At 35.2% G+C, this 70,511-nt stretch overlaps 9 protein-coding genes, 1 non-coding gene and 1 pseudogene across 11 annotated transcripts; 5 read left to right on the top strand and 6 right to left on the bottom strand.

Annotated features, from left to right (window-relative positions):
* Positions 1–9,194: 9,194 nt before the first annotated feature.
* On the top strand, positions 9,195–10,409 carry LOC108841613 (zinc-finger homeodomain protein 11-like). The gene has a single exon (XM_018614362.2). It carries the CDS (start codon positions 9,407–9,409, stop codon positions 10,175–10,177), a length of 771 nt encoding a protein of 256 aa, XP_018469864.2. The 5' UTR covers positions 9,195–9,406; the 3' UTR covers positions 10,178–10,409.
* Positions 10,410–21,481: 11,072 nt separating this feature from the next.
* LOC108828413 (uncharacterized) lies at positions 21,482–24,495 on the top strand. 2 transcript variants are annotated; one of them, XM_018602115.2, is made up of 5 exons: positions 21,482–21,825; positions 21,914–22,654; positions 22,818–23,210; positions 23,631–23,863; positions 23,939–24,495. In XM_018602115.2, exons 1-5 carry the CDS (start codon positions 21,768–21,770, stop codon positions 24,200–24,202), a joined length of 1,689 nt encoding a protein of 562 aa, XP_018457617.2. In that variant the 5' UTR covers positions 21,482–21,767; the 3' UTR covers positions 24,203–24,495. The 2 variants fall into 2 exon arrangements, with proteins under 2 accessions (XP_018457617.2, XP_018457609.2); XM_018602107.2 differs by having other exon boundaries at positions 21,483–21,825; positions 21,903–22,654.
* An 834-nt stretch (positions 24,496–25,329) lies between these two features.
* LOC108842673 (60S ribosomal protein L34-2) lies at positions 25,330–26,675 on the top strand. Its single transcript, XM_018615652.2, has 4 exons — positions 25,330–25,490; positions 25,590–25,669; positions 26,155–26,264; positions 26,370–26,675. The coding sequence occupies exons 1-4, from the start codon at positions 25,412–25,414 to the stop codon at positions 26,461–26,463; spliced, it is 363 nt and encodes a 120-aa protein (XP_018471154.1). The 5' UTR covers positions 25,330–25,411; the 3' UTR covers positions 26,464–26,675.
* Positions 25,873–25,958, top strand: LOC130508882 (small nucleolar RNA snoR110). The gene has a single exon (XR_008943067.1). It is a non-coding gene; the product is annotated as a small nucleolar RNA snoR110 (small nucleolar RNA).
* Positions 26,676–27,219: 544 nt separating the features above from the next.
* Positions 27,220–29,397, bottom strand: LOC108842671 (sphinganine C4-monooxygenase 1). Its single transcript, XM_018615651.2, has 2 exons — positions 28,967–29,397; positions 27,220–27,972 (listed from the first exon to the last, which is right to left on the bottom strand). The coding sequence occupies exons 1-2, from the start codon at positions 29,189–29,191 to the stop codon at positions 27,418–27,420; spliced, it is 780 nt and encodes a 259-aa protein (XP_018471153.2). The 5' UTR covers positions 29,192–29,397; the 3' UTR covers positions 27,220–27,417.
* Positions 29,398–34,717: 5,320 nt separating this feature from the next.
* On the bottom strand, positions 34,718–36,801 carry LOC108840779 (uncharacterized). Its single transcript, XM_018613597.2, has 6 exons — positions 36,667–36,801; positions 36,052–36,240; positions 35,766–35,938; positions 35,395–35,677; positions 35,117–35,283; positions 34,718–34,999 (listed from the first exon to the last, which is right to left on the bottom strand). The coding sequence occupies exons 2-6, from the start codon at positions 36,216–36,218 to the stop codon at positions 34,842–34,844; spliced, it is 948 nt and encodes a 315-aa protein (XP_018469099.1). The 5' UTR covers positions 36,219–36,240; positions 36,667–36,801; the 3' UTR covers positions 34,718–34,841.
* Positions 36,802–41,083: 4,282 nt separating this feature from the next.
* LOC130508481 (DNA repair protein recA homolog 3, mitochondrial-like) lies at positions 41,084–42,062 on the bottom strand (annotated as a pseudogene).
* Positions 42,063–50,527: 8,465 nt separating this feature from the next.
* LOC108831740 (ubiquitin C-terminal hydrolase 12) lies at positions 50,528–52,456 on the bottom strand. Its single transcript, XM_018605261.2, has 6 exons — positions 52,361–52,456; positions 51,798–51,965; positions 51,528–51,700; positions 51,173–51,455; positions 50,903–51,069; positions 50,528–50,813 (listed from the first exon to the last, which is right to left on the bottom strand). Exons 2-6 carry the CDS (start codon positions 51,962–51,964, stop codon positions 50,656–50,658), a joined length of 948 nt encoding a protein of 315 aa, XP_018460763.1. The 5' UTR covers position 51,965; positions 52,361–52,456; the 3' UTR covers positions 50,528–50,655.
* Positions 52,457–53,421: 965 nt separating this feature from the next.
* LOC108831741 (uncharacterized) lies at positions 53,422–54,915 on the bottom strand. Its single transcript, XM_056995826.1, has 5 exons — positions 54,662–54,915; positions 54,374–54,546; positions 53,999–54,281; positions 53,722–53,888; positions 53,422–53,606 (listed from the first exon to the last, which is right to left on the bottom strand). The coding sequence occupies exons 1-5, from the start codon at positions 54,826–54,828 to the stop codon at positions 53,449–53,451; spliced, it is 948 nt and encodes a 315-aa protein (XP_056851806.1). The 5' UTR covers positions 54,829–54,915; the 3' UTR covers positions 53,422–53,448.
* Positions 54,916–56,791: 1,876 nt separating this feature from the next.
* Positions 56,792–58,969, bottom strand: LOC108831736 (uncharacterized). Its single transcript, XM_057004016.1, has 5 exons — positions 58,803–58,969; positions 57,871–58,043; positions 57,517–57,799; positions 57,239–57,405; positions 56,792–57,113 (listed from the first exon to the last, which is right to left on the bottom strand). The coding sequence occupies exons 1-5, from the start codon at positions 58,967–58,969 to the stop codon at positions 56,956–56,958; spliced, it is 948 nt and encodes a 315-aa protein (XP_056859996.1). The 3' UTR covers positions 56,792–56,955.
* A 7,786-nt stretch (positions 58,970–66,755) lies between these two features.
* Positions 66,756–68,696, top strand: LOC108832519 (uncharacterized). Its single transcript, XM_056997929.1, has one exon. The coding sequence runs from the start codon at positions 67,518–67,520 to the stop codon at positions 68,007–68,009; it is 492 nt and encodes a 163-aa protein (XP_056853909.1). The 5' UTR covers positions 66,756–67,517; the 3' UTR covers positions 68,010–68,696.
* The last annotated feature ends 1,815 nt before the right edge of the window (positions 68,697–70,511 follow it).

The raw sequence follows: 70,511 nt of genomic DNA, 5'->3' as shown, positions 1-70,511 counted from the left end.
CAATAAATTCTTGGAAGTGTAGTGTCGTATACTACCCAACTACGGATCAGTCGTCACGGCCTAGATATTTAACCATTAACGTTACTAGTGAGTAGAGATAATAATCATTATCTGCATAATTTAGTTATTAAGCCCAGTCCACAAGAAAAATATTTATTGGGCCAATTCCTACAAAAAAATATTTGCATGGTAAAACCTAAAAATTCAAACACTAGTCAACAAGCATATGTTTATGGAATTTTGGCTAGCATAGTTTGTATTAGTAAAAGAACTTTCTCTTTATTTTTCCCTCATTTCTCTCTAATTTTTTTTGTCAAAATTTTCTTTTCCTGTTAACACATGTGGATGGACTTCTTTAGTCATGACGTGGATCAGGATTCCACTTTGTTTTTAATCGTCTCTTTTAATTGGTTGTAAATTTTTGTGGTTTAAAACTAAGATTTACATATGTAAATATTGATTTATATAGTTAGATATAAAAAGTTTCGCTTTACTTTAGGTGGTTGAGAGTTCGAATGAGTTGATCCTTTTGGTTCTGGTGGTTGTCAGCTTCGTAGTCGACTTTTGCAACGTTGAGATCTTGTACTTCATGGCCGGATCTTTTTTAATTAACCTTAATTTGTTCTGCATATGGCAATGAAGTTTCTAGGTTTGGTTGGAGTCTTATCTGTAATGTCTTTGATCATGCCTAGGATCAGGTGGACGTCCTATGAACAAGCGTAGTCAAAGTTTATATTGAATCATTGACTCAGATATTACATAGGCGTATCGTTAGGTCGAATGAGAAGCTTAGGTAGTTTCCTCGACACCAAGTTCATGTTTAGCTTAAGGTAGTGTAGAATATGTAATCAGTTGAGGTTAGTTCAATGTAGTGTAGTCAGCTAAGCCCAGCTAGCTGATAAGCTCGAAGACCAGCTGGGCCAGATCAACCAGCTGAGGCGGTTGGGTTTAGTGACAGTGGTAGGTGGTCCGGGCTGAGGCCGCGTCTGGTGTGGTTCAGTCAGTGGCGAGTGATGTGTGGTCCGGACAGGGTGGCTCGTGTTGGATTGGGTTAGGATTAGGCTTAGCCGGGGCGGATACTAGGGTAGAGGTATGATTGGGTTGTGAAGGGCGAAGACGTTCGGGTGCATTGGGCGAAGGGACGCAATGCTTGACCGAGAGGTCCCAATGCTTGACCAAGGGACACAATGGTTAGGCGAATGGTCAAAAACAATTTTTTGGTGCCCCATCGACCAGATCCCCTTGTTTCTATATAAACCCATCACCATTTTCTTCTTTGGCATAAATTCCATTTTTGAAAACCACCACAGAAATCAAGAGAGAGAAAAAGAGAGTGGGTTAACCGGCCAATGGTTAAGACAGAGTGGTCGACCCATACGGCAGGTGGTCACCGATCTGGTGAAACGGTCTGGCGAGGCGGTTAGCCATTCTGTCAGAATGGAAGGCTTCTTCTTCTTCTTCTTCTTCTTCTTCTTCTTCTTCTTCTTCTTCTTCTTCTTGTGTGTTGGAATGACTCGCCAAGGCCTTCCCTTGGGAGTGAACGATACCTATCAGACCTAGACCATGATGCCGTATGTCAAATGTATTTGTTTGGGTCTATGAGGCTATCAGCAATTAAAAGAATTAAGATCATTTTCATATTAGAATTAGGTTTTCAGAACTAATTGTGTAGGCGAAATGATTCACCTTACTAAGTAATGTTTTAGATTGCTTATGCCTCATAAAATGTGGCAGATTCTAAGAATGGTTTGGGTTGACGCAAGACAGGAGACCGATGGGTGTGAGGAGTGTTCGAGTCATTTAGGTAAAATATTGCGTTTGATTTATATCATTATACTTAAACTACAATGTATCGAATCTATGATGATATATACAGTGCAGCCATAGGGATTTATTTGTTTCCGCGTGTTGATTGATTAGTTAGGGAATCCCTGGTTAATAAGCCCACTTGAATATCACACTTAAACAAGATAAAAACCTAAAATGTAACTGACCAGACCCTGTTCGCCTATAGGCCCGAGTCATGTGAGACTAGATTTTAGACTAGCGTCTGAGATGGGTCTTACATTATCTTTGATTTTAGAAGCAATGCTTCAGTTGTGGTTTCTCCGTGCTATCTCTGTCTCTAAGAATATATTTTATCTTGATCAATAAATTTGGAACCTCGACTCTTTTTCTTCAAGTCGTTGAAAGTCGTCTGGTTTTTGTAATGTCATCTCTCCTCATCTTCCATGTTTAGTTCCGGGTAATTCTCTTGTCTCCTTTAATTTTGGAGCAATATAATGAGTTTTACTTGGTCTTCATCAATAAATTTGACTTTATGATTATGCACAATCAATCTTGCAGTTATTGGTCGTTTTCATCTTGTTTCCATAGTAGTACTCACCTAAAAACTAAGTTTAGATATATATATATATATATATATATATATATATATATATAATGTAAGTTTTTGTTTCATATTCGGTTATGATTTGGTTGGGTTTTTGTTCTCATCCCTCCCTTAGGTCTTGGTTTAAACAAGAACTTGATTTTTGCTGTGTTTTTCCACAAATGCATCTCACCTTGTATCTTTTTCGTTTATAGTAAAATATGTTTTAGTGTCTAAAAAAATTTGTATTAGTAATGTTATTTTACCATCACATAAATTCTAGTTTGTTAGAGAAATAACTAATTACTAGATTTTGATATTCGCGTCCTTGTAGATGTATTTTTAAAAAAATATGTTGCTGTTTATTTTTTATGTCATTATTATATTTCATATGTGTTATTATATAATTAATCGTACCATCATACAAATAATCATATAATTAATAGTATTTTATACGTACCATCATATAAATAATTACATATATTATATTTTTAAATTTAATATGAAATATAAAAATCATAGTTTTTGTTGGTGTTCGAAATTAGACTTTGTATTGTATTTTTCTTATATATATTGAAAAGATTTTTTATAATGGTTATTAGAAAATATTCTAGTAAAAATCAATTTATATATATATTGAAAATATTTTTATAATGGTTATTAGAAAATATTCTAGTAAAATTCAATTTTAAAATATATGTATTTGAATAAATTTTTGATATAAATTAATTTTAAATTGCTGTTTTAATTTGAAATATGTATAGAAAATTTAAATTTTGTTTATAATTATTTTAGAAAAAATGTTTTTAGGTAGTTAGATTGAATCATTTTGGTATATTTTAAAGATGGCCCAGAAAAATAGTTTTTCATAATATGATTGACTTACAATTTTTCTTAATAACATAATCCTATTATTTTTTTCTTAATATACTAATATCTATGTTTCCGAACAATATTATATTTTTTATACTACTATTCATGTTTTCAAATAATTTCCAAATATATTTCAGTTTTAATAATATAGATTAACAGAAAATCAAATCAAAATTATTATAATAAATTCTGAAAAATAAGTAGACTAGAACAAAAGAATTATATTAAACTAACATTGCAGAACGAACAAAAAGAAATTGTAGGTCGACTGGCCCTAATCTACTGCAGATCAAAAAGAAACTGGACTCTTGGACATCTAAATAACTATGGCAATAGACCCTATAATCTTCTTTTTATGGCATGGAACTATTGAGATGTCAAAGAGCGGTCTATGCGAAAATCTGAGAGAGGCCTAGGCCTCCGTAACCTCATCTCTTGAAATGAAACCTGTATCCTGAAGTTAATTTGGATGATTTTTTTCAGAGCTGAATTTCTTTGGGTGGAATGGATAAGGAGTACTTATATCTTCTTCTCTGGCTCTTCTTTATAGGATTTGAATGAGAAAAACTATGTTTTTATCTTGGATGATTTTTTATTTTTGTTCACTGCGCCCAAACTCTTCATCAGAACTGAGAAATGGTGTCTCTGCATTCTTTTGGTGAGATCCGTGGATCCCTTTCAGTCCATTAAAGGATTTCTTGGCATCGGATAACTCATCCTCCGTTTGAGTCTCTTTATCTTCAACAAGTTCCGATTTTCATTCATTCCCTTTGCCTCAAACGATATCATATTATGGTTGGTCTAATCCTCATGTTGACTCAAGAGTTAAATTGGCGGTTTTTCAAGCCTGGCAGATTGCCATTTACATTTATGATTTGCTTGATTGCTCCACGTACGTGCTCTATAATTTAGAATTAATAAGTAGTTTTTTTTATTAAAAAAAAGGCAAACTAAACAAAAATTAAATAAGTTAACCATAGCAAGTGAATTGGTCGAAAGGTATGTAGTATGTTTTGGTCATATACTTTGTACTACAAAACATTAAATTTTCGAGAATTCTCCATTAGTAACATCTAACCTTAAGTTTGACAGAATTATATGAACTTATATCATGGACAATTTTATATGACGTTTAAGTTGTCTACTTTGTAATATTTCAAGTTTTGAAAATATGAATTTATATTGTGGTGGTGGAATATATCACAAAAGATAACTAGACTATTTATGATAAATTGTAACATCTACTAACTTCTATTTTTGAAATTTAATTTGGATATAATTCATATTTTTCAAAACAAAACAAATTTAAAACGTTTTTACGATTGTTTGGTAAAATATTTATTTAGGTAAAGTGTTTATGTTACCCAAATTATTTCTTTGACTATTGCGCTAATATAATGTTCACATACAAGTCATGTTTCCAACGTGACAAACAATCGTTACAACTAAAAGAAATAGCCATACTAGTAGGGATAAGATCGAACTAGATGTCCGAGTTTTTGGAAGTATTTATGATCGATCTGTTTTATCCAAGCATAGTTATCTAATCTGATTTGTATTCATTCGAAATTTTAGATGTTTTTAAAAATTTATATTATTATCGGATATCCGATTTAGTCTATAAACATAAAGAAAAATTAGAAAATAAAAAATTCCAAAATAATATAAATAATAATATTTTACTACAAAAAAACTACTTACTTTTTATAATTCTAAAAATTAATTTAATAAATGTAGTAAATAAAAATACTAAAAACATATATATAATATATTATTTATATAATTTATATATATAATTCTTTAAACATATGTATATATGCATATAACATGATCGGTTATCAATTTCTAAAAATATTAATATTTATGATTTATTTTGTTTTTACAGATATTATATATTAATATTTGATTTGTAGAATTCCAGATATTCAAACTTTTTGATTCAAATCAAAATAAATAATAAATCTAATCAAAATTTATAGATATTTTGTCTAATCCTATATACTAGATTTAAACGTTACGCACAAAATGCTGAATTTTAAGTTAAAAAAAATAACGTTATGCACAAAATGGCACATAATTATTCGAGCTCTAATTTTCGCTTATACTTGTCATTTTGTTCCAATCCTAGTGGCAAAATTGCGTGATGCGCGTGCCATTTTGGTCATTGACAAGATCGTTAGGACAATGTTCTAATCCATATTAATGATGCTGTTTGACCCACGAGTCTTATAATTCAGAGCTTGAAATATTCTAATTGTAAAGCCTAATAAAATAAGAGTTATTCTTGGGTTCACCCCCTTTAGATTCACCAACCAATAGAAACTTGTCATTTTAGATTCAGTATCTTTTAATTAAAGAAACAAATAATTTATCAAATTATATTATTTTTTCAAAATAAAATTTGAAAATAAATAAAAATAGTATATAAAAACGAATTAGAAAAAATTAATGTTGTCAACAAAACACTAAACCCTAAACTCTAATATTAAACCCTAAACTCTAATACTAAACCTTAAACTCTAATCATAAATCCTAAACCCTTGGGTAAACCATAAATCCTTGGAAAAAATACTAAACATGTTGTCAACAAAACACTAAACCCTAAACTATAATCCTAAACCCTAAACTCTTGGGTAAACCCTAAACCCTTGGGTAAACCCTAACCCTTGGAAAAACACTAAACATTTGGATAAATTCTAAACTATAAATCTTAAACACTAAACTCCAAATCTTATAAATAAATATTTTTTAAAATAATCTTTATTGAGAACTATTGTTATTTTTATTTATTTAATCTTTTTATTTATTTTAAAAGCATAATATAATTTGGCAGGTTATTTTTGTTTCTTTAATTAAAAAATACTAGATTTAAAATAACAATTTTCTATTGGTTGGTGAACCTAAAAATTCATCCTACGGGGTGAACCCAAAAAAAAGTCATAAAATAAATTGTTGCATCAATGTCATGTCAACGAAATTTTTAGCAGAATTATGAACTCGGTTATTATTATGTGGTTAAATATCGTCGATAGTTGGGATTTGGATCCTAATTAGGCGTGATTGGTGACTAGGTTTGTCATAAACGACAAAACGTAAACCTGCTTTAATTTGTCATATTCAATATTTCTGTACACAGAACACTGATGTAAATTTTTACTTAGCTTCTTCATCTGTTGATATATATCTTCTTCTTTTTTTTGATATATATCTGTTGATATATATCTTCTTCTTATGCGTTTTTTTCTCACTATGCGTTATACTTGTAATAGCTACACGTTCACTCGTCTAACTGGAATCTTGTGTATCTATGGGAAGAGTCTATAGAGAACCATGGATTGATCATTTCCAAGTTAAAGCAAACTTGACCACTACAATTGTATAAGAGTTAAACTATCTAAATAATACACTACTTAAGCTGTAAGTAACATACACTGTTATAATTGGACAAGAATTGGGTTCACCCCCTATGGTGAACCTTTAAATTCACCATCTCCTTAATAACCAATTAAAGTGTCAATTAGATTAATAATAAAATAATTTAAAAAATAGATAATATCATATTTAATAATGATAATGTCACTATTTAATCCCTAAACTCAAACTCTATACCCTAAATCCAAATTCTAAACCCTAAATTCTAAATTATAAATCCAAACTATATACCCTAAATCCAAATCTTAAACCCTAAACCCAAACCATAAATAATAAACCCAAAAATCTGAACTCTAAACCCAAACCTATACCCTAAACCCAAATCCTAGACTCTAAACCCAAAACGTAAATACAAAACCCAAATCTTATAACCTAAATATTTAGATTAATATTGATGTTGTTCTTTTGAAATTTAAGGTTAAGAATTAAAGTTTGGATTTAGAGTTCATGGTTTGAGTTACGGTCTAGGGTTTGGGTTTAGGGTCTACGGTTTGGGTTTAGGGTTTATGGTTTGAGTTTAGAATCTAAGATTTGGGTTTAGGATCTAGGGTTTGAGTTTAGGGTATAGTTTTGGGTTTAGAGTTTAGATTTTTTGGTTTATGATTTATGATTTGGGTTTAGGGTTTAAGATTTGGGTTTAAGGTATAGAGTTTGGGTTTATAATTTAGAATTTAGGGTTTAGAATTTGGATTTAGGGTATAGTGTTTGAGTTTAGGGATTAAATAGTGACATTATCATTATTAAATATGATATTATTTATTTTTTAAATTATTTAATCATTAATCTAGTTGGCACTTTAATTGGTTATTAAAGAGATAATGAATTTAAAGGTTTACCATAGGGGATGAACCCAAGTCTTGTCCGTTATAATTCTTATAAAAGTTCTACAATTGATTAAGATAAGTATAATGTTCGATCAGAAATTGTAAATAATTTGATATAAAAATTTTAAAAATAATAATTGAAGGTGATTGGAAGAGAAGGACATACAAACATAAATTGCGACACAAAGCTAATTAATAACGTAAACAAAATGCAAATGAAGACTAAATTGCGGCGCCACCGTAATGAGACGAAGAGGTCGGTCAAACGATAAGAATATCTAAGATAGTGATTAAGGAAAATATACATAATTTGTAAGATTAATTACTAAATGATGGATGTCAAAAAAAGATTTCAAAATGATGGTTGGCATATGTCGGCATATACTTTTATTCACTGCATTGTTGCCAAGTATATGAAGCATTCATTCAAAACAAATACTCTCTTTTTTTGAACACATACTCAACAGTGTTTCTAATGTCACAAAAGACATGTAGCATACTGGCACAAGTCAACTATTTTTGGAGAACACGTAGTTACCTATTTTAGAAAGAAAAGAAAAAACAAGCTCTTTAGTTTTTTGGATAATCGGTAAAAAGGAAAAAGATAAAATTTTGAAACGGATCCGGATATCTAGAATATTTGAAAAATTCAGATCCGGATCAGTATCCATCGGATCCATATTTTGGTATCCAGATTCTGATCTGTGTCTTTCGGACATTCATGTATCAGATATCCGTCTAAGAATTATGATATCCGTGAGTATTCCGATACCCGCGAGAATTAAAAAAAAAATCTAGAAAACATATAAATTAAATATTTTACAAGATTTATGAATATATTTATGCATATATTATTACTAAAACTAAAATATAAAAATATATGACTAATTTTATTTATAAATATTAATATTTCAAATATAATTATTAATAAAATTAAAAATTTAATATATTATTAAAAACACTGATCCGGATATCCAGATCTAAAAATTATGATATCTGGATTAGGATCGGGATTTGATTTTGATGGATCCAAGATTTTACTTTTCGAATTCGGATCTAAACACTTCGGATATCCTATTTTATGAACGAATCTGGAACGAATTCAAACTCTGGATAATAAGTCTGAGACATACTTCTAACCCAACAGTTGCCATTATATAAAACAAAATTCAATAAATAAAAATATGTCTACACAGAAAAAGTAGAAAAGGGTTAAAAATAAAGCAGATAGAAACACAGGGGCGAGAGCGAAATTTACTAAAATATGGTCTTCTGGCGCGAAATGAAAACTGTATTGCAGGGCAGCTGGAATTGTCCTTAAGTACGATGCATGTAACGGGCATTTGCCACGTATACACTCTGGACTCAATCCTTCCCTCTCTTCGTCGAATATATTCCTCTCGACCAACAAGTTACCCACAGGTGAAAAAGTGAAAAAACTTACGAACGTCCCGTATAATCATTGAAGAAAAGCTTATGATACGACACAATATTCTATATAGTTTTTCTCAAAAAAAAAATATTCTATATAGTCTATAACGTATAAATAGATATCAAAGTGACTACAAGTATTCAAAAAAAACAATTCTCTGTTTCACCAAAATAAGAAAAAGTAAAAAGAAAATTGAGTTGTAGGTTTTCATTTGATGGTATACAGTAAGTTTATGTGTGTTTTGGACGTTTTGTAGGTACGCACTTATTACATTTTTAAAATCTTAATTATATATTTTATCACTGCCATGTTCTTTACCGATATAATTACATCATCGTCACATGCACTTACTTAATTCTCAGTTTTAAAATAAATAAATAAAATAAATAAATACCACAAAACCTAATCTCCTCTTTAACTACGTTAATCAGAAATGAGTTAAACACACTATAAAGACAGAACATAAGTAAAGCCATGGATTTGTCTTCAAAACACAGACAAACGTTAGTAAACTCTACTATCGCCGGAGAACCAACCGTCGCCGGAGAAATGGGTATCTGTTACAAAGAGTGTTTGAAAAACCACGCGGCTAACCTCGGTGGTCACGCGCTCGACGGCTGCGGCGAGTTTATGCCGACCCCCACCGCAACACCCGCCGATCCTTCCTCTCTCCGGTGCGCCGGTTGTGGCTGCCACCGTAATTTCCACCGCCGTGACCCTTCCGACCATCTCAATTTCCTCCCCGTGCATCCCGCTTCCTCTCCCTCCGGCACCGAATCGCCGCCGTCTCAGTCGCTTCACCACGTGGCCTCCCCTGTTCCCTTCTCTTACTACACTTCAGCTCCACACCACGTGCATCTCTCTCTCAGCTCCGGTTTCCGTGGACCGTCGGATCTTGACCCGACGGGTGTGAGATCGGAGAACAGCTCGAAAGGAGCAATGAGGAAACGGACGAGGACCAAATTCACGCCGGAGCAGAAGATGAAGATGAGAGCTTTCGCCGAGAAAGCAGGTTGGAAAATCAACGGCTGCGATGAAAAGTCGGTGAGGGAGTTCTGTAGCGAGGTTGGGATCGGGAGAGGGGTTCTTAAAGTATGGATGCATAATAATAAGTATTCACTTCTCAACGGTAAGAACATAGAGATCTTGTCGGTCGATCATCATCCTCGTCTTTGTCTGAACACTCAGAGCTCTAACAATGGTGGAGGAGACGGAGACACCGTTGATGGGTCTTCCTCTTCTTGATCAGCTTTTGTGAAGCTAATTAGGATACTTCAATCTGGGGTTAAAGTTATATTAATTATGAGCATTAACCGTTCAATCTTATAATAGTAAGTTCTAACATGTAATGGATCAACGATATATATGCGGTTTTAAAATATCAATGATCTTTTCAGGTTTTTACTTTTATTTTGGTATGAACGTGATGTTCAGAGATCGTAATGGGTTTGATAATGAAATACTATTTTTTCTTTAATCGAAGGTTAAAGTGAAAAATATCACCATTCTAATTATAGTAACTACATGATCCCCAATTACGATCGAGGAAATCAAAAGATTCGTTGGTTTGTTTTGTATACTATCTTCATTATTCAATATTATCTTCTGTATTAGTGGAAATAATCTCCTGAGCTTTTAGGAAAAACCGAAAAAATTGAGAGGGTTTTAATAATAGGGAACTGGAGTCGTCAAGTGGTAGAGAAGTTTAGAGAGATAAAGTAGATCGGGATCCGGCGAACGGACGGTGTGTGAGCGCGCGTGCCGTCGCCGGAGCCTCTTGTGTGACCAACCAAGCTCGTGGTTCTCGTTTCTATCTCGCCTCCTTTTCCCTCCGCCTTGCCTTAACTCTGGAACAAGCACCCGCGGTGGATCTGTCTCTGGAGTAACGGCGCGGTTGCGTTGAGTTTGGTGCGGTGAAGCTTCCCGTTTTGTCTAGTTAGTGTGGTTCTCCCGAGAGACGGAGGCTCAGTCAGCTTCGTCGTCGTCGGTTTTGTTATCGGGAGACGAAGGCTTTGTCAGCTTCGCCGTCGCCGAATTAGTCGCCGGAGGGTGAAGACTCCCTATGTCTTACGCTGTTGGCTAAAGATGGTCCGTTTCTTTGGATCTTTTTGGAGTTGGTGTGTGATCCGATTTTGGATCGGGTTTTTAGGGTCTGGGTCTCGGCGTTTGGTTTCTTCGGTAGAAGATGAAGCTTTCCGGTGTCGGTGACGAGGGTTAAAGGAAGAAAGTCGTGGTCTTTGATTCGCATGTCCAGTGTTTGAAGTGGTTCAAAGTCGGAGGAACCTCGATGTGTCGGTGGTAACCTCTGGCGTGAAGACACTGCGGGAAGATCAGTTAAGGTTCTGTGGAAGCTCAGTCGTGTAAGGGGGATCTAGATGGAGCGGTTTAGATCTCCGACACGAAGATAGAGCGATGAGTGTGGTTTTTAGAGAGGACGGAGGCTCTGCAGGTTTATGAGCTCCGTCGTATCGCGGTGTCGGTAATCTCCGCCGGCGAATCTCCGATGGTGCAAAGGATAGGTCGAGATGGAGCAATGCGTGCAGCGACAACGATGCAGATTCGTCCACGCGTCTCGCTTCCAATCTCCCTGTCGGTGCACGGGCTTGAAGCTGGTTGGTGGGCTTAGGTTTTGACCAGTGGGCCGTTTCTTTTGATTTGGGCTTCGGCTTTGATTGTATCAGCCCGTTTATGTTTTCTGGGTTTTTGTCTGGTTTGGTTGTAATCGGGCTTTGACCCGTTGGACGCGGCCCATCCTATTAATAAATCAAAACCTTGACGGAAAAAAAAAAAAGGTTGCTTAATTATGATACGACGTGGTTATTAAGATGGCAACAAACAATGTCGTGGCCGGATATAATTAAGTCATCTGTGCGGCACTTTTGTTGATTTATAAGTGTATTATAAAGTTATAAAAATGCGGGCTTATCTTCATTTTCTTCTAACCTTTCCATTTAAGGATAAGCTTCGGGCAACAGTAATGTCGCTTATTTATCCTAATAAAGAATAATACAGATGTTACGATTAATATATACAGCATTTAAATGTCTGGCTCTCTCCTGCACGCCACTGATCCGCTTGTCCAATGATTCTTTTTTTTTTGGTAAAACCGCTTGTCCAATGATATTAAAAACAATCCATTTTACTTTGTTTTTTAAATGTACTAGTTTTTCTTTGGGATTAACCATGTTTTATGTATTCACCATTAAAAACATCTCCAACTCATCTCTTTATTTTGCAGGAGAGACCCATTAAAAATAAAAAGATAAAGGAATAGTTCTCCAACCAGTTCTTTAAATATTTTTTTTTAATTTTTTTAATATATTATATAGTTATAGGGACTAAAGTGAAAACTGAACAGTATTACAAAGAGTTGAATAGTGCTCATTTATATCTGAAGGTCTACTGTACATCTCTTTAAAAATAAGAGGACAATAGGTGGTTGGAAATACAAAATAATGGGATAAGAGACGGTTGCAGATGCTCTAAGAGTGAATGCATGGTATATGACCTCGATATTTATGTATTAGTTGGATTCAGATCAAATATTTTAATTTCTTAAAGTCTCTTATATTCCATTCAAATATTTTATAAGTATGTTTTAAAATATATATGTTTTATAATACCCTATATAATTCATTCATATATCTTTACATCTTGAATAGGATATAAATTGATTTTTCAGATGGAGTTCAATCTGGATGTCGGGTTCTAAATTTTATGTCCAGACCTACATGCATATAACAATTATGTATTTAAGCTTAACTACAAAGCCAAGTTTTGAAGAAAGATAATCTAGTATATGCATGTGAAAAAGCGGAACCGAAGATTTGAACTAAAACCAAGCCGAAATATTCGAAACCGGGACTAGATCGAAAACCTTAGATATTCAAATAGTTTATATATTTATGTATCTGAAATAACCGAATCAAACTTGAACTAAAATGAAACTGAACATGTATCGACTATATAAAATATTAATTATACGTACATATAACATGAGCAAATATATATATATATATATATATATATATATATATATATATATATATATATATATATATATATAATTTAAAAGTCTATTAAAAGTATCCAAAATTATTTGACAAAAATATTAAAAATATCCGAACTATTCGAAACAATATGAAAGTATCCAAAATTATTCGGATATTTTTTATCTGAATATCTAAATAATCTAAATTATCCGAAAATTTTTACTTGTATCATTTTAATTATTCGATAATTTACTCAAAATACTCAATAAATTACCCAAATTACTCGAAATAACTGAATCAAGATTGAAACCAAACATGAACCATTTTTTAGGTATTTTCAGGTTTCTAATTTTACTATCTGAACCAAACTGAATACGAAACTACTTGAACCAAACCGAACTGAAAATAGATTAGATAATAAATTTATCTTATAGTCCCCTACATAAACTACCCAATACTTGAAATATTAGAATCGAATCAAACTGATATTCGAAATGTCTAGACCTAATGATTACGATCATTGCAATAATAGACCCTTTTTTAGGTGTCTAACTTCGCGTGTATTTGTGATGATTTTTAGTTTACAGAAATGTATACAATGTATTTACGGTAATATAAGTGCATTGAATAAATGTTGGGATACTATCATGCGAGCCTAGCTTACCTTGCGTGGATTTAGAGCTGACACTGCCTTTATCCTAGTGTGAGAACATTTTCAACTCCATTTCGAAATCCTCTACAAATTCTGTTTTGCTGTAAAATCATCTCCGAATCCACTCTAAAATCTACTTCTAAATGATGTAATATACATGATTACTCCAAATATGGAGTAAACTAACTCATTACTCCAAAATAAAGTTATTTTTTAGGTGTCTAACTTCGCGTGTATTTGTGATGATTTTTAGTTTACAGAAATGTATACAATGTATTTACGGTAATATAAGTGCATTGAATAAATGTTGGGATACTATCATGCGAGCCTAGCTTACCTTGCGTGGATTTAGAGCTGACACTGCCTTTATCCTAGTGTCAGAACATTTTCAACTCCATTTCAAAATCCTCTACAAATTCTGTTTTGCTGTAAAATCATCTCCGAATCCACTCTAAAATCTACTTCTAAATGATGTAATATACATGATTACTCCAAATATGGAGTAAACTAACTCATTACTCCAAAATAAAGTTATTTTTTATTTATAAAATGGTCATCCACATATAAATATTTTTCATTTTTAATACAATATTATTATAAATATGTATATTAATATTATTTTACTATATATATTATAAATTTACTGTTAATATTTTAACTATGTAAATATCCATCTAATGAACTCTTTTATTCAAAAAAATATATAAAATATAAATCATAAAAGTTCCATTAATAAAATAAAAATTAAATATTCCTTTTTAAACCTTGTCAAGTAACTTTATTTATATAATAAAAATTTAATTGTGATTAATAATATATTTAATAGAAATGTTACAAACTGAAATAGATTGTTTTGCAAATAATATAAATAAAAGATGATATTACTAATTTTTAAATAAATATAAAATATAATATAATAAAATATTCTATTTTAAAGTAGAAAATAGAGTAATACATTTGAGCAAAACTTAACTTCATTTTGGAGTTATTCTGTTTTGAAGTGGAAAATAGAGTAATACATTGGAAATTCGTCATGTGCACGTAAGAGGTATGTTAAGATTTCAGAACTTTTGTCGATACAATTTTAGCTAATATATTAGGAGAAACAGTACTACATTTATACAAGTAAAATTTATTATAAACTAATATCTACTAGAAGATATTCTGTGACATGCACATTAATAATAATTTTAAAATATATTAGTTTCTAATGTAAAGACTCAGATTTTAATATTTTAGAAAAAATTAGCCTTTTCAATATAAATAGATAATTATTCATATGTTATATCTCTTTGTCTTATCAATTCTTATTTTTTTTACTTTTAGATGTTTTACAAATATTATTATAGTTATTATTATGCTTATATTAATATGTATATATATATATATACACATTTAAATGTATAAATTTACTTTTAAATTTTGTTAAACATTTAAAATAAAAAATTAATAGTTAAATTGATAAAATATGAATTATATTTACAATTAAGTGATATTAAGTAAATAATTGACTCAATAAGTCGACTGAAAATAGTTCAACAAATATATATTATCGTGATTATATATGAATAAATTTACTAATTTGTTAATTTGGTTTTTTATATCAATTAATGAATTAAAGCATTATTTGAACACTTAAGTAACAATATATTCATAATTAACTTTGAAAAAATATTTACATATTTTATTTTTCAATTATATGTTAATGTAAAAAGTACATATTTATAATTATGTTATTAGTTTAAAATTTTCATTAATAGTTATACATATAAGTTATTGTAATATTTAAAAATATTTTACCAAATTTTAAAATTAAAATAAATGCAATTTGACATGTCATAATAAGTTCTAAGGCATTTTATCATTTTACTAAGCCATGTTATTTTATGATAAAAATAAATACGGTGTAGACGCATAAACAAAAATTTTATTTTTATTTTTCAAATAATGTTTAGGAGATTGATTGTTATCACATAGTGGACATATGCAATATAGACTAATATTGACAAAGATATCTTAGAACCAAAATCTCATGGCCGTATCAATCTGGTCAGTTGAGCTATTAAAAGGCTTTGAACCTGCTTGGTTTGAACTTGAATACGAATTAAGTGATAATTAAGTGAATGTATGTTACATAAAAGTAAAACACATGATTAGTACATAGATATCTGACATTAACATTATGCTAATATAAATATTATCAAGTTGGGAGCCACTTCGGGGTGAGTGTTCCGCTGGAACTTCGAGCAATATGTTTGAGCTTTACTCTTGATTTACGGGTTCCACTGGGAGATCGAGAAGTGTTATCTGTGGGAACTACTGTTGTCGATTGTTCTTGTAAATTATTAGTTCCAAGTTCTTTACTAGACTATGACTAATTTACTTGCTTTCTACGGATTTTTAAAAACTTTTTCCGGTCACTAGAAACAGAATGGCTTGTTAACAGATTCTAGTTTCAATCTCCTTGTAACCAAACCTTCATTCCATATTCCATGAATGACATTTATAATTTAGCACAAAAAAATATATTTATCAAGTTTTAGTGGAGGTCACATATTTTCGAATTAGTTGAACGATTTGATGTTCTTTCTATATTTCAACATAGAAGAAACAAATACTAGTTTGTAAGTACTTGTAACATCTATACTATTAAATCAGGATCATATTGTGTTTTTACTAAAAATATCATTTTCTTAACAAACCTTGCATATTTTATTAAAGGCAATTAAATAATATTAATAACACATCTATATTGGGTCATTTTTTCTTATCCAGCCCATTATCCACATCAGATCTTTCTTGGGCTGATTACTTAATCAGCCCACTGCCCTTTTCTTTTTAATCATTTTTAATATTTTGTGTAGTGAACAAAAATTAATCATTTAATTATTATGTTTTTTTCTTTTTTTTTAACATAATTTAAGCATTCATTAAAAATTTTGAATTTTTCATTGAAAAGTATAAATCTTTATTAAAAGTATATAATTTTTTATTTAAAAAATTAACCACATAAAATTAATTTATCAGAGTTATACCATTCAGGTACGGATCGATTCTTTCGAGTATCGGTTTTTTGGGTTTTGAAATTAAATCCCATTTGGGTATTATAAAATTTCGAGTCGGATTCGAGTCAGATCTTTCCGGATCCGGGTGGGTTCGGTTCTCATGCATAAGAATCTAAAAAATAACCAGATAACCAAAGTATCTAAAACGGGTTCGGTTATTTTACTCAAAGTAACCAAAGTATCCGATTCAGCTCAAATTTTTGTATCCAAATTACTCAAAAGTAACCAAAGTAACCAAAAATATCTATTATATACAGTTTTTTGGGTAAACTTTTATCCAACTATCATATTTTACCCAAAAATACTCAAAAGTACCGAAAATAACTACTATAGTTAACTTATAATATTAATTTAAAAATATTAAAATAATTATAAATATAATTAAAACATATATTTTAAGATATATATTCACATTTCGGATATCTTCGGATACTCATTCGGTTCTCGGTTCGAGTCGGATTTGGGACCGGTTCTTCGGATACAACAATTTAGAATTCATTCGAATATCTACCCCGGGTCTAATCGGATTCGGGATCCTGATTTTCGGGTCGGTTTCGAATTGTTTCTTCGGTCCGAATATTTTACTTAGGCCTATACTCATTTAAAATGAAACACGATAAAGAAAGATAAAAAGCTTAAGTCTTTTATAAAAAAACAAATATATGAAAATATGACATTTACTAAATATTTGTCAATTTAGAAAAAATAAAGGAAAATAAACCCGCGCTTTGAAAGCGCGGATCAAAATCTAGTCTATCTTATTAAAACTGAAGTACAATTTCGGTGTGTTTGGATAACTGGATAAAAGTATTAAAATTTTTTGGTGTGTTTGGTTACTTGGATAGCATTTATAAAGAATAAGTTTGTTTGGAAACTTGGATTGTAGTTAAAAAAATTGTTTGGAAACTTGGATTGTAGTTAAAAAAATTGTTTGGAAACTTGAATTGTATTTTTATTAAAGAAATATCTCTATCCAAATAAAATCAGCAAATCCATTTAAACTTCCTACATTTTAGGAAACCACTAATTGATCATATATGTTTTCGTGATACACAATATTTTTCCCCTAGATTTTTAAATTAAATAAATATCATTCGAATATTATAAATATCGTAGGAGGTTCGAGTTGGATCATTTTTGGTACGGATTGGTTTGTAGCAACCTAAAAATATATCAATAAACTTTTATTTTAAATATGGCAGTAATAAATAATTTATATATTAAACTGAATTAACATATAAATATGTTATATTGCTATGTAAATAATTGTTTATAGATTCTTTAGTTGACTAATTTTTGATATAGCTTATATTGAAAGAAATTTATTTTAAAAAATTATATGAACTGAAGAAAAAATAATATAAAAGTATTGTACATTTGAATTCAAAATCATTTCTTCTAACAATAAATTAGACAAATATGTTGAATTGTATACAAATTACAATGTAAATATTTAATTAGTATAGAAATATGTCACATTGTTTAAACAAAATATTAATGTAAAAGTATTGTACAGTTATATTCTAAAATTATTTATTTTAACAATAAGCCAAATAAATATATTAATTGAAAATGGAATAAAATAAAGTCAGAAAAACACGTTGTTTACCAGAGGCACTCTAATATATCGAATTTATTATAAAGAAAGTTTTAATAAGATAAATATATTCAATAATTACAAACAAATAATATTTTTATAAAAGTAAAAAATAATATCTGCGCTTCCGAAGCGCGGATCAAAATCTAGTATAGTTTTAATATAGTAACAAGCGATGTAATCATATACTCCCTCTGTTTTTTAAAGATAGATGTTTTAGAAAAATAAATTGTTTCACAAAGATGTATTTTTTATGTTTCCTATACAAAAATTGCAAATTTCAATAAAATTGATTGAATTTATTAAAAGACTATTGATTAAAATGCATTGGAATTTGATAATTTCTAAAAATGATGTATAGTTAATGTGTTTTCTTAATATGTGTGAAAACATCAAAACATACATCTTTAACTTTAAAAAACAGAGGGAGTAAATGTCAAACCTATATGACTAAGCAAACTCTACTGGCCCAATTCAGATTTATTTATAGCAAAAGCCCAATGTCCATGTATTTTCTAAGGAACAGATATGGCTCATGTAATAACATGAGATAAAAAGTGGACGTTAGGCCCATACGTAAAAAAAAGGGACGAACATGTCAGCATCACTGGTCCGAACCCAGACCTACTAAGACACGTGTAGATCTGCATCTGCCTCGCACGTTGAAAATGTAGACAACTCCAAAGTGACAATTGAATTGCTGAACACCATAAGAAGAAGGACCAATACACGATACGAGTCACATCTGAATAAAAACAGAATATTGAACTAAACATAAAATGTACATCTGCCAAATACATTAATTGTCAATTAACTACGTTTCGGACCGTGACATGCTCATTACTGCATGAGTCATGCAATGTTTGGACGGTTGAAAGGCCAAAGCTCGCACGCAATTATGTCATCATACTCTACCCATCGGTTCACCTACAAGTGTCTACCAGAAAGCTACACAACATAATAACTGCTGATATTTTTCGATTATTCGCTCAAGTTTACCAAATAATTTGGGTTAAAATGATGGTTTTAACTCTTAAAAGATGAGTTCAGTGAAATAAATAGTTTGTTCCAAAAAGAAAGTGAAATAAATAGTTGTAACTCCAAGAAAGAAAAGGAGCATGTGAGCCAATGAATGTGTTGAAAGCAAAGTGACAAATGGATGAAGAACCCGAAAAGCAATGCAAGTATATAGAAAAAATTACCTTATAAGACACTTTCTCAGTTTACAATGATACAAAAGAACACTTGTTGCTGGAGGTATACTTTCAGTGTATATAATGTCTATTTTGCCCCTACACTAAATCAAAGCCTATTTCTTCTTTTCTTTTTCGTTTTGTTTTATATGTTATTTATACATTTTTTCTAACGATAATCATTAAAACCCAAAATCAATTAAACTCAGAACTTTTTTCCAATCAATGATCTATGAATTTTTACGGCAAAAAAAAAAATTGATGTCGCATTAGATGGTTTACGATCCAGTGCTTATTATAGAGAAAAAAAGTGAGAGATGGAAGAGAGAGATTGAAAGATTAACGGACCGGAGTTTGATGGTCGCAACATCACAATAAACAAACTTCAGTCCCGCATAGTTGCCAATGGAGACCGTGGTGGCGGAGGTGACGGTGGATGAGCTCGGGATTCGCCGTGGGTGAGGTCGAATCCGCCGTAAGTGAGCTCGGCATTTCGTCTTCTCCAACTATTGTGTTGTTTTGTCTTTTGCGGAGTTCCCGGAAGCGAAGTCGGAACACGTCTTCTCCTTCATTGCCGTCCAATATCGCCGTCGTCTTTCTTGAAAAGTTGCAGGTGGAGCCGAGAGAAGTGAATCGAGCAAGTTAGTTGTCGCTTTCGTTGGCTTTGCTCTTCACGGATTGAATCAGTTATGGAGGTGGGTCGAGCACATCAACTCGAGAGATCCGAACTTCATTCGTTGACCGTTTTTTTTAAACACTTAGGAGAGAGAGAAGCTGTATCTTCTCTCCGACGAAGCCATGCTCCGATGAAGCGGCGAGTTTTTGAGCTTTGGGGGAGATCTGGCGATTGTGGTGGAGTCGTGGAGGATATGTGAGTTCCGACGAGACTAGTTCTGGCGACTAAGGCAGTGAAAATATATACAGTGGCAGTGGTGGTAGAAGTGAGCCTGAATATAGTGGTGGTGGATATGGTTTACGAAGCTCAGTCCTGTGGAAAAAATGGTGGTGGTGGATTCCGCAGTGGAAGCTGTGGTGGTTAGGGGGAAGTGGTGTTGGAAGACATGAGGCTTTATACAGTTGTGGTGGATACGGTGGAGATGGAAGACGTGAGGATGGAGGCCGTGGTGGAAGTGGCGGTGAATATCGCGGTGGAGGTTGTGGTGATTATGGATGAGGAGATGGTGGATACGGGGTGAACGGGTAGTTATGGATGAGATGGTGGTGGATACGGAGGTGAACGGGTAGTTATAGATGAGATGGTGGTGGATACGGGGTGAACGGGTAGTTATGGATGAGATGGTGGTGGATACGGAGGTGAACGGGTAGTTATGGATGAGATGGTGGTGGATACGGAGGTGAACGGATAGTTATGGATGAGGTGGTGGTGGATATGGAGGTGAAAGAGGTGAGTGGATACATGGTGATGGAGATGGCTATTCAAAAGGAGGAGGCTGTGTTCGTTACAGTGAAGGTGGAAGATGTGAGGGTGGAGAGATGAAGATGGAAGTCGGGGTGAAGGTGGGTCCACAGTGGAGGTTGTAGTGGTTGATAATTAGATTAGGTTTAAGACAATTATGACTGATTTGTTGTTCTTCTAAGTAAACTAATAAACAACACATACACAACTAGTATTTATTTTTTCTAACGTTAACTAATTTCATTTTCTCAACATAAGGGTATTATGGTCTCAATACTGCATCGAAACCAGCAATTGTGTCTCACAAGTTGAAAGTGTCTTATTGTGTAAGACAAAAGACAAAAGTGTCTTATTTGGTAACTCACTCAAGTATATATTGACTCTTGAGTTTTTTCAGGTTGAACAGTGTCCGTTCTCCAAGACATAAATATTGTAGTAAAATAAAGAAAACAATTTAAATTAGAGTTATTCGAATAATAAAGAAGAAAGTAGTAACGTATTGACCGAGAACCAAAAAAACTTTATTCTACCTTTCGGACATCTTAAGCATAGGCAAAATTCTCTAACTGATAAAAAAACATTTTATTTATTTTCTTTTAAAATATTCCTAACAAAAAAATGAAGAACTATTCATATATAAAGAAGAGTCAGTGAAAGGATCGTTGCCGTGTAATGGTGAAGTCATCTCCCAACCACAAATCTCGCAGCTGATTGAAGAAAAATGATTTGTAACTCTGTTGATGGAAGACAAAACAAAACGTTGTCGTTTACTTTGTAAAAGTAAACCCACACGATAACACGTTGAAAGTTGAAACTATCGAGATGGGTTTCAACAGAGGTTCACTTACGACGAAGACTTATACTCGTTCCTGTGTTGGTTTCACGCAGTTTATGTACGGAAACGCTTTCACTACTCTCGATGCTTTCTGGTCTTCTCTCTGTAACCTCTTCTTCATCCTTCTCGCCTCCATCTTCAGGTACTACTGCATATACGTTCTCTTCTTGTTCTTTACTCTGTTTATTTATTTTTGATTAATGTGTTTTGTTTTATTAGAGTTCATTCAGACAAAGAGACAAGCTTGGTCGTGGTTAAGACTCACAACAAGAGATGCGATTATTTATCGGACAAGAGCATAACTTGTTATGTAGAAGAGCCTAAAGCTTTCCGCTTTGTTTTTCGTGATTATCACTCGCCTGCTGTACAAGAAGAGATGAAGATGGTGACTTTCTCTGATGAGTCCGTTCTTGTGGAGAAACCGTTTGTAGTTGAGAACAATAACAAGTTGGTGACGTCACTGTCGGAAGGTTGTTTTGTAAAGGAACACGTGAAGGAAGACATGTTGGTTTATGAGTTCATGAGGTCTGGCGTCTTAAAAGGACTATTAGCTCACGAGAGTTTTGCTGGTGTTGAAGATAACTTGTTCGATGAGGAGGGTGAGTTTATAGAACTCAACCCAAGTTTTCAGATTCCTTATCAAGAAGAAGAAGAAGAGTTCAAGATGGGTTTTGATGAAGAACAAGAAGCATATGATTTTGAAGATGATGATGATTCAGATGATGATGAGTATGAGCATAGTGATGTGATTGAGAAACTGAAAACAGAGATAAGAACAGCGAGAACAGGAGGGTTGTGCACTATTCTTGAAGAGGCAGAGACTCCATTACAAGAGCTGAAACCACTCAAGATCGAACCGAAACAAGATCAGTTCAAAGACATGATCGGTGAGATTCACAAGGTTTACAAGAACTACGCTGTTAAAATGAGAAAGCTCGACGTTATTGATTCTCAGACAATGCATTCCATCAGTAAGTCAAACATCTCTTTCTCAACCATGACATCTCTTCAGAATCTTTAATCTTTGTCTGGTGAGGTCATAAATAATGTATCTTTCCTTGTTAAATATTGTCTCACCTACTTGGTGGGGTCTATGGTTAAACATTTTTTTAATAATGATTTTTTTTTAAACAGGTTTGCTAAAGCTAAAAGATTCATCAAAACCAAGCAGAAACAAAGTTAAACCGCCTCATAAGAATCTATGGCCATTCAAGAAACATAAGCTTGAACGTGACCCTGTTGAGAGACAAGCGAGCAGAGACTTTGAGACGGTCTACGTAAGCCAACTCTGCCTCTCCTGGGAGATGCTTCGTTGGCAATACACAAAACTTTTGGAGTTTGATTCTCACGTTGCTGCTACTACTACTACTTATCAATACAATTTAGTAGCTGGAGAGTTTCAACTGTTCCAAGTTCTGCTTCAAAGGTTTGTGGAGAACGAACCATTTCAAAACTCATCTAGAGTTGAGACTTACTTGAAGAACCGTCGCCATTTTCATAACTTCCTTCAGATTCCACTTGTTAGAGGTAACAAAAACATGTTTTCACCATTTTTTATTTTATCCTGAGCCTTTGCTAATAGCAAGGCCATCTTTTAGCATCCGCAAGTTGAACGGTCGAATAGAATTTAAATCCAAATTTAAAAATAAAAAATATATATTTTTTTTAAAATAATCTATAACCAGTCTAAAACTTTCAATTTTTAAATATGTTTATAAATTTTAGGATTTATAGTTTATAAAATTTAGGATTTCTAGTTTAGAAAGATGGGAGATATTCATTTTAAAACTACACCATTATTTTGTTAATATTTTTGAACATAGTTTATAAATAATTAATTTGAGACTGCACTAGCTAATAAGTTTTTTTTTTTTTTTTTTTTTGCTAAATACTAGCTAATAAGTTTGAGTTTTTTTTTTGACAAATAATATTTTGAGTGTTTATCAGATGATCGTTCTTCAAAGAGTAATAAGAAGTGTAGAAACGAAGGAGAGTTCGCGGTAAAGATTGAAACGTTAAGAGAGATTATCCTAGAATCAATGCGTGTTTTCTGGGAGTTTCTTTGTGCGGACAAAGATGAGTTAAGTTCAGTGATCAAAGTTTCTCACCAAACACAAGTCTCTCCGCAAGATCCTCTAGATCTTGAGCTCTTGACAGATATGAGAACCCATCTCCAAAAGGTATATTTAACTCTTTTTCATTGTTGTTGTCTGTTTATTTCTTACTCAAGACCATGTTCTTGGCCCTCTATTCAGAAGGAGAAGAAGCTAAAAGAGATACTGAGGAGTCAATGCTGCATAGTGAAGAAGTTAAAGAAGAATGAGTCGAAGAGTAGTAGTGTAAGAGTGAAGGATGAGTTACTGATAGCTCAAATCGAACTGAGAGTTATTTCAAGAGTGATGACCATGTCAAAGCTGACGACAGAGAAGCTGGTTTGGTGTCAGGAGAAACTTAATAGAATGAGTTTCAATGTTCGGAAGATTCACATGGAACCATCTTTCTCCTTGTTACCTTGTTAGATTTGCCTCTGCTTAGAGATATTAGATGAGATCCAGGAAGATGACTTTTTTTTTTAATTGTCTTTGTTCCTGAGAAAGAATGTTAAGAAGGTACTGAATGTTCCGTGGTGTTATCTTAGTTTTGTTTCTCTCGTGTATTACTGTTACCAGAGAATGAATTTTGATCTAAGAGAGCATCACAAAGTAATGGTTGTTAGTTGTTACAGAATCCTTACCTTCTTTTAGTTCAGGACAATGGTAGCTCTACTTGTATTGATAGTTCAAGTCCTTTGTTGCATGATGTTTATATGTTATTATTATTACTACATGGTAACAAGGGAAATTCGTACATGGCTCTTTCTTGTGGCAGAGCTCTGACGAGTCACTCGTCATGAGTGTCAGTCTCTGCGGTGCTAGGCATTCGGCTAGAACCAAAGTAAACCGAACCGAGGTTTCCCGGTTTGGTTTGGTTTGGCTTTACAAGCAAAAACATGTTTTTTTTTTGGTAAATGTTAAGATAGCAAAAACCTGTTTGACAAACATGAAACTGAATAAATTGAAAATAAACCAAAAATAACCTCACAAAGTAATGGTTGTTACAGAATCTTTACTTTTCTTGTAGTTCTACTTAGTTTTGGTTTTAGTTTCATGTGTTTCACTTTCGGTTTAGGCGTTTAGCTAAGAAACGATTGGCGAGTTTTGTAAAATTTAAATCTTTTTCCGATTTGGTTCGGTTCAATCAAAAACTGAGCGGTAACTAAAATAAACCTGATAAATTTTAAATAAACCAAAAATTAACTAAATAACACCGGATATCACCCAAATTTGTGTATCTTTTCACCGAATACCTGGACAACAGATAAATAAAATGATTTCAGGTCCTTTCAAGTCACATGCTAATGATCTAAAACCGAACCGAATTCAATTCCGTGGGCTGTATGTGGGGTTAGTCCGTGGACTTAAAGCCCGAGTCGTAAATAGGCTTAGTAAGAGAAGATGGACCACAATATAAAGCCCAAGCTAAGCCCGAATATAACTTAAAACAAACGAATCTCGTCCGTTGATTCATCAAACTACAAGATAATCTGATCCGTCCAATCTAGGGCATTAGGGAGTATTAAGAAGTAGGAAAGGGCTTTAAATAGATATCATAGCATATAAATCACACTTCTCTCGCTCCGTCAAAGCCAAAAACCCTAAAGAGGAAGAAGAGTGTGAGCAGCCAAAAAAATGGTGCAGCGTCTTGTATACCGTTCGCGTCACAGCTACGCCACCAAATCGAACCAGCACAGGATCCTCAAAACCCCTGGTCTGTCTCTTTCTCTCTCTCACTCCTTTTTGAAAAATCGAAATCTAAATAATCTCCACCGATCCAATGTATATTGACATCTTTCTTGATCTTTGGCAGGTGGTAAATTGACATTCCAGACCACTAAAAAGCGTGCTAGTGGACCAAAATGCCCCGTTACCGGCAAGCGTATTCAGGGTGTAAGTCCTTTGATCTTGTCTCTCTTGTGAGATGCGGTACTTAGATTGATGCTGCTATATTATTTGGTTACATATTATGTGAAAATGGATTATTGGAGTTAATTAATTTGAGTTGTATAGAGAAATGCAGTATGGTCTTTTGTGCTTATTGACGGTCTTGTGCTGGTTAGATGAATCCACACCAGGACATAACTTTATCATAAGCTACATTCAGTGCCGCCTTGTCTTTTTAATGTCTTGTCCTTTTTATATGTAAGGATGGTTCTGTTTTACTTGGTGGCAGAAATCTTAATTATCTTCAAAATTATTATAAAGTCTAGAATGAACATTAAGTAAATGAAAGCATCTTTCATTACAGGAACATGACTAGTTTTTTTTTTCGTATGGGTATCACTAGGTGTACTTAGATATGTAGATTACCGTTTTTATTGGTTATTGGTTGTAATTTTACTTAAATTTAACTCATTTGACCTTTTTTCCCTTAGATCCCTCACTTGAGGCCTGCTGAGTACAAGAGATCTAGGTTGTCAAGGAACAGGAGAACCGTGAACCGTGCTTATGGTGGTGTTTTGTCTGCTTTGGCTGTTAGAGAAAGGTTTGTTCTTTGACTTCTTTTTCTGTAACAATTTTTTTTTTTGCACATTGACTGAGTATTGTTTCTTATGAAATCTGACTGTTTTTTCCCTTCTTGTGTTGACAGAATCGTTCGTGCTTTCCTTGTGGAGGAGCAGAAGATAGTGAAGAAGGTGTTGAAGCTCCAAAAGGCTAAGGAAAAGGGTGCTCCCAAGAACTAGATCCTATATAACATTTGTGTACTCTTCGTCTTCCAAATTCTTAAGCTTTTTGTATTCGTTTGTCTTTGACTTTGTCGACGTTTCAGCAAATCTTGGGTTTTGTTTTCTCGTTTAAATGTCTGGTTTAACAATATCACGTTTCTACTCTGCTTCTATGGTGTTTAACAATGTGATCTATATTACTCGGTTAATAAATTGTGCAATTCAAAGTAGCTTTTCATCTTAGCTTATTAGTTTTTTTCATTCGCTGTCCAGAAAAAGTTCTATTGAGACATGAACTTAGCTTTTACCATCTCTAATGCAGTTTTGCTCTATGTTACTGTCCTGCAACTACACTGGGTGTACAAGGAATCTACCATGTTAATCACACATGGGATCAGTTCGCTGTGTCCAGACCAGTGACGCATTGCTACAGCATCGCTGATAAGATTTTGTTCTTCAGGAATGCAGGCACGGTCCATTGGTGTTTCTTGGAGGCACTAGGATTGTATTGGACTGTGAACTGTATGGCACCTTCTGCTCCATGTGTTGCGCAGCTCTCCTCTCATCTCTCTACGGAGGTAAAAACTATGTCGTTTGGATTGGGTGAAACTGAAATGGATAGTATTCAGAAAGTGAGCTTTCAAACTCTTGAGTGTTTTGTAAGAGAGAGAGAGCTTGTTTAAACCGATCTTGTAGATAAATAAGTAACTCAATAGAAAAGGTGGGTTGTACAAATATCATAACAAATGCAATGCAAAACAAAACAAAACAGAGTAGAACAACAACTCAATAACGTATATATACAAATCTCAAGCTCCATCCAACAGCTAGTTCCGTCCGTGACAAAATAAGACAAAATGGTAACTCAGTTCTGTTTCTGATGATAAAACTACATCTCCACAACACAAAAGTATCCATCCAATAAACCCAAAGACACACAACATTACTCAAAAACCCCCCAAAGAAACTCAATCAGTCATCTTTGAATTCTTTAGTGGGGCGTGCTTCAAACCCACCAGCTTCTCTCTTCTCAAGCGAGTAAGGCATGTAAGTCCCAAGCACCCGATCCCACACGGAGAAGAAAGGCTGAGAGAAATTATACTTGGTCCCATAGAGCTGGTGATGCACATCATGGTAAGCCGAGTTGTTCTTGAACACCATATGGAACAGGTTCCCAGGAAGGCAGAGACCGCAGTGGTCATCCACGGTCTTGATCGTGGCGAAGGAGAAAAAGAAGATGGAAGTCCTCGGTGACATGCCGGAGATCAGGAAAGACAAGGCACCTCCTACTGTGTCCAGTAGAAGGCCTTCCACTGGATGGTTGTATAAGGCTCCGTATGCGTAAGGGACGATGAGACGGTGGTGCTGAGAGTGGATGTGTTTGTATAAGAACTTGTTGTGGTGCATGTATCGGTGCATGAAGTATTGCCATGTGTCGAGGACTATCATGGCGATCACGAACTGTCTGGATACGACTAGAAGAGAGAACTGTTGCGCTTTGTCTGCTTCCGCATCACTTCCTGTGACCTATGTGACAATGGAGAAAGCATGTTTGAAGAGTGTTTAAAAAGCCAAAACCAGTAGTATAAACAGAAAAGAAGATACACAAAGCTATTGATGAATCAATCTATCAGAGGCATGCCTAGTAAGAAAAATATACTTATCAAATACATGTCTAGGACATAACACAGGACAAGACAGGTTTGCACTCGTGATAAGACAGAGGCAAGCCAATAATCCATGAGGCTTAGCAGATTATAACGTAAGTCATAATATCACCACAAAAAAACTCGTTTTGCATCTGATTCACTAAAATATTTATTTTGCTATACAAGTATAGTCTTCTCATAAGATAAGCTGATAAGACCCCGAATCGAGATCTTCCTTTATTCTTCTCCGAATCAGAATAACATTCAAAGAACTTAAGACAAACCAAAGCGAAGATTGGGTTCTATGGTCAGTTCTAGATCATCCTAAGCTCTCCCAAGCCCCCAAAGCAAACAGTCATTCACTCTATGTTCTCCTCCTCAACCCTATCTCGACTCAAGCTTTCTTCTAAAGCTTTAACTAATGGGGCCTTGTGGCTAATCATGCTCTCCCAAGCCCCCAAAGCAATTGCCAATCACTAAAAGCTTTAAATATCTCTGTGTCATGAAAGGTTTCGAGTTACTACTCTCAACAACTAGGAGGAGAAAAGGAACTAAACAGCCAAATCTATGACCTAGTTTTCAGATGAAAAAAAAGTCCCTTTCTTCTAGCGTCTTAGCTTAAGATTCATATCAAACCCCTCAAAACCTAACTCGTTCAGACAAAACAACAACTTTAACAAACGTTGCAGTCAACATAAGAATCATTAATACATACATCTCTTTTTGGGTGAAAGCTACACATCAACACACAAAAGATTCAACCTTTTTTTCACATAAACCCAATCTTCATCATCCATACACGTCCCACCATGAGATATCAAAAGCACCCCCAAAAAGGTGGATTCACCATAAAAAAAGTTGGAAACTTTTACCGTGAATAAGAGGATAGCGACAGCAGCTTGGACGACCTGCTGAAGAAGGACCCCTTTGACGACGGCTGATTTGGAGACGAGATTCTTCTCGTCCTCCTCCGCCTTTGAATGCAATCTGTATCTCTCGAGAGACGACAGCGCCACGTAGATCCCAGAGTAGAGCCAGTACACAACGATCGGAGCAACGGTGCCAAGCAATTCGTCGGAAACAGAGAAACCCATCATCCCAAAATCGCGTTTTTTTTTATCTCTCGCGGGGCTTCAGATGATGTTTCATCAACCGAATGGATTTTTTCTGAGAAAGGAGGGGAAAGATCCGCAAAGGGTTTGATTTTTTTTTCTAATCGATGATTGGGGATCGTTTTAGGGTTTGTGTGTTTTGAGTTTAACGAATCAACAACGGAGAGAACAGAAATAACAACAACACTCGTGTTTTTTGTCGACGTGGGACGTGGCGGAACGCTACTCATTGAAATTGTAAGTAAATATCTCGGTTTGATTTTTGCTTACGTGGCGGAATCTGGAGCGATTAAAAACTAGTATGGGATGGGACTACTGTCACGTTGGATTAGGTGACAGCGTATGTAGTTCTCACAGTTTGCTATGTCGCCGGTAGGCTTGCCCATTGTACCCGAACCGAATAACCTGAAATGAAAATTGATCCAAAAATATTTCAACCCGAAATTAAATCAAAAATTTAAAAGTAACTATTTGAATCCGAAATTCGTCTATTCCGAAAAATAGGAGCTGATAAAAAAATATTTGAATAGACAAGTCAAGATGAAAACCGATGTTACCCGAATAAAAAACTATGGCAGCAAGCAAAAAAAAATATGAATAACCAAAACAATGACTCTATGTACTTTATTTTCCATTTAATTTATGATTTACTTGTAATATGTCATTTTAAATGTTAATATTTAGAGTTCTTAATGTTTAATTTCAGTTATTATTATTTTAGGTGATTTGTAAAATGTTAGAAAATATACCGTCAAAATTTTGATGGATATCAAGTATATCAGATATTTTAGATCTTAAATACTAGAACCTACCCAAACCCACTATATATCCGAAATTACATATATTTAAATTATATATCTGAACCGATTGAGACTCGAATAGAACTGATCTGAATCCAAACTCAAAATTCCTAAATATCTAATTGTGTGCAAGTGACTAGTAACCGAATAACCTTGATCCGAAAGAGTCTACCTAAACCTGATCCAATCATCATAAAATACTTTTGTTCTAAAACGCGGACGAACTGTCGCTTTCTACGGACCCTCACCATGGCAAATTAAACAGGTGTGGTGATGTTATGCGGCCACCCGCGTATTGACCGCCTGCACCATGGTTTAAGAAATGCACCCGTGTTATACCATGTGTTTATATGAAGCTTAATTATGAGGTTTATATATTGACAATCTTTTTTTTTAATTATACAGAGGTATCCTCAGTGGCCGGGATTCGAAACCAAGAGACAGAACTCACAGATGTGAACCTTTTATCAACTGAGCTAGAAGGCCCGGTTGACAATCTCAATTTTATCCACTTTTTATGACTATAAAACTCTAAAACTGGATTTTTGGTTACTAAACTATTAAATCTATGTGTAATCTACAAGAAAATAAGACAAATCGACAAAAATGGTGATGAAAAAAAAACTGTCTAGAGTGTCTGGAGATGGGTTTGACATATATGGGCCTTCATTTTTTCCATCTATGCAAATTACCAAAATCTTTATGTAATTTCTGTGCAATTCGTTTTAGTGAAAATGGGTTGACAAAGGAAAAAAAACTCGTTGGACAGTGTATGTGATGCTATGGTTTGCTACGTCGTCCGCTAAAACGGGGCCGTACTGCTTCAAAGTTGGTTTTTGTAAATTTGAATGAAGAATGTTGAAGATTCAATTCTTCACAATTAATAAAACTTTTGAAACTTGTTGTCATGATCTTCTGACTTGTGTACAATCTATGCAGTAGTGGCCATAGTGAGATAAAATTGTTCGTAGACTTTGTACAGATCATCCAACTCCCAATTGTTTTTTCAAAACATAGTAATTATTTATTAACTGTTTCAAATTTCATAATGTTTGAACCGGTCCTGAATACCAGACAATCTCATTCTTTTCAAAAGGTTTGGAGCAAAGTCCATGGCTACAAGAGAAATATATAGAAAAGAGTTGTAGAACATTGAAAACAATTGGCCGAGTTGCAGGTTGTAAAACATGTTTTCAATATTTGGTACTTTAAAAAGTTGCTATCTTTCTTAGCCTAACCTACAAATTAGGCATAACGTCTTTGTAAATAGCAAATAACATTGCACCCAATTTAGCAAAAAAAAAATATTGCAAATATCACCATGGTTGCCATGCAAGCTAGGAAACGATTAATAGACTTGTCTCGGGGTCAACTAACTCACAAAATAGTTGAAAATACACACTTGCATCACACTCACGATAAGTATCAAACACACACAAAATACAAGTAGACACCACATAACACACATACAAGCAAAAGAAATAAAAAAAACTGAAGACACAGCATTGTGTAATAACAGTATAAATAGTATAGCGCTTAGTAATGGGAGAATATTTGGTCGCAGAAACAACGTTAATTACGATCTCAACTTTCAACGTGCCTTCCTTGTCCAAGTAAGCCTTCTGAAGTTCAGCTAAAGACAAAAACTGATAATAACCCCGAGACGTGGAGTTTTCTCTGTACCAGTTGGTTACCGCAAATAAATTTTGCAGTTATATCCAGTGAGAAGACTTTATCTACTATCGACTGTGGTTGAGATAGTAAGAAAACAGAAAAGGAAGTAATGTAAACGTGTCTTAGAAAATACTCAAATTTACCACAACGTTTGCTGGAGAGGAACAGAGTTCACAGACAAAGCAGGAAAGGAAAGCAGACGGTCACGCATAAAGAAGATCAACACCTGCAACAAACGCAGGTGAAAACCTGGCTGAAGATGCAATAAAAAGTTAACAAACGCAGGCTATGAAGGAACCGAGTCATTTGCAGATAGGCTTGGGCCTTGTAAGGTTAAGAAGAAAAAAAAGAAGGAAAAGTGGAAGATAGAAGTTGGGCTTAACGGTTTAATTAATAAACGAGGAAGCAGTTTTGGTGGGACGAGATCTTCTCCTCAAGAACTTGGGATGGGTTGTTGGTGATGGGCTCTCCATCAAGGTATGGCAAGACTAGGGATGTGTAAACGGGTCAGAAGCCCGCGGGCCTAACGGGCAATTTCTAAACGGGCGGCGCCCGTACCCGTTTAATTCTATATAAAGTCATAACGGGCTCATACGGGGTCGGCCCGCTAAGAATGTTTGTTAAACGGGTTTACCCGCGAATAAAAGGGTACCCGTTTATTTTTACATTTTTCTTGTTCTTCGTCGAACTAAATGAGCTTCTTCTTCTTCCGGAGGCGGCAAGGGTGGTGTTGGGGGCGGTGGTTTTGACTGAAGGGGTGATTAAATAAGCAAGGACTTGCTTATCTTCGGGGGAGAGAGAGGAGACGAGGAGGAGAATCACAGCGGGGAGAAGCTTCAGGACAGAGAGACAGTCATCTCCTTTGGATGAAGGAAATGATGGAGGAGGAGGAGGAGATGGGTGGACTTTACCTTTCTTCTTTATGTTCATGGCTAATGGGTTCACGAGCTTTAGAGAGAGGAGAGAGCTTTCTTTCTTTGCTGCGCCTCATTAATTATTATATAGCTCTTTTAAATAGGTTAAGCTGGAAAGGAAGGACGAGAAGAACCAAAAGAAAACAGAGTAAAGGTGGCGTATTTTTCATGTTTTATTTAATTCTACTCTTATTTGTTCCCTTATTTTATTAAGTAAAAATACTAAATTTCCCTTTTTCGGAAGGCAAATCTCAGTAAACCTCAATAATAGCAAAAAGAAATAAAAAAATAAACGGGCCACGGGTCTAAACGGGTACTTCCAAGTTAAACGGGCTCGTGGCTAAACGGGCTTTATCGGATTCGTGGTTAAACGGGCGTAAAGTTAACGGGCTGTAAACGGGGCGGGTCCAAACGGGCAGGGTTTAAACGGGCTCGGATAGCCCGTTTTAACATCCCTAGGCAAGACCCATGGCTGAGCTTGGACTCTCAAGTCAGGCCTATGGGACCACCTACTGAAGCTAGTGCAGAAATTAGCGTCGCAGATTTGATGAGTGGCGATGATAGACAATGGGACAGAAGTAAAATCCAGTTATTGCTACCGGAATATGAAGAAAAAATCATGTACATCAAGCCGAGCCTCACAGGGGCTTCTGATCGGCTAGTATGGCTGGGTTCCAAGACAGGGGAGTATGCAGTCAAATCTGGCTACTACATAGCAGTAAAGGATGACAATGGTGAGGAAGCTCATATTGCGGACTTCAACTGGAAGAAAAATGTCTGGACACTGGATTGTGCCCCAAAGGTCAAGCTCTTCTCCTGGAAACTATTAAAAGGAGCTCTCCCAGTCGGAGAACGTCTGGTCCAACGCCATATCAATGCAGACCCGACTTGTAAACGCTGTGGCAACTCTGAATCTATCACTCATCTCCTCTTCCACTGCCCCTTTGCGCAAAAGGTATGGTCTTTAGCACCCTTTGTTGAAGTAATGGATGTCAGAGGAATGATAGATTTGATTGAGAGCTGGCCATCCATATGCAATTTAAAATGTTTGCCTCCTACGGGGATTCCCTCAGGCTCTCTGTTTCCTTGGATCTTATGGTCATTATGGAAAGCTAGGAATAGATTTGTGTTTGAAGGTTTCTCTCTCTCACCGGAGGACACTTTGACTACGGCAATCAAGCTGGCTCGAGAATGGAGCTTAAACAGCAAACCGGAGAAAGCAGTGGTACAGAGATGTACGAAACCTGTTCCTCCTCTGCTCGCGGACGAAACGGTGATTAGATCAGATGCTGCGTGGAATGCTTCCTCGAAGACTGCAGGACTTGGATGGGCGGTTATAGAGCAACCTCAGAACCGTGAGTTCAAGAAACAGATGGAGTTCGTCTCGTCGCCTTTAGTGGCGGAGGCCTTGGCTCTGAGAGAAGCAGTCCTTACCTGCAAACGGTTGGCGTTGAAGACAGTGCGTTTTGAGATGGACTCAGCTCAACTAGTGAAATGCTGCAACTCTACAGGAGACCTCATGGAGATTCATAGTCTAGCTGCTGACATCCTAGCTCTCTCGATGGATTTTGATTCTGTTCTGTTTGTTTGGATCCCTCGGGAGTTTAATGCTATTGCCGATGGGCTAGCTAAAGAAGCTTTGTTTGTAATTGAAACTGATGTGGTTGAGGAGGTATTTACTACTCCCAACTAACTGCTATGAATGAATGAAGTATGTGTTCCAAAAAAAAAAAAAAAAACCAATATCGATCATCCCAGCTATTGTAAAATTTTCTCAATCACTTCGTGGTTCACCAATTAACTCAATTGCAGATCATCACTCAAGCTTGACCTACCTAAGAACAACCACGCTTCTGCTACGATTTGGTTCCAGGTTTCGTACAAGCGACATTTTCTACTCGAGCTACTACCATATTATATAATTTTATCACTAACAAGAAAGGAAACAAAGATGGCTCTCTCGGTCTAACTCTTTCTAGTTATTTTCTGTATACAAAACAGATTTCTGGTAAGAAGCAAAAGGACATAATTCGATCACTAACCAGCTTTAAATTGAAAAAACAAAATCTGTGATCGTACAAAGTTTAGTTCTAACACATAACTATCCCTTCAACTCTCTGAGAGCAGAAACGATGGGACGACACAAAGATATAACTAAACCAATTTTGTGGAAACTACAGAACTCCAGTGATAATTCGAGAAAAAGAAAAGGAAGGATAGCATTGTCTAATAGCAATATGGTAGTACTTAGATAATTGGAGAATATTTGGTGGAAGAAACAGCTTGAAATTCTATTTCAACGGTCAACGAGTCTTCACTGTCCAAGTAAGACTTCCGAAGTTCAGCTAAAGACAGAAACTGAGCCCAACCCCAAGCCATGTGATTTTTTTCGTGCCAGTGGTTCACTGCAAGTAAATAAAGTTCTCAGTATATATCCATCGACAAGAACGTATCAGCTGTGGTTCAGTTAGTAAGCAAACAGAAAAGCATAATCAATGTATATGTGTTTATGTAGAAAATACATTTGTGTTCAGAGTGATTGGATCCAAGTGGGTGTAGAACTCGCAAATTTGCTTGCGCCAAAATCTTCTCATCCACTTTCAATGTTTTACTATCAGCTAAAAGCAGAAAAAGGGATAGCCATTTGCCATCTGCTCTAGAGTCACCCTTCGGATACAGCCACAGAACCCTAGAAACAATAATTATTATAAACTTGTCTACCATTTGTAAAGACACAAATGCATATGCATGTGAATAAAGACATATACTTGTTTGTCCAATACTATATATATATACTCACCATTGAATTGCTCCCATTGAGAAACGGTTTGATGTGTATTTATCCTCTTTCAACTGAGAAAAGTTTTTAACAGTCCAAGAGAACTTGGGATTCTGGAGTTTCTCATTAAAAGAGAGGATTTCCCATTTGGTAAGGGGTGAGTGAACAATTACATTTACACCAAACTCACATTGATCTCCTTCAAAGACATAACCGTTTTCAGGGTTGTTGAATGAATCAAATGGAAGAACTTGCTGCAACCCCCACACCGTTTTAAGGGCATTGAACCTCTTTACTTCGACATCTGAGCATATAAAATATGTTAATGATTGAAATATAAGTGAATAAATATAATATATATATATACAGAGAGAGCATGAGAAGTAGCTTGCCTTGAATAGTAAGGTACTTGTTTTCTTTCTTGTTGTAGACAAAGAAAATGAGTTCAGCAAACACCTCATGTTGTGGTGCTGATATCAAGCTTTCGCTGTCTATTTCAATATACATTGAAATGAATCCTTTCCCATTGTCCTTTTCGTTCCCTTTTGGGTATACGATCAGTTTCCTGTTTTTGTAGAAAAATTTATTAAATCCTTAATAGGTAAACAATTAACAACCGATGTATCAAAAAGTACTGCTTGTTATAGTGCCCAAGAGAGATGAGTAGATGATTCGTACCAGTTATATCCACCAGAGGAGAAATGACGAGATTGGTATTTATCATCAGTGAACGATGTGGACTTCTCAAGTTGTTTGAAGCTGTCAACCTTGAGGGAATACGAAGAAGGTGGATGCTCTCTCCACTTCTTCACAATTGTAGATACTACTTCTGAGCTTGACCCCATCTTACTCAAACGATGTGAAAGACTATAAAATATAAACAAAAATCTGAATGTCCAACGCTCATATATACAGAGAAGTAAAAAGATATTTTTAAAACAAAGAGTTTTCTTGGAAACAGTTAACCCAATGGGAATATGGGAGGGAAGAAGTCGTAGCTGTCTCATAATGACTTTATCAGAAAACAAAGAGTCGTGCAATAGCATACTTTTGATAATCAAATTTAAAGCTAGTACATGAAAAATCTTAACCAAAGTAAAACGGAAAAATACAGTTAACCCAATGGGACTATGGGAGGAAAGTCGTAGCGGTCTCATAATGACTTTATTAGAGAACGAAAAATACATAGCAAATCAACGTAACGAAGACCTGTAAGCATTCCAAAAGCATCCAACTCGAATCTCTACGTTTTGTATTTATTTGATCCTAGAAGAACTTATTAAATAATCTTACCTTTAGACAATGGAAATTGCAGAATTGACGATGAATGAGACTATAGACGGAGACGAGACTTTAGGTGCTTATGTTTTTAGGTTTCGTTTCTAAGTAGAATCTTTAGGTGATTTTTCTAACTACGGGAGAATATATGATTCTCACGTCAGTTTGACCTATTATGCTATATATATATATTTTTTAAAAAAATTGGGAAAAAATAAAAACACAAAAGGAAAAGGATAACTATGGAAAATATATGATTCTCAAGTCAATTTGATATAAAATTTATTAGTTATTATTATATTACGAAACTTTGCCAAAAATAATCCGTTTATAGAAAATATTCATTACCATATTTAAAAAATCTTACCAAAAATATAAATCTTAATATAAAAAATGTTACATATCTCAATTAAATCAATGCCATGTCATATTTTTCTTAAGTCATATCATCATTTTTTGTTGAAAGTAATTGTAGTGATTACACATGTACAAATCACTTCTCAAATATAGTCTAGGGGATATTCCAAAATTCAATTGTTAGAAAATATTATATTAATCCAAAATATAAGACGTGTGCATTATTTCTTTAAATAGAAGCTATGAAATTATCTAATATGATTATCATATATATGACAATTAATGATTATAATAATAAAATTTTGATAATAATTTTTGTATCATTCCTCATTTTTGTTCAGTTTTATATTATTAAAAATTAAACAATCACATTAATCATATTAATATGTAATTCACATTAAAAAAAATTATATGGTATATTTTAAATTTTTTAAACGACTTTGAATTACAGAAAATATTAATTTGAAAATTTCGTGATCAATGGATTAATATTTTTTTGTTATAGCAAGATACAATGATCATAAAATCGTATTAATATGATTTTATTTAATAGATATTCATATTATATATAGATATTAATATCGTTTAAATTAAACTATACACCACTTAAAATACATAAACATGTTACTTTTGAAATCTGCATTGAAAGAGTATTGAGATCTTAATATTTTAATTTTGAACTTTGCATCAAAAATACCACATCGAAACTTTTGAGACTAATGGTTTAATTTTTTATTACATCAAATAAACAAATATTAATAAAATCATATGAGTAGGAAGTCTCAATAATAAATATTCATATTAGATATACTATATATTTATGTCAATTACTTTGAAATATAATTATGTACCATATAAAATAAATAAAATAATTATTTTTATTTATTTACCAAAAATATATGGTAAATAAACAAGAGGAATTGTTTTGATTTATGTGATTACTTTAATCTCTTACATATTAATTGAGAAACAATAGATTAATCTATCAAATATAAGATTTTGTTAATTAATATTTTTCGAAAATCTTACAAAAGATCGATACAACTAAGATTTATTTTGAAATTATTAAAATCACCTAATGAAAACATGAATTGCACAAAAAATACTTTTCTAACCTTAGCCTCCTTTCTGTTCGTCACAACACCAACATGGGATATTTTGAAGTGTCGATCGACAATTTGAAATGATAACATTTTTTAAGTTTAGCCCGTTGTTTTTTTTTAAATTGGCATAAAACAGTTTTTAATGATTAACTAAATGGGTCACATACATAGTAAAATGTGTTTTGGTTTTAAAATTGTTGTATACCCAAAATCAATATGAACCATCATCATATTCGTTTAAACTTTGTCACAATAATAATATAAGATAGGACAAAAAAATCTGAATCCAAAAACCGAACCAAAACCAATCTAAAGAATATTATTGAACTTTAACCAAAATTGGTTAGATTTCCGAATGAGTTCAAAATTTTGGTATCTACAGAACTGGAACCTAATCCGATGCAAACCAAAATATTTTGGATATCGAAATATATCTGAACCATATGTGTACACTTTTAATATTTTTAAATTTAATATCTAAAATAATATACAAAATATATAAGACGTTTTTAAGTTGTCCAAAATACTTAGAAATATATACAGTTAGATATAAGTACATGTTTAAAATAGCTAAACAATACTTAAAATATCTATTGATTTCTTATCCAAATATTTAAGCTAAACCAATTTTTTTGTAAAGTCTAAGTATTTTGGTATACATTATTCAAATTTAGATGTTATTTTTATTTTTAGATTTTGAAAAAAAATTAAAGTTATACGAACTTTTAATTTTTGAAAAAAAATAAAATAAATTATCCGAACCCAAACCTGAACCTAAATCCGAACCAAATCTACAAAGATCTGAACCGAACCAAACCCGTTAGAATCCGAATCGAACCAACTGGTACTCGAATGCCTACCTCTAATCAGATGTAAAAAGAATTACTGTTAACAAAATATATATTGATTATAATATATAAATACAATATATTTTTAAAAAGATTCATTTCCACAAAGCACGAATTATCATCTAGTTGGAAATTAAAAAAAAGGAAAATGTCGTGATAAAAAGAAAAAAGAAATAGCAAAGGAAAACGTAATTTCAACTAAAACATTCACAATATATGTATATACATTTTTATCACTATTATTTATCAATAAATAAAAATATATTGGATTACTTGTTCAGTTCGGTTAAACAAACCAAACCATTTAGATTGGAGTAAAACATCAACCAATTGGGTTATGTACAGAACAAATTTGGTGTGTGTCGGTTAAACTTTGATTGGTTCGGTTGTTTTTTTTCGTCCATCCATAGTCGAGAGTCATGAACCCAAGCGTGAAGCATTGATACCACTAGCGTCTAGTTACTAAGCATGCGTCATTTATTGCTGACTAAAATACAAGTGAAAAATTGAAAGGCGAATGTAGAAGATTAATATCCGTGGAAGCACCTTAACCTAATGGTTAAGGTCTAAAGACTTCAACACCCAGGTCTGGGGTTCGACTCCCACACTATGCAATTTATTGCAGATTTTCTCAATTCCAGGTTTCAAGTCTCGGAAAGAGCGCGATTTATTAGGTAACTATGCAGATTATAGAAGGAAGAATTACATGCAACTATGCGATTATGGAAGGAAGAATTACAAGAGATCTTCAACATGGTGCAAGTAAATCTGGTCAGGCGTGGATCTTAATATGACGGCTCAGATGATGCAGTTAGGCATAGATCTTCATAAGACAGGTAGTATTGTCGATTGTCGAATCGTCTATGTAATGTTCATAATAATTGTAATATCATAATAAATCAGCGTTAAGAAAAAAAAGATTAGTATCCACATTAAACACAACTGGAGTGAAAACAATCTCATCTTTATGTTTAACTAGGGGTTTGCCCGCCCTACGGACGGGAGAATTTACATGAAAATTATTTTATAATAAAATATATTTTAAATTTATAAAACATTTAAAATTTTGCTTTTTAGAAAATAAGAAACATTGTAAAGTTTTTAATTCTAAGATCTTATTCTAATTTTATTACATGAAATTTTACATGAAAATTATTTTGTAATAAAATACATGAAAATTATTTTATAATAAAATATATTTTAATTTATAAAACATTTAAAATTTTGCTTTTTAGAAAATAAGAAACATTGTAAAGTTTTTAATTCTAAGATCTTATTCTAAATTTTATTAAATTTTGTTGGTGTGAGTAGAAACGACCACTAATATTTTTTTGTTAGAGAAAACAAAATTAAAAAATTAAAAAAATTAAAAAATTAAGGAAAATATAGTGATTTATATCTTTACTTTTAAGGGTATAAGAAGAGTCTATAAACTTGATAAAAAAGAGTCTCTAAATAATTTATAAAGATCTATAATCTTTTTTACAAAAGTTAATAGATCATTTGTAAAGTTTATAAACTGATCTGAGATTTATACTATTTTGTAAGGCTTTGAAAAGTACCTTTCAAAATCATATAAATGTGATAAATCCTTATAAAATAACAGAGTAGAAAGCAAAAATTTGAACACATTATGGTTTGATTCTCTCTAATTGCATTGGTCTAAATATATATTTTTAAGTCTCTCGAAGGCGTCAGTGACCACATCTATGGTCCATGATGAACTCCATCAAGGCACTCATCTTCTTTTAGTTTCCTCTTTTCTCATATGGATCAAGGAGGATACTGAATGTTCTGATGTTGGATATGATCTCAGAGCTCTGAAACTTCTGAAAACAGTTTCCCATCATTTCTATCTGTCCGTTTCCACCAAAAGAAGCTTCACGGTCCAAGAATCAGACAAAACAGGAATTACAGAATCTAATTTTGAAATGTTAAATGGCTAAAGCTTACCGCTCTGGTCGCCACCGACACCAATAATACTGATACACAAGCAAGAATAATCCACTTCCACATTACTAATACCGAACAAGGATTCAATATTTTTATAAAAACGTAGACTCATCATCATATCATTCGGTATCACATACATTCACAGACATTTTTAGGAAATTCTCCTTCTTTTCATGTTGAAACCAAAACAGGTTCATTCAATCTTAGAAACTTCTCCGAAGCCGATTCCCCATGGTAGATCTTCCCACTTAGATTGTAGAATGTTCCGTTTAGGCATTGAACGTGTGCTTAATGCTCAGTTCGATTATCTCAGTGACCTTGCAGTTTCCTTTCTCGAACTCGAGCTCAAACTGAGCTGTTCTAAACGGCAATGCGCGTTTGTTCTCCACTATCTTTACACCAACTTGCCTTCCCGTTATCTGCTCAAACATACACTATTAAACACAAACAGATGTCAGTATATAGACAAATCTTGATCCTTCTCATGATCAGTATATGTTGAAACTTATGAGACAACATACATGAAAGCCCAGTTAAGTAAAGGCAACATTAAACTCAAAACTTGTGACCAGCTTTGGATCACATCTTCACCTTTCTTGACCTGATGTTCAGACATATAAAACTTAAGAAATTCCTACCCAAGTAACTTCTGTTGGACCTCCAAATCCTCCAAATGTAGAAAGTGTAGCTCTCTCTTGGATATAAAGCATTGTGCAGAGAATATACAATCACATAACTAAGTCTTATCTACAATCTCACCTACATAAGTTCTAGACCAGACTTATAAAGATGATAAGTGTCAGCGATAACGACAAAGAGTGCCTCAGTTTATGCTTTGGCTCATCAAGCTGGCTTGGATAACCATATGAGCATTCGCCCATCTCATCCTCAAGTGCTCCTGTTAAAAAAAAATAACATAAAACAGTGAGGAGAGAAATAAAGAGCTCGGACCAAACTTCTCGATCCATTATTAATCTCGTATCCAGTCAGTAACGATAACATCAACCGAACCACTTGCGATTAAAGTATCCACAAGGCTAAGGGTTTGTTCACACAAATTAGGCTGTGATAGAAGTAGATTTTCTGTGTATATACAGATTACCCTAGCAAGTAAGGAGTCAATAGCATGCTCAGTATGTACAAACGCACAAGTTAGTGTACACAAAGATACATTTTTTTAGAAAAGTCAAATCCAATATGGTTCAGAAAAGAACATAGTCATAGAGTTAAAGGTACATACAATAACCCCTTGTTTCTATGATTCAGCCTCTGCAGTGTTGGAGCACCGCCCTGGTTTCAAATCTGCAAGAAGAATGGAGGAATTCGCCATTGTAATAACAGGAAATTTGAACAGACAAATCAAAACCCTAAACCCTTAATAGATTTACATGACTTTAGTTTTGTATGGACAACAAGTGATACCCCTTTAAGGATGACACGCTATATGTCCAAACAAAACTTAAGGTCAATGTTTAACCTAGTCCTAAAATCAGATTTGAATTTTAAACCATAGTCCTTAAAGTTTAAGTCCGATTTTAAGAAACCCTAAACCCTAAAATATAAAGCATGTGATTACATGACTTTCGTTTTGTATGGACAACAAGTGATACCCCTTTAAGGATGACACGCTATATGTCCAAACAAAACATAAGGTTAATGTTTTCCATATCTTTTGGTCGATGATGCACACCATAGTGTGGCTAGACTAGGGGTGGGCAACCGGGGTACCATTCGGTTTTCGGTTCCATTTTAATCGGGTTCGGTTTGTTATGGTTGCAGAAAACCAACCCCATTCGGATATATTTAAATTTCGGTTCGGGACCGGTTCGGGTGTTCCTCGGTTCGGTTTGGTGTTGGTTTATTTTTTTGGTATTGGTATAAACCGAAATACTAACGGGTTTATGCCCCAAATGGACTTTCGGTTCTTCGAGTTACTCGTTTGTAGTAAATGTAACCATTTAAAATCTACAAAACTCATAACTTGCCATGCAAGTAAGGAGACACATCAATTTTGTTATTTAAAAACGAAATCAAATGGCAGAAAGACAAAGCAAAAAAAAAATCTTTAAACGAAAGCAAGCGTAAATATGAAATGAACCCGTTGATATAAGTTTTATCATAAACGAAAGCAATATGAAATTGTGACTTCGCTTGCAAGCAAGCATAAATAACAAAACAGAGAAACATAAATAACAAAACAGAGGTGAAACTAAAACTTATAATGCCAAAGAAATTAAGATAACAAATATGAGATGTACGAAAGGTGAAACGAAAGCAACATGTTTATTGAAATAAATAATTCAGAACAAATGCAAGAATTCAAAGAGCTAAAGCCAAAATATGATGAAAAACATAGTATTCGATAAAATAAAAAAAAAACTGAACTTAAAAAACTTCAAAGCTTCAACTCAAAGCACCAATCTTCAACCATGAACTTCAAACTTCAATCGTCTAGACGTTGAGCTTGAATCTCTGAAACAAATAACAAAAACAGAGTGAGTTAGACATACATTACAGAAGTAATTGAAACACAAAAGTGAGGAAGCATTTCAAACCTTTCTCAAGTCGATCAAGCATCTCAACATCAGCAAGCATTTGTTCGTTTGTTCTGGAGATTTTGGAGAGATTCTCCTTTTTGCTCAAGGGATGTGAAAATCGAAAGGGGGAAAGAGGATTAGGGTAAGTGGTCTCGGGCTTCGGGTGTAATCAATCGGTTCTCGGTTTCAAACCGAACCGACCCATAACCCGACGGTAACAAATAGTTGGCTCCATTCGGTTTTTGAAGAGGATCCGAGTCCGACCCGAACCGGTTTTATCGGACCGGGTTCGGTTCGGGTTTCCGGGTTCGGGCCTTTTGCCCAGGCCTAGGCTAGACCATGATTTTTTTTTAGGTCAATGATGCATACCAATAGGTATGACTAGACCATATGAAGTAAAGGTCGATGATACGTACTCTTAAGTATGATTAGACCATAAAACAAAATCAATGGTCGATGATGTTCACCCTCAGGTGCAACTAGATTTTTCACCTGTGATTCACGGTGATCATCCACGATGATCCGCGTTGATCTATGATCCATGATGATCCTCGATGATCCGCGATGATCTACGATGATCAGTGATCCAAGGTGATCCACGGTGATCCACAATCACCGGTGATGGATGATGCGCACCACAGTGCAGCTAAATCACGATCCGTTTTATTTGATCGATGATGTGTACCGAATGGTACTACTAGACCATTAAACCGCATGGGTTGATGTAGCATACCATATGGTATGGCTAAACCATGCACTCGTCCATCCCACTATTTTCAAAGGATTTATAAATCAAACAAGTTGATTAAGAGATGAATGAGTTATGAGAAAGTAAATTTCTAAAGAGAATGCAAACTGGCCGTATGGCCCTCTTATTTGTTTGCTGGCAGTGTGATTTAATTATGTAATAGCCGAATGGCATTGGTCACACAAGCCATATGGCTTTATTGTTTACATACTGGCCGAGTGCCTTTTATTTCTTGGATAGCCAATGGCATCAGAAATTGTATGTACTAACACAAATCATTTTGATATGATTCAGATGTCGAGACTCCATCACTCGGATTACCAAGCCCTTGATCTCAATGGAGACAATTACCTTGATTGGGCGATGAACACTTCAGCCGATTTAAAGTCTAAAGGACTTGGGAAGTGTATCAAATACGGCAATGATACCCTTGCATATGAAAGGCGTAGAGCTGTTTCGATAATGAGAAAGCATCTCGTGAAGGATCTGTATGATGAGTGCAGTTACATCAACGATCCTTACGATCTCTGGTCGAGATTGAACACCATGTTCTTCGAGCCATTACTAGATGAGTCCATGAAAGAATGGAAGGCTCTTAGGTTCCAGGATTATGAATCCGTGGATGACTATCACTTTGATCTTATGAGAATCACCAATAGTCTTAAACTATATGGTGAAGTGATAACAAACTATGACTTGTTAAGCAAGACTCGTGACACGATTCATTCAAAGGAAGTGTTGTTATCACAGAAGGCTAAAGGTTTCACAACCTATTACGACCTTCTCTCATACCTTTCAGCTCTTGAGGAAAAGAAGCAGAAAAGGAAAGTCAACCTCGACAAACTCGACTATGTTATGGAGATAAGTGCCGAGTATCAATGTGAGATGATATACGGTGATGCTGAAGAAGCTAAGAAAAGAAAATTCGGGTGGACTCATATAGATGATGAGATTGGTTTATTCATTGAATAGAAAACCAAATGTGAACCACGTCCAAGATGTTATTATGGACTGGCTGGCTATTATTTAAGCCTTTTGACATTCTGATTTCATACTTATGATTTGGTGTTTTGTTTTAAATATAATTTGTCATTCAAATTTCATAGCATTAATAAAAGTTTTTCTTTTATCTTGATTGATTTGCTTGAAAAATATTTTTTTTGATTGATAAATGAGAATGAAAACTCGAGAAGAGTATGTCTAGATCACCACGCCTAAGGCATGGCCTTAAGAGGCAGGAAATTTATCACCTAAGACCCATTAAGAAAGACCCAAAATCCCCACTGGCCGTGGACAAGGATACCACAATAACCGTGGTTGTAGATCCAATCATGGCCGAGGAGGGAGTAAAGGTCGAAATGGCATTACAAGCCACATCAAAATGGTTTCTATAATAAACCAATGGGCAAAACAAAAGGAAATGTCCCTTTAGTTTATGAAAATCGCCAAAGGCATACATATAAAAGAGGTCGAGACTACATTCTCCCTACTGATCTAATACTATGCTAAGGATCAGTGTGAGAAGACATAAAAGCCTAGGTAACCAGTAATGTTCACCAACGAATTTATACACTTTATGGCATGACCGGATTAGCCATCCTGGTCCGAACTTGATTAATAAGGCACAAAGAGTTATCCCATAAAATCTCACGTTGTGAAACATGTACACAGGGGAAATTCAGTAGGCTTCATTGTTCCAAGCAACACGAAAGTATAATCTGATCATGAGGATAGTGAGGACAAAACCCGTGATCATGACCATACCACAAATTCGTGTATCATGGTCTAAAACCATGCTGGCCGTCCAAGCATTACGTTTAAGTGAGGACAAACAAACGTATTTTATAGCATGTTCATGAGGGGAAGAATAAACACTCCGTGTGGTCCATGACCATACTATAAAACCTGAACATGATAAGCCTGGCCGAAGGCCATAAGGCATTATAGCTTGGCCGTATAAGGTATAACCTATAAGGTTGAGACTTCAAAAGTCTATAAGCTTGGGTACACCACAAGAATACATGTATGAAAGATAAGATACATCAGGCCATATAAAGTGAGCATAGATATTCCCGTCTAAAGATGATAAAGGGTCATAGTCCAGATATAGACCATCCTAAGACTTTATGGATAAACCACCACATACCTATGTGCCATCTAGGATGGAATATCTCATATAAGGATGAGATGAAAATCGGGAATATATGTTGGATAAGAGAACATGATCTTTCTCCCACGAATTCAATGAGACCATGAGCCAAACAAAGGTGATCATATTGTGGCCAAGGTACACGGATTACATACAAGATGAATCCGACTATCCAACATCATGGAGAAAGCTATAAGCTGGTAAATAGAAAGTGAAAGTGGAATGGTTTTAACCATCCAAGTCTTGGCAAAGATCCTCGGACCAGATATATATGTACTGGACGTCCATAAACAAAGAAAGAATGATAGCTAGACAGACCCGAAAGAATGACTAAGTCATACCAGCTTAGCACCACTATATAAATGTCCTAGTAGAGACATAATCAAGTTGCTGTAGAAGTCTATACAAGATAGACCAGTATGTTCCATATATAAGGAACCACGGATAGAAAGAGTTAAGGTGCTTATAATGATAGATCCGGGTTCATGAAAGAGAAACCATACTAGACAATGAGATAAGACCGGCCGGTCCTAAGGTACAGGTATCATACAATGTAGCCTTGCAAACTACAAAGTATTCAATGATCCTGATAATAATAAAATCTCAATCGATTGTATCATGTCTAGAACGCGAAAGAACGCGAGGGAACATAATATATAAGGTGTCGACACATACACACACTCATAAGTGATAAAGAGAAAGCACTTGAGCATAAGAGATATGCGAGGATCACTAACCCACGTAAGAGTACTCATCATAGAGAAATGAATGGGATGTGGAGTTATAGTAAAGAATGTATATGATGGGCGTATTGGCCAAATACATAAGATAAACGCCATCTAACCAGTGAACAGATGAGTCTTGTGAGGAAAAGAAAATCGTGAGCAGTAGAACATGAAAATACAGACAAGTGGTCGTACATGTTGCTACATGAAGCATTCAATGGAATGGCTAAATCACACAAGGATACTCACAGGGACTAAGGAACAAGAAAATAAATTCCTATGTGGTGAATGCTACTACCCAATATTGAAATTGATAAATATATGGGCATATAAGAAAGATGTAGTAGACAATTGATATCTCACTGGATATATATAAAGGTAATATAAGATACCTTGAAAGATGAGAAAGAAGTTCTCATAGAACAACATCGTTCTTGCGTTGTTCATGGACTGAAATGCAACTGCATGCGTGTATATACACACGAAATGATAAGAGTAAGTGATGCTTAGTAGAAAGTTCTAAAAGAACGTTTCAGATCAGTCCATATAGTAGTCAATATATTCCTTGTGTTTATACTTAAAGAAAGGATGATTAAGATGATTGATTCTTGGAAAGGCTATGAAGAGACTACGATGATCTATAGTAGAGATCATTAGCCGTATATGAATGTTGGGATCTATTATCCAACGTACCAAGAATAGATTGATCCAATGGTCTGAGAATCCATCAGATTCACGACCAAGGGAACCATACCGACTAGGATCATGTCCGACCTAGTTCGACCTTAATCATCATTGGTCCCGACCAATCCATCCCGTCCAGCTTGTTCCGACCAGTTCCTCTAGGTCTTAAATCCGACCTAAACCATCCAAGTGAGAGGAACGTCCTATTGACCAAAAAGTGGCTTAGTTTTGATTAAACTTCAAACTATAACACAATAGCCACTTCATGAACAGACCGTGGACATATACTAAAAGTTCATAAAGAGTTTTGGTCAAAGTATATGAATAAGATATATAGTGGACAAGAACATAATCCTGATGGATTATGGATGATGTCATGATCCGGACAGATCATGGACATACAAAGACATTCATGATCGAATTTATCTAAGAGAAATAAACCATATGATCCGAATGGACCATGAATATCATGAAAGCATTTTGTTGATGCAGGTTACCAGTCCGATCCACACAGTGCTAAGTCCCAAACCGGCTATGTTTTCACATATGGAGGCACGACCATTTCATGGAGATCAGTCAAGCAGACTATATCAGCCACATCATCCAATCACTCGGATATATTGGCGACCCATGAAGCAAGCAGAGAGTGTGTCTGGTTGAGACTCATGACACATCACATTTGGACAGCATGTGGGATCACAGATGGTAAAGACGAGCCGACCGTTCTTTACGAAGACAATGCAGCCTGCATAGCTCAGCTCAAAGATGGTTACATAAGGGTGACAAGACTAAGCATGTTCTCCCCAAGTTCTTCTTCATCCACGATCTTCAGAAAGAAGGAGAGGTCAAGGTACTCCAAGTCAGATCCAGCGAGAACTCAGCCGACCTCTTCACTAAGGCATTACCAACATGCACGCTCAGGAAGCTTATGCAGCAGATTGGTATGCGATCACTGAGAAGCCTTCAGTGATGTTCACTTCAGGGGAAGTAATGCGGCTGTACTCTTTTTCCTATCCATGGCTTCCCGTTTTTACCACAATGGGTTTTTGGGTTTACCATGGAAAGGTTTTAACGAAGCAGTATTCCAAACGCATTACAAACTCTAGACGGTTATGGCATTATAATCTCGGTTTTTAACGAGATAGCATCTTACACGCATAATGGACATCAAGGGGAAGTGTTATGAATATTTGTGATATCTATTATGGAATGTTCTAGATTTACTTGTTCCCTACTCCAAGTTACTTGTTCCCTACTCCAAGTTATTAAACTTTGTCTGCAAGTTATGTAATCCTATATAAGGAACTCATTATTCATGGAATAACAATCAATTCATTCATCTCTAAACCATACGGCTCTCTCTCTCTTTCTCCCTCTCTTTATTAGTTAAGAAGATGATTTTCTTCTTCTTCTCTCCAGGTCATCTTATTTACAAGAACAGAAGATAGAGCTATAAAAGATAAATCAGAAGAGGAGATGCATTTGTTTAATTTTAGTTTTTAATCATATCTCATCAAACAAAAACTAACAAAAATAAAAAATGAATTTCAAAATATTTTTTTTTTTTGATTATCAAACTCAGAAAAAAAAAACAACTAACGACAGCCATTTTAAAAGTCAATATGTAATCAAAATACCTTTTAAAAATCAGTCTGAAAATAAAGATTTAAATAGTCAAAAGGGCAAAACATAGATTCTTGTATGGAATTAATTAAAGAACGTAAAAAAATGTGATCGTACAAATTAAGAGTTTATTTTGAACTCTTAACTATATCTAAACTCTCTGAAAGCAGAAAGACCTGAAGACACTCAGATCCATAACAAGTTAATGGTAAGTGGTAAATATTGTAGCAAGTAGAATAGAATGGGGAGATTATATTTGTCGTGTTCTTGAATATCGCAAACAACAAAGGGAATTTTTCTTTAATAAAAACAAATTTGTTGAAACTACAGAATTCGAGTGATAATCTATCTTATTAAAATAGAAATACACATATGAAATAACCTAAAACTTACATTTTATTTATAATATCATGCCACTGAAGTAATTAATAAACATAATTTTGTTTTTTAATTTAATGCATAATTTCCTAAATTGATTCCACAATAAATTCATGATAGATCTTAAATTTAATGCACATCAATACTATAAACAAGTAAATAACATCTTTCCATAATTATATATATATATATATATATATATATATATATATTATACCATTAGTATAAAGAAAAAAATTAAAGTGAAAGCAAATATTTATACGAAAAAATATTTATATAGTCACGGATCAAGTTACAGAAATAAATGCGCAAAATTATTTCTTTAACAAATTTATTTAATAAAAATTATATTTCAAAATATATTTATATATTTATAAATTTGTTTTATTTGTTTTAAGAGATGCTAAGATTTTGAAATTGGAAAAGATTATGACTCACCCCTATATTATTTTAGTTAGGAAATTTAAAATTTATATCAGAATAATAAAATAAACATTTAATTTTTATTATAACTGTAAAGATTAATTGCCAATATACATTTATATTTAGATATTACAAATATAATTTAATATAAACAAAAGCTAAAATATAAAATAAATACCCGTCCGACCGGGTGAAGGTCTGATTCTTTTTAAAAAGTACCCACCTCTAGTTTTTAGAGGATTGGAAATTAAGGACGCTACTACTATCTATTATATCCTTATTTATCATTGTTTTAAACTTTTAATGTACAATTTACTCTCGATTATAACCATTAATGCAAAGAGTAGATAAAGTCGAAAAGTCACTATATTCTGCATAAAAATTTGGAAACAAAAGCTCTAAAACGTCACCAATAACAACAAAAACGAAGGGAGTAGAAAACATATCATTGTCTAATAGCTGCGTAATAACAGTGCTTAGATAATGGGAGAATATTTGGTCGCAGAAACAACTTCGAATTCGGCCTCAACGTTCAGAGCGTCTTCTTTGTCTAAGTAAGCCTTCCGAAGTTCATCTAAAGACAAAAACTCATCCCAACCCCAACCCAAGTTTTTTCCAATGTGCCAGGTGTTCACTGCAAGTAATAAATTTTCAGTATATATCTACTTAGAAGACTGTATCGGCTGTTGTTTAGTTAGTAAAAAAAGGAAAAGATAGAAGTACTTTGGTATGCCTGGTGATTGGATCCATGTGGATCTAGAACTCGTAAATTTGCTTGCACGAAAATCTTCTCATCTGCTTTTGGTGCATCACCATCAGCTAAATGCAGGAAAACTGATAACCATTTGTCATTTTCTCTAGAGTATCCCTTTGGATACAGCTTTAGAACCCTACACAACATTTAATGATTATGAACTTGACTATCATTCATACAAGATATATATTTATATACATATTTACCATTAAAACCATTAAATGTATGTACATACTCACCAGTTTCTTTCTCCCACTGAGAATTTCTTTGACGTGTATTCATGCTCTTTCAACTGAGAAAACTTCTTAACAGTCCAAGAGAACTTGGGGTTCTCGAGTTTGTCATTAAAAGAGAGAATCTCCCAGTTGGTAAGGGGTTTTGGAATAACGACATCAACACCAAACTCACATTGATCTCCTTCAAAGACATAACCCTTTTCAGGGTTATTGAATGAATCAAATGGAAGAACTTGCCGCAGCCCCCACTCTGTCTTAAGTGCATTGAACCTTTTTACTTCTACATCTGAATACATAAAAATATATTGATGACTGAAATATATGTGAATAAAACATATATAGACTGCAAGTAGCTTACCTTGAATAGTAAAGTATTTGTTTTCTTTCCTGTTGTAGACAAAGAAGATGAGTTCGGCAAACACCTCACGTTGTGGTGCTGACGTCAAGCTTTTTCTGTCTATTTCCACATACATCGAAATGAATCCTTTCCCATTGTCCTTTTCTTTCCCTTTTGGGTATACGATAAGTTTCCTGTTTTCATAGAATACAAAATTATTGTGTTGGTAAACAAATATTAGGTTTTAAATAAAACATTAGTATCAACGCTAGTTGAATAGATGATACATACCAGTTATATCCACCAGAGGAGAAAAGACGAGATTGGTATTTATCATCAGAGGATGTTGTGAACTTCTCAAGTTGTTTGAAGCTGTCAACCTTGAGGCAATAAGAAGAAGGTGGATGCTCTCTCCACTTCTTCACAACTGTAGATACTACTTCTGAGCTCTTACTCATTCTACTCAAACGGTCAAGTCCATAAGATAACAAAGATCAGAATGTTCAGTGTTCATATATACTCAGGTGTATATACGAGAAGTGAAAAGATGTTTTTAAAGCAAAGACGTTTCTTGTAAACAGTTAACATTGGAGGGAAGGCGTACTGGTCTCATAATGACTTCATTAGAGAAGGAAAAACGAAAGAGTCGTGCAATAGCAAACTTTTGATAATCAAATTTAAAGCTACATGAAAAAATCTTAACCAAGTCAAAGGGTTACATTATAGAAAAAGAGCAGACTTTTGATAATCAATACGAAGACCTGTAAGCCTTCCAAAAGCATCCAACTCCAATCTCAAAATCGGAAACCTTTTAATCAAAAGACTTCTGGCATACTTATATTAGATAATCTTACCTTTAGACAATGGAAATTGATGAATCTAGGATGACTGAGACGAGAAGGAGACGAGACTTGTTTAGGTGCCGGAACCTTTAGGTATTAGGATTAGAATTAGAGAAATATATATAACAGTATTATTTGTATCATATTGGGAATTAAAAGAATATGAATAACTAGATATTGACGACTACTATAGATAATCTTATAGTTTATTAGAGATATACTTTGTATTTAGATCTTAACATATCTTCAAGATAATGTATATCAAAAAAAAAAGAAGAAAAGAAGATATAATATCTCTACGACTCTATATATAAATATTCTCAATGGAGTAAGAACCGCTGATATGTGAATATCAGCACGAAGTTCTAACCCCTAATATGTGAATTCATTTCTGAGAAATGGCAAGGAGATACCAGGAACTTGAGAAATCGTCCATGCATCGGACGTCCCTTACCAGCAGAGACCAGCCACTGACTTTGAACAACTACTTTTCTCCTGCGTAACTGCAACATGGTTCTGTAAGAAGTTCAATCACAAACTATGCAATAGATAAGTCTGTAAGACAGAGCAAGTGAACATACACCTACCCGAAACGAAAGCTCCCACGCCAAAGGAGTATCCATTGTGGTCTGAAGTAAAATAAAGAATAACCATCAGACTATTATCATTATCGTCTTCAAATTTACCAGAACGTATGATGCATTTTATCTACTCGTTTTCTACTCGCGCGTTCGTTTCTTCACTAAGCTGTTTTAAATTGGAAAACTGTGATTGTACAGTTTATTTCAATTTATTAACCATCCCTAAACTCTCTGAAATCAGAAAAGACCTGAAGACACTCTGACTCAGATCAATACCAAGTTAATGGTAAGTGGTACATGTCGTAGCAATTTGTTAAGAGTTGCGGAGAACAGTTATACTTGTGGTGTTCCTGAAAAAAAAATAAAAACTGCAAAGGAAAGTTCACTTTTTTTTTATGATTAAAGAAGGAAAGTTTACTTTAATAGAACCAAATTTGTGGAAAATACAGAATTGGAGTGATAATTAAAAAAAATATGTTGAAGACATAGTAGCATTGTCTACTAGCAATATAGTAGTACTTAGATAATGGGAGAATATTTGGTCTCAGAAACAGCTTCAAATTCGATCTCAACGTTCAATGCGTCTTCCTTGTCCAAGTAAGACTTCCGAAGTTCAGTTAAAGACATAAACTTATACCAACCCCAACCCAAGGTTTTTTCACCGTGCCAATAGTTCACTGCAAGTAAACAAAACTCTCAGTATATATATAGCTTAGAGATTGTATCAAGTATCAACTGTGGTTTAGTTAGTAAACAAAAACATAATTAATGTTGTTGTGTTTTAGAACATACGTTTGCGTTCTAAGTGATTGGATCCAAGTGGGTCTAGAACTCGCAAATTTGCTTGCGCCAAAATCTTCTCATCTGCTTTTGGTTTATCACCATCAGCTAAATACAGAAAAAGGGATAGCCATTTGCCATCTGCTCCAATGTTACCCTTCGGATACAGCATAAGAATCCTGCAAAATAGTAATTATTATAAACTTGTTTACCATTTGTACAGACACAAACCCATATGCATGTGTATAAAGACATATACTTCTTTGTCCAAAACTACGTATATACTCACCATTTCCTTGCTCCCATCGAGAAAGTGTTTGAAGTGTATTTATCCTTTTCCAGCTGAGAAAAATTCTTAACTCTCCAAGAGAACTTGGGGTCCTTGAGCTTCTCGTTAAAGGAGAGGATTTCCCAATTGGTAAGGGGTGCAGGAACAATGACATCAACACCAAACTCACACTGATCTCCTTCAAAAACATAACCGTTTTTAGGGCTGTTGAATGAATCAAATGGAAGAACTTGCTGCAACCCCCACACCGTTTTAAGGGCGTTGAACCTCTTTACTTCTACATCTGAGCATAGAAAATATGTTAATGATTGAAACATATAAATATAATATATTTATATATATAGAGAGAGAGAGAGAGCATGAGAAGTAGCTTACCTTGAATAGTAAGGTACTTGTTTTCTTTCTTGTTGTAGACAAAGAAAATGAGTTCCGCAAACACCTCACGTTGCGGTGCTGATATCAAGCTTTCGCTGTCTATTTCCACGTACATCGAAATGAAATCTTTCCCATTGTCCTTTTCGTTCCCTTTTGGGTATACGATCAGTTTCCTGTTTTTGTAGAAAACATATTAAGTAAATATTAAGTTTTAAAAAACAACAACCCATGTATTGGAAAGTATAAGGCTCGTTAGTCAAAAACACTTAATGAGTACATGATCCGTACCAGTTATATCCACCAGAAGAGAAAAGACGAGATTGGTATTTATCATCAGAGGATGCTGTTGTGAACTTCACAAGTTGTTTGAAGTTGTCAACCTTGAGGGAATACGAAGAAGGAGGATGCCCTCTCCACTTCCTCACAATTGTAGATACTACTGAGCTTGAACCCATTCTTGTTGGAATTGTGATTAAAGAAAAAGAAACGTCGAATTTGCCTTCAGAAGAAGAGAGAAAATATGATTTCTGAAAGCTATTATTATTAATAATCGAATGTGTGTTTATTTTCTTATGAGCGAGCATACATATATATAGCAAAAATCTTATCAAAATAAATGGTAAACTTCTTATTATAAAAATGTCAAATTGCTTATTTCCTATTTTTATCTAGTAAGGTGATTTCCTTTTTACTACTAATAGTAATACAATTGCTAACTTATTTATTTTTAGCATAATAATAATTTATTTTATTCTATCTCCATGTGCAAAGGCACATGTCTTCTTAATCCTCACGTGAATTCTTCTTAACTAGTTTTCTCCGATGAAATCAAAGCTGATGGTGAGATCCCAACAACTTCACTCTCCATTTCAATCCCAAAATTCATAATCTTCTTCCTCAATGTTCCTTCTTCATTCTCAATCAAACGAGACAAGCTTATTCCAACAATTCTACCCAAACCACTCGCAAGTTTATGAAATAAAACAAACTTCAGAATGTTCAATGTTGTTATATACAGCTATAGTGACTTTATTTAGAAAAGGAAGAGTCAATAATACTCGTGAATCGAAGCTTTGATACTGCTAGGCACTAGCTTCTAGATACTAAGCATGCGCCATTCATTTTTGACTTTAAATACCACCTCATCTTTGAAGTGAAAATTTGATTGGAGTGTAGAAGATTAGTATCCACATTAACAAATTTTTTTTTGAAACTCACATTAACAAAATTCACAAAATTCGAATGAAGACGATCTCAATCTTTTATGTTTAACGATTCTCCTTTTTTTATTTCCACTTCACAAGAACACAAAAGAGAAGCAATAAAAGACAAAAACAACGATGCTTTAGTACTGCGGCTATATAAGCGTTTTGGAGAAAACAAAATGACCAAAGTTCATCACTGCAGTAAGTAACCTAAGTTGTACAAATTCTAACTCCTAACTCCTAACTGACAAGTTAAAGTTAATCAAGTAGTCAAGAGTTTGCTACACTCTCTACCAAAAGAAAAAACTGTCCATGATTGTTCACCGGTTGAATCTGATTCAGTACTACCCAATTAGTCAATCATAACTTGCATCAAGAAGCAGCTTCATTCTATCAGCATGCTCAATTAACCGATCAGTGAATCCTGGAGAACAAGCAAGCCCAGCCATTACTTCCCTAGTTGTTTTTTGTGTCAATTACTCATACTCTTCCTTTGACAACTTCTTCCGTTTCGGTGTAGTGTGGTGTGTAGAATAGTAATCCTGCCTTTCAATAGGTTTTCTCCAGCCAACTGAAGACGGTGACATCACATGCTGATGTTTCACACCTGTGGTTATGACCCAAAAGATATCAATTATAAGAACAGAGACTTTCCATTAAAACCAACAATATAAAAGCATATAATCCTAGCACTGTTTCCACAGTTCACCTCCATGCATCTGGCGTCCCTTACCAGCCACTGACTTTGAACCACCAAGCTTATTTATTCTTAACTAGGATAGATTTCTCGAAAACCAAAAGAACAATTGTACTCGTTCGTTTTCTGTTAACCAGATAACCATTGTAGTAAGAAACAAAAAGGACCAAGTAGCAGTTGTTCTGCTTATGCTACACAGCTTAAAAAGGATTCCACTATAACGAGAGCAACAATCTCACAAGCTTTCTATGACTGATGAGCTAACAAGACGGTCTCTCTCTCTATATCTCACTCAACACCCTATCTACTCGTTTTCTACTCGGGCGTTCGTTTCTTCATTAGGCTGCTCTAAATTGCAAAACTGTGATTGTACAAAGTTTCTTTCAAATTATTAACTATCCCTAAACTCTCTGAAATCAGAAAAGACCCAATCCCACTCTTGACTCAGATCAATACCAAGTTAATGGTAAGTGGTACATGTCGTAGCAAGTTGTTAAGAGTTGCGGAGAACAGTTTTTTTTAGATTACAGTTGTGGACCTGTGGTGTTCCTGAATAATAAAAATTGCAAAGGGAAGTTTTCCTTTACAGAACCAAATTTCTGGAAAATACAGAATTCGAGTAATAATTAAAGGAAAAAAGTCGGAAGACATAGCATTGTCTAATAGCAAAATAGTAGTTCTCAGATAATGGGAGAATATTTGGTGGAAGAAACAGCTTCAAATTCAATCTCAACGTTCAATGCGTCTTCCTTGTCCAAGTAAGACTTCCGAACTTCAGCTAAAGATAAAAGCTTATTCCAACCCCAACCCAAGTTTTCATCATTGTGCCATTTGTTTACTGCAAGTGCAAGTAAATAAAATTATCAGTATATATATATATATCTAGCTAACTGTATCAACTGTGGTTTAGTTAGTATGCGAACAGAAATACATAATTAATGTAATCGTGTGTTTAGAAGATACTTTTGGCTTCGAAGTGATTGGATCCAAGTGGGTTTAGAACTAGCAAATTTGCTTGCGCCAAAATCTTCTCATCCACTTTCAATGTTTCACTATCAGCTAAAACCAGAAAAAGGGATAGCCATTTGCCATCTACTCTAGAGTCACCCTTCGGATACAGCCACAGAACCCTACAAATAGTAATTATTATAAACTTGTCTACAATTCATACAGATACAAACCCATATGCAAGTGAGTAAAGACATCTACTTGTTTGTCCAATACTATATATATACACTCACCATTTCCTTTCTCCCATTGCGAAAGTGTTTGATATGTATTTATCCTCTTTCAGCTGAGAAAATTTCTTAACAGACCAAGAGAACTTGGGGTCCTGTAGTTTCTCATTAAAAGAGAGGATTTCCCATTTGGTAAGGGGTGAAGGAACAGTGACCTCAACACCAAACTCACATTGATCTCCCTCAAAGACGTAACCATTTTCAGGTTTACTGAAAGCATCATAAGGAAGAACTTGCTGCAACCCCCACACTGTCTTAAGTGCATTGAACCGTTTAGCTTCTGCATCTGAGTACATAAAATATATCGATGACTGAAATATATGTGAATATATATAGAGAAAGAGAATGAGAGTTAACCTTGAATAGTAAAGTATTTGTTTTCTTTCTTGTTGTAGACAAAGAAGATGAGTTCGGCAAACACCTCACGTTGAGGTGCTGATGTCAAGCTTTTGCTCTCTATTTCCACATACATCGAAATGAATCCTTTCCCATTGTCCTTTTTGTTCCCTTGTGGGTATACGATAAGTCTCCTGTTTTGTTAGAGAACATTTTGTCTTAGTATCTATCTTATTAAAACAGAAACATTCTGTTGGACCTAACATTTATTTTGTAAGTTTTTAAATTAAATACACCTTTATACTTTATAGTTAAACCTACACTAAATCACTAATGTTCCTTTCTTTATACTACTATCCATGTTTCCAAACAATATACTTATTTCTTTATACTACTATCAATGTTTCCAAACAATATATTTTTATACTACTATCAATGTTTCCAAACAATACAATAATTAATCTTAGTTATTTTATATATATCATTTTCTCTTTAAAATTTTGTAGAAACGTTATAATTTCATAAATTGCAAAATAATGAACTTTAAAATTTGGATTATAAGATTACCAATTATGAAACTATTACAATTTAAATCCAATTAGATTACATATCGGTCATCCATCAGTTCAATCGGTTAGTCTCGGGTTTTAGTGATTTTTTTAATATGTATATTTTAAAAACCTAAATTGAATTGTCAGATCTCCGGATTAACCGGTATAATCACAATCGGGTTGAATTTAAAAACACTGATTTAAATGCAAAAATATTTTAAATACACACTCTTTAAAAATTACCAAAATATTTGTTAAGTTATTAGTGAAATTTTTCATCGTAAAATATTCCGCGCTTCCAAAGCGCGGGTCAAAATCTAGTATAAAGATTAAGATTAAAACAATGTATTGGAAAGTAAAGGGCTTGTTACTCTCAACGCTAAATGAAAAGATGATCATTACCAGTTATATCCACCCGAGGAAAAAAGACGAGACCGGTATTTATCATCAGAGCAGGTTGTTGACTTCTCAAGTTGTTTGAAGTTGTCAACCTTGAGGGAGTAAGAAGAAGGTGGATGCTCTCTCCACTTCTTTACAATTGTAGATATTACTTCTGAGCTTGAACCCATTCTAGTTAAAGACGACGTGCAAATCTAAAATATAACCAAGATTTGAGTGTTCAAAGTTCTTATATATAAATAAAAAGAAAACTACGTTTTTAAAGCAGAGACGTTTCTTGGAAACTGTAACAATAACATGCATGGGACTATGGGTATGGAAGGCCAAGCGGTCTCATAATTACTTTATTAGAAAACGAAGAGTCGTGACTCATGAATCCAGGCGTTGCTACTGCTAGGCACTAGCGTCTAGTTACGAAGCATGTAGCCCTGTTCTTTATGCGAACGCCCAAAACCAGCGGCAGTGGCCACAAATCACGGCAAAACACAGCAAAACTCAACACTGATAAAACAACGCTAGCCTGTTTTTCTTAACACAGCGGCTGGTTGCGAGGAATAGAAAGACGCTGAATATTCCAGCGGCGACGGCTATTCGTATTTTGTACTTCGGGCAATTCACTAGCGGCCATTTTTATTTTCCGTGGCGTTAAATTTATTTCGGTAGCAGTGTAATTTCTTTGTCGCTGCCGCCGGTTTCAGCGTTCGATTTTAATTAATAACAGCATCTCCTATCAATAATTGCAAGAAGAAAATAATTAAATCATCTTCCTCCACTTAAAAAAAAAAACAGGAAAATACTTGGTATAGCTAATAGCTATATCTTTTGACAAATATGTATTATATTTAAGGAAGACATATGCATAAGAAAAGTCGTTTTTCTTTTTTTTTTGAAACAATAAGAAAAGGGAAAAAAACAATAAGAAAAGTCAGTTCTCCTACCAGGAAAGTATGAGTTCTCTTCTTGATTAATACGGTCAAATTAATAGATAATAATGAAATATAGCTAACTACGATTATACTTATACCAAATGAGTTTGTTATAACTTTACGTTCCAATTCGTATTAGCTGATTTAACAATGGGGATGGGAGATTTGCATGTTAGGTTTATATGGATATATATTTGGATGGTTTAGACACCGAATGATCCATCTATATTTGCGTGTTGTCGAATAATATTATGTTTTCCTCCAAAGTTTTATTAACATTAATTCAAAAGGAAACTTGGAAGTTAACAACATAATATTCGACAATTAACATATCGTGATCTTGAATAGAAAAAACAATCAGAAAAATGTTTGATATATATATATCAATGAGTATGAGGCACACATCATACAAAAATATTTACATTAAGAACATTTCAATAAACTGTAAGCTAACTATTGAAGAAATTACAAAATTCAGTGTTGGACAAGTGCCACACTAAGTCCTCATATATATCGATGTGATTCTAATCTTTTGCTTTCAAATGTTTCTGTGACAGGTTCACACACTGTCATCACCAAATCGGTTATCTCACTTATCATTTCTAGTTTATGCAATTTCAATTCAATAAAGAGGTTTGTCTCTATCTACTTTTATTTTTATCTTGCCAGCTAACGAATCTTGTGACCGTTCAGCAACATCTTTATGTACTACCTCAGTGTCTTTGCAGAAAAGTAATCAAAACAATATTCAGCATCTTATCACTAAACTCTCTCTCTCTTACGCTCCTTGAGCTAAGTTCATATCATCAACAAATCTAGCTTCTTCGAGGTGATTTCTCTTACTTATATCATTTCCTAGACTTGATTTATCCATTCTTAGGTTCTCAGTGAACACTAGTTTGGTAGTTACTCTGTTCTAACGTTCACTGTTACATTGGTATCAGAAGTCACATATTCTGGGATCTGCAATCATGGTGGAAACTAGACTCCAAGAGCGTTCGCTGACGGAACAGGTCGACGAGATCCGGTCCTTACACGACCTCCTCACCGCCGAACTCAAAGCTCGCGCTGATTCACTTGACTCACGTTTCGACAGACTCGAAGCCATGATGTTCAACAACGCATCCCAGCTTCAAGCCGCCGGAAAAGCCCCCCTTGACCCTGGACCATCTTAACCACACACCCCCACAAACTGTGAAAAGTTCTTTGACATTGATGGCACCGCCCCAGAGTTAAAAGTCCGTTTGGCGTCGATGCACCTCACCGGCAAAGCCACCCAATGGCATCACAACTACATGAGTACCCGCTTCGGTATTTTTCCTTCTTGGACTGAGTATGTAGTCGCCATTTCTGGCCGCTTCTGCGAGCTTTACGACGATCCCCTCGCTGAACTCGTTGAGCTCAAACAAGGAATTGATTATGTGGTTGACTTCCTTGACAAGTTTGAGACTGCTAGGATGTGCCTTGTTCTCCCCGAACCTCATGCTCTCAGCATCTTCTTAGCAATCTTATATCAACATCTCTCGCTACACACGAGGCAGTTTGAGGTCACCTCTGTCTCAGGAGATGGGACGATAACTATGCTCCACGAATCTTCCCTCCTCCACACCTCTAAACCATCAAAGACTCCCTTCAATCCTACCTGTAAACAAACCCAATACACTTACCCTAAACTATCCTCTGCCCCTCCCCTCCTCCCCACACCAACCCTAACCAGTAAACCACAAAAAGGAACCAACTTTACCAACACATCTGAGAAACAACCCCAAAAACTCTTACCAGGAGATGCAGGACCGCAGAGCCAAGGGTTTGTGTATGTTTTGCGATGAGATCTACACCCCTGGCCACAGTCTCAAACACAAAAAGTCACAAATATTCATCATGGAATGCGATGAGGATGATGAGTCGTCTTCTGATTCAGACAAAGAGCAACCAACCGAAGTTGCAGCTTCTCCTAACGATGAGGCTCCAACTAACCCTGTCATCTCAGTCAATACCCTCACCGGGTCTTCAACGTTCAACTGTATGAGAGTGATCGGTCACTACGGGAAACGAAAACTCTACATCTTGATCGATAATGGAAGCACTCATAACTTCCTCGATCTCAATGTTGCTAATGAGTTGGGTTGCTTGCTGGAGAAGACAAAGCCAATGGATGTTACAGCTGCAAGTGGTTGCACGATACTCACCAAGTACAAGCGCAACAACTTCTCCTGGAAGGTTCAAGGCTACTCATACACCTCAGAAATACGTAGACTCCGTCTTGACTGTTGTGACCTGGTCCTCGACGTGTAGTGGTTGTCCACCTTAGGCCCCATCTTATGGGATTTCCTTAACCCAAGAATGGAGTTCACGTTGAATGAACAGAAGAATGTGTTACGCGGTGTCACAAAGAACGGTTGCAAAGTCATTAAAGGCAGCACTTTCAACAAGCTAATGCTCCAACAACCTCAGATCACTGTCCTACAAGTACGAGAAATTGCTGATGAGTCTTCTCTGAGCCTCAACCCAAGTTCACTGATCTCTCATCTCTCTGCTACTCACAGTGATATGTCTATTGATCCTGCTTTGCAACAGCTACTGGACGTCTTCTGAACACTGTTTGACGAACCAATGGACCTTCCTCCGTTCAGAGACGCTTTTTACCATCGCATCCCATTGGAATCCGGTGCTAATCCTGTCAACTTGAGACCATATCGTTATCTCTCTGCAGAAAGATGTGATAGACGAGATGGTCCGCGAGATGATCACTAAAGGTGTCATACAATGCAACACAAGTCCTTATGCCTCTCATGTCGTTATGGTGAAGAAAAAAGACGGAACTTGGAGACTATGCGTATATTTCAGAGGGTTGAACAAGTAAACTATCAAAGATAAGTACCCTATCCCGTTTATGGAGGATCTCTTAGACGAATTGGGCAATGCTCGTTTCTCATAACTTCCTCGATCTCAATGTTGCTAATGAGTTGGGTTGCTTGCTGGAGAAGACAAAGCCAATGGATGTATAGCATCATCGCCAAACCTCTAACTTCGCTGCTAAAGAAATAGAGATTATGTTGGGGTCAACTTGCAGCTGACGCTTTCAAGGAACTCAAAACTGCTCTGTCTACAGCTCCTGTCCTGGCGTTACCCGACTTCTCTAAAACATTTGTTGTGGAAACTGACGCATCCAACACGGGTATTGGTGCAGTTTTGATGCATGATGGTCATTGCATCTGTTATATAAGCAGAGCTCTTGGTCCTCGCCATCAAGATCTCTCTGTCTACGAAAAGGAGTTGCTTGATGTAGTGCATGATGTGCAAACGTGGAGTGCCTACTTAGCCCACAAGCCTTTTATCATCAAGACCGATCAGAAGAGTCTAAAATGCTTGATGGAACAAAAGATAACCACCCCTTTCCAGCATATGTGGTTGTCTAAACTAATGGGTTACACGTTTGAGATCCAATATAAACATGGGAAAGAAAATGCAGTTGCTGATGTGTTATTTAGAGTGTCGAGTTCTCAACTTCTCCACATCGCATTGTCTCAATCTCATCATGGGTTTTTCGACTCGATCAAACTCCTTTGGGAAACTGATCCAAACCTCAGGAAGATCATCTCTGAGCTACGTGAGAGTAAAACATCTCACCCTCTGTTCACTTTTACTAATGATGAGCTACGACGAAAGGGAAAGCTAGTGGTAGGCAACAATGAGGACATTAAACTCCACATCTTGCGCTGGCTCCACGATTTTGCAGTAGGAGGCGACTCTGGTCGGGACGCTACTCTGCAACAAGTCTTTGTTCTACTAGTCTCGTATGAATGTTGAGATACGTGCTTACGTTCACAATTTCTCAGTTTAGCAGAAGAACAAGAACGATATATCAGCTAAACTCGGCCTACTGCAAATGCTACCTGTTCCTAATGGCGTGTGGGAATCCATCAGTTTGGACTTCATCGAAGGGCTCCCTCCCTCAAGCGGTAAACATTGCATCCTGGTTGTGATTGATCGGTTTAGCAAGAATGCACACTTAAACGCCTTGTCTCACCCTTACACGGCACTTGAAGTTGCTCAAGCATTCTTAGATCACGTCTTCAAACTGCAAGGCTTTCCGAAAGATATAATTAGTGATCGTGACCCAACATTTCTCAGCGAGGTGTGGAGAGAATTGTTCCGAGTGCAAGGTGTTGATCTGAGGCATTCAACTGCCCACCATCCTCAAACGGACCGGCAGACAGAAGCCACCAACAAGACACTCGAAACCTACTTGAGATGCATGATTGCAGATACACCACACTCTTGGAGCAAGTGGTTGCCTTTAGCTGAGTGGTGGTATAACACCACCTATCACTCCGCAATCAAGTGCACTCCATATGACGTGATTTATGGTCAACCTCCCCCAACCCACCTCCCTTACCTTCCCGGAGAGAGCTCCTCTGCCGTGATAGATCGCAGTATGCAGAAGCATGAAGAGATCATTGACATGCTGAAATTCCACCTGCTCGAGTACAAAACCGAATGAAGCAGTCAGCTGACTCTCATCGTTCTCACAGAGAATTCAAAGTGGGTGACCATGTCTACCTCAAACTACAACCGTACCGCCAAAACACTCTGAAGAGCAGAAACATTCCACATAAGCTCTCCCCCCCCGATTCTATGGCCCTTTCAGCGTCTTAGAGAAAGTGCGATCAGTTGCTTACAAGCTTGATCTCCTCGCTGCTGCAGCTATACATGATACTTTCCATGTAAGTCAGCTCAAGTTGTGTCCTAACCCGCCTATTGGTGCTCCTTCTCTCCCCCAACACTGTCAGGATTTGGGTACTACGAAAGAACCTGAGTGTATTTTGGAGAAAAAGATGGTCAAGCACCGTAATGCAGCAGCTACCAAGGTACTTGTGCAGTGGAAAGGCTTCCCCCCTGATCAAGCAACTTGGGAGTTTTACCAGGATTTCATCGCTAAGCATCCAGACTTTGATCCTTGAGGATAAGGAACCTCTGAAACAGGGAGTAGTGTGACAGGTTCACACACTGTCATCACCAAACCGGTTATCTCACTTATCATTTCTAGTTTATGCAATTTCAGTTCAATAAAGGGGTTTGTCCCTATCTACTTTTGTCTTTATCTTGCCAGCTAACGAGTCTTGTAACCGTTCAGCACCGTCTTTATGTACTACTTCATTGCTTTTGTAGAAAAGTAATCAAAACAATATTCAGCATCTTATCACCAAACTCTCTCTCTTACGCTCTTTGAGTGAAGTTCATATCATCAACAAATCTAGCTTTTTTGAGGTGATCTCTCTTATTTAGATCATTTCCTAGACTTGATTTATCTATTCTTAGGTTCTAGGTGAACACTAGTTTGGTAGTTACTCGGTTGTAACGTTCATTGTTACAGTTTCTGAACACTGGCGTAAATATGATGTAAAAGCCCTTTTATACCGTGGACTTTGACGAGCGTATATTCGCCTACGACGTAAACTGTTTGTTTATGAAAAATACAGAAAATTGCACAAAAAAGTCAATTCTGCTAGAAGAAAAGTATGACTTCGCTTCGTCACTGATACGGTCAAAAAGAAAATGAGATTAGCTCTGTGATTACATCGCACATGTTCCGACCCTGGACTTTTTTTAACTATAAAAATAATTAAATACACATGTCTAAACTAAAAATAACTAACTTTAAGAAAATATAAATATATGAAAAAGCAGTAACGTCGCTTTTTAAATAAGATTTACGATCTACAATCGTTATGCAGTCGAATAATTATGTGCTTGGCGCAATCTATATTAGTTAAAACTATAATTCATTAAATCTATAAAATATTTAATTCTTCCACCAAGAACATTATACATTCAAAAAGGAAGGGGATTTCAGATTTCCAAGAAGTTAAGAATTGTGATAACTACAAAATTTGGTCACTACCACTTACACTAACAGGCCATATAGAGATCCATTGCTTACTTGATATGGCTACTATCTAGCTTTACTGTTGACAAGTCTGTGGTTCGAATAATATTATCAATAGTTTAATTTTTTTTTTTTGTAATAATAATTAATGTTTGTATAATTTTAGTACTTCAAAAAATCAAATAAATGATTTATATATATTTATAAAATTAGATTATTTTAAAAAAAAGAAAATTAAGGAGTAGGTGTTTTTTTTTAAAGATTTTGCTATATGATAGATAAATAAATTAAAAAGTATATTTACAATGGATTTGCAATCTTGAAAGTATGAAAGACTGGAGATGCTTCTATATCATAGTGCCATGTGATAAGAAACACATGTGTGTCCATGATCCATCAGTAATATGATATCCAAGGCTTAGGCTGCATATAGGAAATCTACACGCATGACCTCTGTTTCTTTTATCATAGCAGACTCTCCTGAGACTGAGTTGGCTCTTACACTCACCAATATTATTTTTCTAATTTTAGTGATAAATAAAATTGTATTAATCTATTTGTTCATACCATGTAACTATTCTATTAACTTTCACCCACACACACAAAAAAAACAAAGTGGGTGAAAATAAGGTTAAATACACATGTATAAATAAAAACTTTTTAACTTATGCTCAGTACAGATATAGGAAACAAAGTGGCGTAAGTATATTGAAAGTAAGGTTTACTTTACACTTTACAATCGTTATGCGATTATTGCAGTCATAAAGTGAATGATGATAACTATATTTAACCTTGAACGACAAAAAAAAAAAACTTCTGCTATAATTTGGATTACTTAGTAGAAGATCTTGTAAACGTTATGACTTTGTTGTTAACAACTGCAGTGTGATTCTTAGGTAAGTGGCCAACAAGAGATAACACTTTACTCTTCCAATACGGCGGCTGTTTTTCTTGTGTTGTCATCTCAGCTGTTGAGATTATCTGCAGGGCTATAATGGAGAAATGTGGAGATAAAGATGATTGTATCTCTACTACCGAGGCAGGTGAAATTGCAGCTAAGCTTGGTAAGGGCCAAAAAAGTACCCTGCCACTGCCTGGTCAAGTGGATTTAATCAACGCAGGCCCTCTATGCCAGGTATGCATATATATATATATGCATGTAAGATTGTCGGTGGAATAAGTGAAAAGCTCTTAAATCTTTGCAATTTGGCAAGGATTTTCTGGTATGAACAAAAGCTCTAGGAGTAAAGCTCAGTGTGAAATGACATTAGCATTCTTGTCCTTTGCTGATTTTTTTCCGGCCAAAGTATTTTCTTCTGGATCTGGAGAACGCGAGGACGTTTGTGTCATTTAATAAACGTTTCTTAGGTGAAGGCTCCCTTTATAAAGGGAAAATCGCATTTTTAACCTTCAAGGTGACACCTTCTACCACTTTAAACCTTCAACTTTTTTTCACTAGCACTTCAATACCTCAAGTCTCAAAATCTATCGTATTAAAGCCTGAAGTCATTTCCCGTGCTTGAGCCTCCAACCAATTTGACGGTACTGTTCACGGCGTCATCCTCAATAAACGTGTGTCGTTTTTTCAAAAAAAAAACATCATACCTCATTTCTTCCTTTCAAACTCGATTTGGGGATCTAGGATTCACTCAAAATCGAAAACAAAAGAAGAAAGCTCCAGACTTGGCGACGAGGAAGAGATTCAAACACAGTAAGTCGTCTCTGTTGCATATGTTTCTGGGTTTTGTGTTTCACTTCGTAAATTATGTATTTCATAACGAGAATTGTATGGGTTAGAATTGGTGTCATTTGGGTTCAATATAAGCGTGCATAGCTACCAAGTTGTGTAGAATCTCCTTCAAATGTTTTTGATAGATTACTCACAGTGTTGTATATGTGTAGATGGCTCAGAGTTCAAGTTCCTCTATCACTGAGTACAAAAACGAGAATGGTGTGGTTTGTAATTGTAACCATGCAGCAAACATTGTCCAGGCTTGGACTGATGACAACCCTGGGAGGAGGTTCTATTGCTGCCCAGAGAGAGTTGAAAATGGATATGGTAAGTGTAACTTCTTTCGATGGTTTGATGTTGAGAAGCCACATGGGTGGCAGCATGATGCATTGGTTGGTGCTAGAGATGTTATGCGCCAACAGAAAGAGGAGATTAAGAGTCTGAGGAAGAAGATAAGAGCACTTATGCAAGAGAGTGAACACATGGGACATAATCCAACCAATCTGAAGCAAGAATCTGAAGCATGTGACACATGTGAAGCGCTCAAAAGGGAGGTGATGATTCTAAACGAGAGGAGTAGAGTGTATCGGAATGTTCTCATAACTTCATCAGTTGGATTCACTGTTGCTCTTGGTGTTTTCATTGGGGTGTTGAAGTGGTAAGCTATTTGATGATGATGGCTGTTTATGCTTTGAGAATGTTATGACTATGTAAGCTATTTGATGATGATGACTGTTTATGCTTTGAGAATGTTATGACTATGATGATGTATACTATGACTATTTATGTTATTTTATGTTAAGACTAAGATTTCATGCTTCAATATAATCGTTTAAGGAAACAAAAAAACAACATAAACTCTAGAAACCGAAACAACAAAACTTCATTAAGTCATGGAAACAAGACATAAACTCCAAAGTCAATGAGACAACAAAAGACAAACTCCAACAAGACATAAACTCCAAAGTCATTGAGACAACAAAAGACAAACTCCAACAAGACATAAACTCCAAAGTCATTGAGACAACAAAAGACAAACTCCAACAAGACATAAACTCCAAAGTCATTGAGACAACAAAAGACAAATTCCAAAAAACCATACAGCTGGTGGAGACACAACAAAAGACAAATTCCAATCACTCTTGTGAAGGAGGAGGTTGTGGGTTTAGATTGGACCTATCATAAACTCGATCACCAAACACTTCAAAAGGTCGATTTGTGAATGGACTCCATAATGTCCCAACACCATGAGGAATACTAGCTGTCTTCCTTATTTTCAAAGGGCGTCCTCTTGGAGCTTTCTTGACATGAGGCTTTGGATCAGAGGATGAAACTGATGGTTGTGGAGCAGTAGAGTGAGCAGGTATCTGAGAGGATGATTCAGCGGCTTGAACAGACTGAGAGCTTGAAGCTAAAGGCTGAGAGGAGCTTGTTTTCCTTCTTCTTGTTGAAGGAGGCTTGGGTTTATCCTGAATCAATAGTAACATAAGTTTAACATAGAGGCAATGTGTATAAATTAAGAGTATACGAGGCACTTACAACCACATGATGTATACGAGGGCGTCCACGTTTGTTCTTTGGACCCTCATAAATCACTTGCTCATTTTTGCAGCCACTTTTCATGTGACCAGTCTGAAGGCATCAGCTACATGTGGGCACATGTCCATGTCTTGTACTCTTCCCAGCGTTCTCAAGGGCTTCAAATGGCTCTTTTTTCCTGTCTCGGGTTCTTGGTCTACCTCTTGGCTTCCTTAACTCTGGTATTCCTATTGGTGGTTTTCCTGTACTCTTCCACAAATTTTCACCATTAACAGGCTTGATGTTCTCGTTGTATGTTTGCTTCATCTTATGGGTGTAGTAATACTCAGATGTATACATCACAGGGTCTTCTTGGTTATCATCAAACACGCAGACAGCATGTTTGCAAGGTATGCCTGTAAGATCCCATCGCCTGCAAGCACACTGATGTGTTGCCAAATTAACTGTGTAACCACTATCAGACTCATCAACCTCATACAAACTTGAGCCGCTTCGTATTGTTGAACAATATTTCTTGGAGATTCTTGCTTTCTCCAACAAAGCAAGTGTGATAGGTGTAACAATAGTATCCCACTTATCTGCCATAATGAACCGCCTTGAATTCCTCTTCATAGCTTGTCTCCGAATGTCCTCCAACATATTGATCACTGGTTTTGCCCTTGCCATCTTTATCGTTCTGTTGAAGCTCTCAGATAAGTTATTATGCACGTCAGCACAATGTGATTTAACACTGAAAAATGCTCTGCACCACCTCTTAGGATCTGTCTTGAGTAACTCTCGGTGTGCCCCAACATCGTATGCCTCTAACAGACCCAACTTCTCTCTATACTCTCCTTCAGTGTAGCTGTAAGCAACTCCCCAAAACAAAGGTTTAAACTCTGATTTCGTGAACCCAAGCTTCTTCCAATTCGCATATATGTGTCTAGCACACATGCGGTGTTCTGCATCCGGAAGTTCCAACTCTATGGCGCAAGACCTTTTTGTTTATCCGAAATGATGGTCAAATCCTTGCCATTTCCCAACTCGAGATCTATCTTTAGCTTCCTCACAAACCAGCCCCAGGTGTCTTTGTTTTCCCCTCTTACAACTGCCCAAGCAATGGGATACATTCTGTTATCAGCATCTCTACCAACTGCTGCAAGCAAATCCCCATTCAGATCCCACTTTAGAAAGCATCCATCAAGACCTATTACAGGTCTACAACAACTCTTCCATGATGTACGCAATTCTTTGAAGCAAATATAGAAGCAGTCAAACATCTGAACACCATTCACCTCTCTTGTGCATAATTCAATGTTTATACCGCTATTTGATCTACGTAACTCTGCTTCATAATCCCACAACTTGCCAAATTGCGTTGTATGTGCTTCAAGGATTGTACTCAAGGCTATGTGTCGTCCTCTATAGCACTTACCTATAGGTACAACAATGTCGTATCTTTCCTTTATTGCGTCCTTAATCGCTGATGCTTGGAGGTTGACATTCCTTCGTAATTCTTCCCTAAACAAACCAGCAATCACACCTTGCTTCAATATGGAGATTCTGCTTGATTTCCCATGATTGTGTTTCATGTGACACACTTTCACCATCCACCTATTAATAGGCTTCTCCACTGAGCAATATAC

Source organism: Raphanus sativus, chromosome 2, assembly GCF_000801105.2.
Source record: "Raphanus sativus cultivar WK10039 chromosome 2, ASM80110v3, whole genome shotgun sequence".
Lineage (NCBI taxonomy): Eukaryota > Viridiplantae > Streptophyta > Magnoliopsida > Brassicales > Brassicaceae > Raphanus > Raphanus sativus.
The sequence above is the reverse complement of the archived record's forward strand: the minus strand, read 5'-3'. Positions and strand labels throughout refer to the sequence as shown.

Bases quoted from the DNA above. Each gene is read 5' to 3' on its own strand.
- LOC108841613 (XM_018614362.2), top strand. From the start codon at position 9,407: ATGGATTTGTCTTCAAAACACAGACAAACGTTAGTAAACTCTACTATC.
- LOC108828413 (XM_018602107.2), top strand. From the start codon at position 21,671: ATGGGTTTCAACAGAGGTTCACTTACGACGAAGACTTATACTCGTTCC. The intron at 21,826-21,902 runs GTACTACTGCAT...TTGTTTTATTAG, and splicing joins CTTCTCGCCTCCATCTTCAG to AGTTCATTCAGACAAAGAGA. The intron at 23,211-23,630 runs GTAACAAAAACA...AGTGTTTATCAG, and splicing joins TCAGATTCCACTTGTTAGAG to ATGATCGTTCTTCAAAGAGT.
- LOC108842673 (XM_018615652.2), top strand. From the start codon at position 25,412: ATGGTGCAGCGTCTTGTATACCGTTCGCGTCACAGCTACGCCACCAAA. The intron at 25,491-25,589 runs GTCTGTCTCTTT...GATCTTTGGCAG, and splicing joins CAGGATCCTCAAAACCCCTG to GTGGTAAATTGACATTCCAG. The intron at 26,265-26,369 runs GTTTGTTCTTTG...TTGTGTTGACAG, and splicing joins GCTTTGGCTGTTAGAGAAAG to AATCGTTCGTGCTTTCCTTG.
- LOC108842671 (XM_018615651.2), bottom strand. From the start codon at position 29,191: ATGATGGGTTTCTCTGTTTCCGACGAATTGCTTGGCACCGTTGCTCCG. The intron at 27,973-28,966 runs GTAAAAGTTTCC...ATTGTCACATAG, and splicing joins TCGCTATCCTCTTATTCACG to GTCACAGGAAGTGATGCGGA.
- LOC108840779 (XM_018613597.2), bottom strand. From the start codon at position 36,218: ATGGGGTCAAGCTCAGAAGTAGTATCTACAATTGTGAAGAAGTGGAGA. The intron at 35,939-36,051 runs GTACGAATCATC...CTACAAAAACAG, and splicing joins TCCTCTGGTGGATATAACTG to GAAACTGATCGTATACCCAA. The intron at 35,678-35,765 runs GCAAGCTACTTC...TTATATGCTCAG, and splicing joins CAAGTACCTTACTATTCAAG to ATGTCGAAGTAAAGAGGTTC.
- LOC108831740 (XM_018605261.2), bottom strand. From the start codon at position 51,964: ATGAGTAAGAGCTCAGAAGTAGTATCTACAGTTGTGAAGAAGTGGAGA. The intron at 51,701-51,797 runs GTATGTATCATC...CTATGAAAACAG, and splicing joins TCCTCTGGTGGATATAACTG to GAAACTTATCGTATACCCAA. The intron at 51,456-51,527 runs GTAAGCTACTTG...TTATGTATTCAG, and splicing joins CAAATACTTTACTATTCAAG to ATGTAGAAGTAAAAAGGTTC.
- LOC108831741 (XM_056995826.1), bottom strand. From the start codon at position 54,828: ATGGGTTCAAGCTCAGTAGTATCTACAATTGTGAGGAAGTGGAGAGGG. The intron at 53,889-53,998 runs GTGAGTATATAC...ACTATTTTGCAG, and splicing joins TCGATGGGAGCAAGGAAATG to GATTCTTATGCTGTATCCGA. The intron at 53,607-53,721 runs GTATGTTCTAAA...GTTTACTTGCAG, and splicing joins CAATCACTTAGAACGCAAAC to TGAACTATTGGCACGGTGAA.
- LOC108831736 (XM_057004016.1), bottom strand. From the start codon at position 58,969: ATGGGTTCAAGCTCAGAAGTAATATCTACAATTGTAAAGAAGTGGAGA. The intron at 57,800-57,870 runs GTTAACTCTCAT...TTATGTACTCAG, and splicing joins CAAATACTTTACTATTCAAG to ATGCAGAAGCTAAACGGTTC. The intron at 57,406-57,516 runs GTGAGTGTATAT...TACTATTTGTAG, and splicing joins GCAATGGGAGAAAGGAAATG to GGTTCTGTGGCTGTATCCGA.
- LOC108832519 (XM_056997929.1), top strand. From the start codon at position 67,518: ATGGCTCAGAGTTCAAGTTCCTCTATCACTGAGTACAAAAACGAGAAT.